This window comes from Equus asinus, chromosome X (assembly GCF_041296235.1).
Source record: "Equus asinus isolate D_3611 breed Donkey chromosome X, EquAss-T2T_v2, whole genome shotgun sequence".
In the NCBI taxonomy this organism is placed as follows: domain Eukaryota; kingdom Metazoa; phylum Chordata; class Mammalia; order Perissodactyla; family Equidae; genus Equus; species Equus asinus.
The window spans coordinates 70,143,844-70,215,932 of record NC_091820.1 but is presented as its reverse complement, the minus strand read 5'-3'; positions in this window follow the sequence as shown (position 1 = coordinate 70,215,932).

Genomic DNA, 72,089 nt, shown 5'->3' with positions numbered 1-72,089 from the left:
GCTTATTCGGGGTCCCTTGAGAGTCCATATGAATTTTAGGATGAACTTTTCTATTTCTACAAAAAAACTTCATTGGGATTTTGATAGAGATTACATTGAATCTATAGATCACTTTGGCTAGTATTGACTGACCTCTTAACAATTTTGTCATCCAACCCATGCACATGGGTTATCCTTCCATTTATTTATGTCTTCTTTCAGCACCATTTTTTAGTTTTCAGTACGCAAGTCTTTCAACTTTCTTGTTACATTTATTTCTGAGTATTTTATTCTTTTTGATATTTTATTATAAATAGGATTTTCTTAATTTCCTTTTTCAATTGTTCATTGTTGCTGTATAGAAATAATATTGATTTTTGGGTGTTGATTTTGGTATCCTGCAACTTTGCTGAGTTTATTAGTTCTAAGAGGTTTTTTTGTGAATTCTGTACAGTTTTCTACACATAAGATCATTTCATCATTGAAGAGATAGAATTTTCTTTCTTCATATCCAATTTGGATGCTTTTTATTACTTTGTCTTGCCTAATTACTCTAGCTAGGACTTCTAGTACTATGTTGAATGGAAGTTGTGAAAACGGATAATCTTTTATTGTTCCTGATCTTAAAGGAAAAATTTTCATTCTTTCACCATTGAGTATACTGTTCTCTGTGGGTTTTTCATGTACGGCCTTTATTATGTTGATATAATTTCTTTCCACTCCTAGTTTGTTGAGTATTTTTATCATGAAAGGCTGTTGAATTTTGTCAAATATCTTTTCTGCAAAAGTAGAGATGACAATGTGCTTTTTTTCCTTCATAATTAGACTTGGGTTATGAGTATTTGGGAGGAAAATCAGAGACATACAATGCCATTTCTCATCACATTATATCAAGAGTATATGCTGTCAACATGACTTATCACTGTCAGTGTTTACCTGGATTACCTGGCAGAGGTAGTGGTTATCAAGTACCTCCACTGTAAGGTTACTCTTTATTCCCATTTCCATACTGTGCTCTTAGGAAGGAATTAGCTACGCACAGCTGAAGCTTAGGGAGTGGGGAGTTATGCTTCCCTCCTTGAGGGTGGTGTATCTGCATAAATTATTTATAATTATTCTGTACAAGATATTTATCTCTTCTACCCCATTTATTTGTTTATTCTATCATTTATTTATATCAGTATGAACTCATGAAATTTATTTTATATTTTGGATTATAATACAATACGTTTAAGATTGATTTTGCTACTCAACTTTTTCCAGCTTTGGATATTGAGAGCACCTTCAGTTTGCTTCTCTGTCCCTTTGACATGATTGTTTTGTTTCTATTTTGTTTTGTTTTTAGTCTTTCTTTACTTTTTGGCTGTACTAGATGCTCAAGGCTCATTTCGCATATTTCCTGCCCCAGTCCTATTGTCCATCATTTCTCTAAGGAGCCTGGTGTTAAAACAAAGATCTGGGTTCTGAGCATGCTTGCTGCTGCTGGAATGTCATTGCATCTAGGCTATAACTGTAGACAGAGCTAGTATATACATGTATGTATACTAATGTGTAGGTATATTATATAGATATACATTTATATCTATATTAAGCTTAACATGAATTCATGTTAAGTATGAGTTCATACTTATGCTTCTAATTTTCATCTATCCAACACTGCTTGGTTCACTCTAGCCTTCTCCCTTTGTTTATCCTTACTGCCCACTCCAAAAGTGAGAAATCTGGCGCTCACAATCTGCCATTCATTTACTTGTTTATTCAGTCCTAGTATACAGGCATAGTTGTCTCAGAATTGTTAACCTGCACCCCTGTGGAAAGCAACTTTACCGACTACAATGCACTGCTTAAGGACAGTTTCTTTTGTCTTTTGTCTTACTGTTTCCATACATTTCCATATATTGTGATGCTGCCACACTTAGTTCAGCATTTCCTCCCCTTCAGTGAGATTATGAGTATTTTTGTTTTTAAATTGATAATTTTGCGTTACAATGTGGGCACATTTTCATGTCAATAAATAGTCTTCAAAAACCAGTTTTTTTAATGTGTTTCGTTTGGATTCTGCTTTGAGTTTTTTGTTTTCATGAATTGATGTTACAGCAGGATCTTTTTTTGGGGGGTGGGGGAGAAGATTGGCCCTGAGCAAACAACTATTGCCAATATTCTTCTTTTTTTTTTTTCTCCCCAAAGCCCCAGTACATAGTTGTATATCATAGTTGTAGGTCATTGTATTTCTTCTAAGTGGAATGCTGCCACAGCATGGCTTGATGAGCAGTGTGTGTGTCCGTGCCCAGGATCTGAACCGGCGAACTCTGGGCTGCTGAAGCAGAGCATGGGAACTTAATCGCTCTGCCATGGGGCTGGCCCCAAAAAGTCAGTTTTTAAGAGTTGCATGATATTTCTTCTTGTGGGTAAACTATAATTAAAGGACCTGTTGCTTATCACTGAATATTTAGATTGTTTAAAATGTTTTCTTACAATAAATAACATTGCGATGCATACTGTTAGTCACACATGTTTGAACATAGCTCTTACTATTTTCTTAGGAAAAATATCTAGAAATAGAATTACTGGAACAGTCAGAAAGATGAGTCCCTCATCTATTTTGCCAAATTATTTTTCAGAAAACTTGTACCAATTTACACTCCTACTAACAAAATAAAATACCTGTTTCAGCACACCCTTCTAAAGTTAAGAATCATATATTTGAATGTCATTTTCATAGTTGAAATGCTATTCTGTTAGTGTAACTTATATTTCTTTATCAGTCATTTTTAAATGCTAATTTTTTCTTCTCTGTGTTTTTATTTGCCTGTTTTTTTTCTGCTTTTTAAATATTTTACCTGTAGTTTTTTTAATGTACCATTTAAAAATTTAAATATATAACTACTGATATGTCATATTTGAGGTAAATATTGTTTCCATGCTGTTTTTTATAGTTGAGTAGTATTCCATTGTATATATAACACATCTTCTTTATTATTCATCCATTGATGGGCACTTAGGTTGTCTCAAAGTCTTGGCTATTGTGAATAACGCTGCAGTGAACCGAGGAGTGAATCTATCTTTACACATTGGTGTTCTTTGGATAAATACCCAGAAGTGGAATTGCTGGATCATATGGTAGTTCTATTCTTAATTTTTCAAGTAATCTCCATACTATTTTCCTTAGTGGTTGCACCAGTTTACATTCCCACCAGCAGTGTATGAGATTTCTCTTTTTTCCACATCTTAACACTTTTATTTCTTGTCTTATTAATTATAGTCATTCTAACATGCGTGAAATGATATCTCATTGTAGTTTTGATATGTATTTCCCTAAGAATTAGTGATGTTGAATATTTTTTCATGTGCCGGCTGTCCATCTGTATATCTTCTTTGGAAACATGTCTGTTCAGATATTCTGCCCATTTTTTAATTGGGTTGTTTGTTACTTTGCTGTTGAGATGTATGAGTTCTTTATATATTTTGGATATTAGCCCCTTATCAGATATATTGATTTGCAAATATCTTCTTCCAATCGTTAGGTTGTCTTTTTGTTTTGTTGATGGTTTCCTTTGCTGTGCAGAATATTTTTAGTTTGATATAGTATCATTTGTTTATTTTTTCTTTTGTTTCCCTTGCTTGGTGAGACATAGTATTTGAAAAGATGCTGCTAAGACAGATGTCGAAGAGTGTACTGCCCATGTTTTCTTCTAGAAGTTTTATTGTTTCAGATCTTACATTCAAATCTTTAATCCAGTTTGAGTTAATTTTTACGTATGGTGTAAGATAATGGTCTACTTTCATTCTTTTGCATGTGACTGCCCAGTTTTTGGTGCTTATTATATAGAGCATTAAGAAAATTTAACCAAAACTTGGCAAAAAGACAAAAGAGAGTATAGCATGTCTTTCAATATCATACTGCAGCATTATTTAACAGGATTACCCAAAGATTTTTGAATTCTATGGGAACATACCTTTGTGTCTGATTTTGCCACTTTCTATTTTATTAGATTTAAGAGAATGTGAAATTGTAGATTTCCGTACTGTAAACCTAAATGTTACAGCTTTATTGTCCTTTTGGACATTACTCAGTTTTGTATCTTACCTAAATTCCTATTCTTAGAATCATTTTTTTAATGCTCATAAATACTCTGCTCCTCAAATGTTCATGGAATCAACTTAACATCTTACTAGTTTCTTCATTAATGAATTTACATATCTTTGGCATGTATCTATTCCATATCTGTATGAGTCGTGGTTTTACCTTTTTTGACCATTATATTTTGACAATAGGAATTTACATTTTATATTCTCAAAGATTGTTTTTTCTTTGTCATTTCTTCAACTGCTCTTGGTGGTTTGATGTCTTTTTTCAAAATTGAAGTAATCTATAGATACTTCATTTTAGTTGTTATAGTTGCTTTTGTTAGGTTTCTTTCCTTCCTTTCTTCCTTCCTTCTTTTATTCCTTCCTCCCTCACTTCTTCCCTTCCCATCTCCCTTCTTCCTTCTCTCTCTCTCTTCCTTGTTTTCTTTCTACACCTAGCTCTTTAAATTTAATCTGAATTTATTTTGATATGTAGTGATTGATGTGGATCACGGCTGACCCAGGTAGAGAAGCCCAAGATGACCTGACCTACATGCCAATCTATATGACCCAATGGATTTTTATGGTGTGGATTAGGGCTGCCCCAGAGAGAGAAGCCCAGGGCATCCTCGCCTACATGCCTATCTATATGACCAGATTCATATTTAAAGTTATACGACCACACAATAACCAGACTCCATCTGCACTGAAACCATTTAATGACTTTTTACATCTTCCTTTCTTTGTCCAGTAAAAATAAGTCACAGTCATGTACCCATGCCTTATAAATTTAGCCCTAACCCTCAACACATTGCAGCAGCAGCAGCAGCTCTGACTGCCTATGGGTCCTGTCCCCATGTAGCGGCAGCAGCAGCTCTGACTGCCCATGGGTCCTGTCCCCATGCTATTCCACACTATTCTCTAAATAAAAGAGCACTACTGCCAGACCTTGAGAGTCCAAGAAATCTTTCTTTCAACTCTTCGGCTCACCAACCCCACATCATTGATCATCTGAGACTTTCTCCAGAGTGTTAGGCAAAGCATTATAGTCGGATTTCATACTTCTAAAGGTTTCATTCAAACTGTTACATTGATACTATTTCTGTGAATTTAGACATTGAAGCTTTAAAAGCAATTAATAAATCTTCTCTGCATGTAATTCCTTACGTGGAATATGTTTTCAGAGAGAAAAATAACTTAATTCTGTACGCCTATGTGTGTTCACTTGTTTACTCTGTCAGCGAAGCCAGAATTATGAGTTTAATTCTTGTATGGTCCAGTTAGTTTGGCTCAGTACCATGGCCACAGACCATACTAGTTTCAAATTCTTCACAAACACGCACTGTTAGTCACAAGGGATACTGTGTGAAGATTGTGACTAAAATAGCACAGATCCATCAGAATTACTGGAAAAAGAACTGCTACTGACTGCTCTACTGAGGGTAGGTTAGAAATAGCTTTCATATGCAAAAAAAATAACAGATTGTTTCAATCTTAAGAATACATAAATTGTCTCAACCAAAATGCCAATTGTACATTAAAACATGGTTAGATAAAATGAGAGCCTCTTAGGCTTGTGAGTGTTAACTTTTGGGTTTCAGAGTCAACCTGGGATTGACACAATTGGGAGGAAGTGAGTCAGAGTTGCATTGATGCTAGCATTGTTGGCTAACTCTCCAGGCTCTTTAACTATGGTTTCCTACTCAAATCTGGGGCTTACTATGTATCAGAGATAAAGGTGGGAAGCTGGTAAAGTCTGAGAAGCCAACATGTTTCTGTAAGGAGAAAAAAATATAAGGAGCTCCTTTTTAACAGACTCCAACAAGAAATTGACAATTCTCCTGTTTCTGCACATGATGCTACCATTAATTTTTTCCCTTGCCTTGCTGTTTATTTATTTGTTCAAACTTTAGATGTTTATCATATCTTAAATTGCAAATATTTCAATATAACATATAGAAATATGTTTACAGTCAAAGTTTTCCCTAAATAAGAAAAAATATATTAGTTGTGCTCAGTGGAGTGTGTGTATATATTTTTAATAAAGATATGAAGTTAGGAACTAAGTAAGGCTTGACTGTGTAAAAGAAATTTTAACAGCATGAGTTTGACCTGAAAGATGTTGTAGCACACTAAGTTGTATCAGATTTTGCATGATTTTAATACCTAAAATTAGGAATATAATTAACACTGTATTTACTACAGCTGAACAGAAGAATGCCAAGATGGGGTGTAAATGGGCCAAGCTAAAATTAAATCTAAAATGAATCAAAGATTCCATACTTCAACAGTTAAAAAATGTGAAACACTCTATTTACCACTCTCCACTGCCACCAACATGTTGGAAAACAAACTAGGAAGAATGGGTTTATATCAATAAGAATTGTCTCTCTGGTAGAAATATATGTGGCATTCAAAGAAAACCATCTAGAACTGTTATAGATGGGTATTTAAAATTATCCCCACTTTTAAATCAAATTGAATTCAGTATTAAATTAATATTTCTAAACAGATAATACTTAATTAGCATAATAATATGAAAACCAAAATTTACCTAAAAAGTTGGTATTAATGAAAATCGTAATTTTGAGCATTTATCACTTTCCAGAGGTTTGTAGCCAACTCTAAACAACTATAAGTTGCACTGACAAGAATAAAACATACCTCACATGTAAGAAAGAATTTAATATGAGAAACTTACTAAACATTTGCTTCTATTTTTTTCAAATTTGAGTTTTCATCCTACTTATGGAGATTTTTATAAATCTTAAAATTGGTTGTCAGTAGATCAAATTCTCACCCTCACCTCTTTTTAAAGACAAGTTTGTGGAGACCAAAAACATTTTGGGAGAATTTCACCTAGTTGAGTAGTTTCTCAGTAAATTGAGACCATTAGGTCCTCAATTTTAAAGTTTCTGTACAAACAGATTTTCTGAAAAGGATGTCTTCAGTTTCAATTATCTCGATTGGCTAGACGTGTGTCAAATGCATTTTATCCAGGAGCTGAAGACCTGAGGCTGTCAGTCACTGATCTCTGTACTCTCCCAGTTGACTACTTAGAGCACAGCTAATTTATGTATCTTTTGGAAACTATGACCCCTATCATAGTCTGCTGAGTAAATGAAATTGCTATTAATAGATGTTTTTAAATGCATTTTATTTTCATTAGGGGTAAATTAACAAGTATTTATTGAGTACAGTACTCCTTATATATTGGGCAGTGGAATGAAATACAAAGGTGTGTGAGACATGGACTTAGCATTCTCCGTATCCTTTTTTCCCTCTCAAAGCAAAATTAATAAGACTCTACCCCTTCAAATATCATTTACTCCTGAATCCACTGAGGTCTGAATTCTGCGCCTGTTGTTCCACTGAATCTATTCTCCTCAAGTGAAGTTGTAATCTCATGTTGCTTTATATTCATATATCTTACTTGGACTATATGTGCAACAACCCGGATTAATTTCTAGGGAACTTTGCTAAGTGAAAAAAGAAAATCCCAAAGGTTTAAATACTAAGCGAGTCAATTTGCATAATATTTTCTTTTTTTTTTTGAGGAAGATTAGCCCTGAGCTAACTGCTGCCAATCCTCCTCTTTTTACTGAGGAAGACTGGCCCTGAGCTAGCATCCATGCCCATCTTCCTCTACTTTATACATGGGACGCCTACCACAGCATGGCTTTTGCCAAGACGTGCCATGTCCGCACCTGGAATCCGAACCGGCGAACCCCAGGCCGCCGAGAAGTGGAACATACGAATTTAACCACTGTGCCACTGGGCCGGCCCCCCTGCATAATATTTTTAACTGACAGAGTTGTACAATAGAAAATATGTTACTATTTGTCAGGGCCAAGGATCAGGGGAGGGAGATGAATATGGCTGTAAAAGAACAATAGAAGACTGTTACTATTTGCAGATGATGTGATATTATATACAGAAAACCCTAAATACTCCACCAAAAAACTGTTAGAACTAATAAATCAATTCAGTAAAGTTGCAGAATAAAAAATCAATACACAGAAATCTGTTGCATTTTTATACACTAATAACTAACTATCAGAAAGAGAAATTAAGAAATCAATTGGATTTACAATTGCACCCAAAAGAAGAAAATACACAGGAATAAATTTAACCAAGGAGGTGAAAGATCTATACACTGAAAACCATAACACGTTGATGAAAGAAATTGAAGAAGACACAAATAAATGGAAAGATAGTTGGTCCTCATGGACTGGGAGAATTAATGTTTTTAAAATAGTCATACTACCAAAAACAATCCACAAATTCAAAGCAATTCCTATCAAAATTCCAATGGCATTTTCACAGAAATAGAACAAACAATCCTAAAATTTGTATGGAACTACAAAATACCCTGAATAACCAAAGCAATCTTGAGAAAGAAGAGCAAAGCTGGAGGCATCATGCTCCTTGATTTCAAACTATATTACAAAGCTATGGTAATCAAAACAGAATAGTACTGGCATAAAGACAGACACATAGATCAATGGAACAAACAGACAGCCCAGAAATAAGCCCACACTTATATGGTCAGTTAATTTATGATAAAGGAGCCAAGAATATACAATGAGGAAAGGACAGTCTCTTCGTTTCTTCAATAAATGATGCTGGGAAAACTGCAAGAGACAGTCACGTGCAAGAGAATAAAACTGGCTCACTATCTTATACCATACACAAAAATTAACTCAAAATTAATTAAAGACTTGAATGCTAAGACCTGAAACCATAAAACTGCTAGAAGAAAACGTAGGGTGTAAGCTCCTTGAAATTGATCTTAGTGATAATTTTTTAGATTTGACACCAAAACAAAGGCAACAAAACCACAAATAAACAAGTAGGACTACATCAAACTAAAAAGCTTCTGCACAGTAAGGAAAACCACCTAAAAAATGACAAGGCAATCTACTGAACGGAAGAAAATATTTGCAAATCATACGCCTGATTAAGGGGGTAATATTCAAAATATATAAAGAACTCATAGAACTCCATTGCAAAAAACAATCCAATTAAAAAATGGAGAGAGGATCTGAGTAGACATTTTTCCAAAAAAGACATACAGATGGCCAACAAGTACAAGAAAAGATACTCAGCAGAAATGCAAATCAAAACCACAATGAAATATCACCTCATACCTGTTTGAATGTCTATTATCAGAAAGATAAGAAATAAGTTTTGCCAAGGATGTGGAAAAAAAGGAAACCTTTGCTCTTTTAATGGGAATGTAAATTGGTGCAGTCACTATGAGAATCAGTATGGAGGTTCCTCAAAAAATCAAAAATAGGTTATGATCCAGCAATTCCACTTCTGGGTATTTATCCAAAGAAAATGACTACACTATCTCGAAAAGATATAGGCACTCCCATGTTCATTGCAACGTTATTTACAATAGCCAAGATATGGAAATAACCTGAGTGGAATACTATTCAGCCATAGAAAAGAATAACATCTTGCCATTTGTGATAACATGGATGGACCTTGAGGGCATTATGCTAAGGGAAATAAGTCAGACAGAGAAGGGCAAATACCACGTGGTCTCACTTATATGTGAAATCAACAGAAATAAAACAAACTCATAGTTACAGAGAGCAGATTGGTGGTTGCCAGAGGTGGGGGATGAGGGGTGGGCAAAATGGGTGAAGGGAGTTAAAAGGTACAAACTTCCAGTTATAAAATAAATGTGATGTTGATATAATGTACAGCATAGTGACTATAGTTAATAATACTGTATTGCATATTTGAAAGATGCTAAGGGAGTACATCTTAAATGTTTCATCACAAGAAAAAATAATTAACTATGTATAGTAATGGATGTTCACAATGTACACAAATATTGAATGATTATATTGTACACTTGAAACTAATATACGTTATATGTCAATTACACCTCAATTAAAAATAAAAATTTTTTAAAAGGGCAATGGAGGGATCTTTGTGATAGAACACTTTGTATCTTGCTTGTACCAGTGTCAGTATCCAGTTGTGATATTGTCCTATAATTTGGCAAAATGTTAATTTGGTGGAAACTGGGAAAAAGTTATGTGGGATATCTTTTCATGTGAATCTGCAATTATCTCAAATAAAAGAAGTTTAATAACAAAGTACATGCAAGGAGAACACTATAATCTTTCATTTGAATGACTATCATATTACTATTCCACACATTTCACCTGAGGACATATGTGATAAACCAACTGAAGAAATGCTAAAATTTCACAAGCTCTTTGACATGTATTAGCCTATTTATAAACAGAAGAAATCATGACATTTTGAAAGAGGCTGATGAAAACCATTACTATGTGGATCTACTCTATAACACAGAAAGTCAAAATTTATGTTTTAATTGGCTAAAGTTTACTCTAAAGCAGGACTACTAATTATACTGCATGCATATTTTCACCTTTGGAAATGAATACATCTTATTAACACAATATCTTCTCTTGTTCTGATCCTATGTTCACAAACTGCCCTTTCTTTATTTTTTTTATTTTTCTTTGTTTCTTTTTTTTAGATTTTTAAAAAATTTTTCCTTTTTCTCCCCAAAGCCCCCCAGCACATAGTTGTATATTTTTAGTTGTGGGTCTCTCCAGTTGTGGCATGTCGGATGCTGCCTCCGCATGGCCTGACGAGCAGCGCCATGTCCGTGCCCAGGATCCGAACCTGCGAAACCCTGGGCTGCCAAAGCCAAGTGTGAGAACCTAACCACCGGCCACGGGGCCGGACCCCCTCCTCTTTCTTTATAATTTGACTTCCTGCATATGTCTTTCCTCCATGAGAAAAATGTGCTCTTCATGAATTCATAAGAATGCATGGCAATTATGCTTTTCATTTAATCTTAATGTATTGGCATCCTGATTTAATTTATCAATCTCACTGAACTTGGTTGATTCCCCTCTTAGAGTTTGGTTGAGCTTGATTAATTGCATTCTTATAGATGAAATCCCTTATCAATGGAATGGCAAAATCAGAATTCTGAGTTAAATGTTTGACTTTTCAACCATGGTGAAACAACTTAGTGGGCAATATCCAGTCACCAGCCTACATCACTGAACACTGTTTGTTCAAATTTCTACTCAGATTATAGAAGAATTTATATAAATTATTCTAAACTATAAACTCTTTGAGAAGAGATGAAATGTCATATCTTTCCATCACTGTATACCCACCTGTAGTGTAATTTCTGATACGTAATAGGCACTCAATACATGTTGTTGAATAAAGGAATGAATGAATGAATATAATTATTCATCCGTTTTCCACATTTGTTTTAGATGTAAAATTATACAAGTCATTTAAGAGCTTGTCATAAAATTTGAATTCCCAATAATTTATTATAGAGGTACATAGCTCCATTTTTAAAAAATCTCTGAACTGAGTTATACCCCCAAACAAAACTCACTGTCATCATTTCAGCATATGCATTTACTATATACATTTACTACATTACTATATATATTTTGAAATTTTAAAGCAGTTATCTACTTTCCTGTTTAATAATTCATCATGTCCAGTGTTGAATATTACTATTTCAGCTGTCACTGATTTGTTTGCTTCAATGAAAGAATGGTGAGAAATTCTATCATTAGATAACATTACACCATACACTGGAAAATCTCATGATACTGTTTTGTTTCCACTGTCAACAATTCTCTGTACTCCCATTGTTCTTTCGTTACCATCTTTGTTATTTCAGGGAACAGGCAATCAAAGGCTAATTCCCAATGTATGTCCTATGGCAGTAAATCTTCATCTAAAACATCATTCATAAGTTTGAAATTTAGTTTTTCCCTTGGCTCTTTAAATATGCTGTCCAATTTTGAATGTTTCCAATGACCTTACACCTTGGAATTGTACTCAGGATGATATCAGAAACTGCTGATTATTTCATTTTTTTAAATTGCCTTATTTCCTTTACTAACCCCAGGTTAAAAGGAAATCATAAATGTAGCGCCAGAAAGTATCTAGGTTTTATGTGAACTCTATAAGACTAAAAGTCTAGTTTTGACTCTTACAGAATTTGTCAGCCAAAAATTAGTTTGAAAAAGCAGTTATGTGAAAATTCCTTGGCCAACCATGCAGAAAATACAATTATATTTGGAACCTTACTCTAATGCTACCCTTCAGATTCATGGTTGGTGGTTGTGTTGTGATAGGGTTTTTCTAATATTTTATATAAAATTTCATGCTGTTAGATTTTAATAATCATATATTTGTACACATTATATTAAAGTCAATAATATTCAGCATAATTCAAATTTTCAAGGAAAATAAAAAGTCTAATAAAGTTAAAACAAGATTCTCCCTGAATTTCTCCCTATGTATGCTAATCTTGGTAGGAATCAATGTAAATAAGATTCTCAGTGCTAAAAATGTTTGGTTTTGAATACATAACACCTCTCCCTTCCCCTCTTTCTCCATTCTGTATTAAAACATTGTGTATGACATTTTGGGGAGCAATAAATTTGAAACATTTTATATTTCAGCTCTAAACACCACCTTCAGAACCTGGGGCAAGAAGGAACGTGGACACTGGAGGTATGAGAATTAAGGTTGTGTATACGTCCCAGTTTCTCACATCTTCTGGCATACACTGTTGTCTTCTGCTATGACTTACTGTTTCTGGTTTTCACATAAATTAGAAGTACATGAAGAAAAGAGGTAACCACAGGAACATAGTACGTTACTAGACTTTATAAAACCCTATGTGTGTTGATAACTGTTAGAGTCAATATTAGATGTTTGGCAAGCGGACTGGCATCGTGTTTCAATGTCAACAGGCGTTACAGTTGGATAACTTTTTCTCATGTTTACCCTAAACTTCTCACAAGTAAGCATTTTTCTTCCTAGTCTGTCATCAGAGGAAAGAGATAATAATTCATCTGTTCTGCTACTTTTAAAATAATTAAAGGCTAAATTATATTACCTTTCAGCCCTTTTTTGGGTCAATTGACTTATCTTTTTATAATCTTTCTTCTTGAAAATTTTTTCTTAATTTTGGACTTGCTGTTGCTGTTTTCTTGATATATTTCAAGTCTTAGAATTTTAATAGCATGGATATATCTGAACATTTTAGTGTCTGTCTTATTAAGAAAAAAATGCATTTCTCTTTTAAAAACTCATTTAAGCATGAAATCTATTTAAAGTTTTCTAAAGATTTAGAAATAGAAATATAAATGTTATTTTTAAGAAGAGACATTGAATTGTCATTTCTATACTTTCCTATATAATCTCTTAATATTTATAACCATTGTAAATTTTACTATCTATTTTTTCTTTCAATGAAAATTATCTGATTGGCTGAATTCACTCGCTTCATTGAAATAACACTTTAAATTCAGAGACTGTTTCAAGCACTTAGCCAGGTGGAATCACTGTAAAGTTTTCAGTTTTAGAAAAATATTAATTTTCGCTCAATGTTTTCAATTTTATGCCTATTACAGTTAAAGCTTATCAAATTTTAATCTGAATATACTGAACATACTCAGAAATATATATTTCTGAGATGGAAAGTAAAACTAACTTTATATCATATATGAACTAGGTCAAAGTATTTCATCAGAATTCCAAATGCTAGTATGTGAGAGCATGGATTTCAAAGGTTCTCACTGTGTATTATTGTTACTTAGAATTTAGAAAGAATGTTTTATTTCCAATGTGCTTGTGTAAACACTTGTTTGGTCATGCAAGTAAATAGCAAAAAACCAATACCAGCTAGTTGCTACAAGTTTGGTCATCTCTAATTACATTTTTTAATGATAAAACACTGGTAAGAAAGTGATTACACACTATGTCATATTGTATACTACTTTAGTAAATTAGTGGCACATCTATACTTACGTTTGCAAAGTATATTTTGAGGATATACTTCTGATCTAAGTTACTGTGGTCACTTTTCTCAGTGTCAGGCAGAAATGTACATGAGTGACATTTCACTTTTAAGAGATGACATTATAGGGAAAATGCTTCTTTTTCACTTTATTTATTGTATTGAGGTCATACAGGCTTATAATATTGTGTAAATTTCAGGCGTACATTATTATATATCAATTTTGTATAGACTGCATCGTGTTCATCACCAATAGTCTAGTTTTTATCTGCCACCATACATATGTACCTCTTTACCCCTTTTGCCCTCCCAGCATCCTCTTCCCCTCTGGTAACCACTAATCTGTTCTCCTTATCTATGTGTTTGTTTATTTTCCACATAAGAGTGAAATCGTATGGTATTTGTCTTTCCCTGTCTGACATTTCATTTAGCATAATACTCTCAAGGCCCACGAATGTTCTCGCAAGTGGCATAATTTCTTCTTTTCTATGACTGAGTAGTATTCCATTGTTGATATATACCACATCTTTTGTATCCATTCATCTGCTGATAGGCACTTGGGTTGCTTCCATGTCTTGCCTATTGTGAATAATGCTGCAAAGAACACAGGGGTGTGTAAATCTTTTTGAATTACTAATTTCATGTTCTTTGGATAAATACCCAGTAATGGAATAGCTGGTATTTCTATTTATATTTTTTTGAGAAATCTCCATACTGCTTTCCACAGTGGATGCACCAGTTTGCATTTCCACCAGCAGTGTGTGATGGCTCCCTTTTCTCCACATCCTCTCCAACACTTGTCATATCTTATATTGTTAATTATAGCCATTCTGATTGGCATGAGGTGGTAGCTCAGTGTAGTATTGATTTGCATTTCCTAATAATTAGTGATATTGAGCATCTTTTCATTTGCCTGTTTGCCACCTGCACATCTTCTTTCGAAAAATGTCTGTTCATATCTTCTGCCTATTTTTCGATAGGGCTGCTCATTTTGTGTTGTTGAGTTGTATGAGTTCTTTATATATTTTTGAAATTAACTCCTTGTCGGATATATGATTTGCAAATATTTTCTCCCAGTTAGTGGGTTGTCTTTTCATTTTGGAAAAAATTTAACCAAGGAAGTAAAATACCTATGCACTGAAAATTATAAGACATTATTGAAAGAAATCAAGGAATTCATAAAGAAATGGAAAGACATTCCATGCTCATGGACTGGAAGAATAAACATAGTTAAAGTATCTGTATTACCTAAAGCAATCTACAGATTCAATGCAATCCCAATCAAAATCCCAATGACATTCTTCATGGAAATAGAACAAAGAATCCCAAAATTCATATGGAACAACAAAAGACCCCAAATAGCCAGAGGAATCCTGAGAAAAAGGACAAAGTTGGAGGTATCACACTCTCTGCCTTCAAAATATACCACAAAGCTATAGTAATCAAAACAGCATGGTATTGGCACAAAAACAGACACACAGATGAATGGGACAGAATCAAGAGCCTAGAAATAAAACCACATATCTATGAACAGCTAATCTTAGACAAAGGAGCCAAGAACATACAATGGAGAAAGGAAAGTCTCTTCAATAAATGCTTCTGGAAAAATGGGACAGCCACATGCAAAAGAATGAAAGTAGTCCATTATGTCATACCATACACAAAAATTACTCAAAATGGATTAAGGACTTGAATGTAGGACCTGAAACCATAAAACTCCTAGAAGAAATATGCAGCATTCTCTTTGACATTGGTCTTAGCAGTATCTTTTCAAATATCTTGTCTACTCAGGCAAGGGAAATAAAAAATAAGCAAATGAGACTATATCAGACTAAAAATCTTCTGCATGGCAAAGGAAACCATCAACAAAACAGAAAACACTTTTTATGAGCTCACCTTTCAGAGGGGTAGATGAAAAATCTAGGTGCATCTTAAAGCCTTAAGATTATCCATGATCACATTCATCATATCCTGGTTTTCACAGCATTATTTCTGTGGTGATTTTAGGCCATAGGGAAAAGAGCGACTCTAGAATAGTGACTGAAATCACAGGAGGAGTGTTACAAGAGACAGTAGTCCTTGGATTTCTTATGCTCTTGCTGGGTTGCCAAGAATGACAAGTACTTTTTACCCAGGCCATTTCTCAGGATTACAATGAACAACCTTGAAGGATAAGGTAATATATCCTCCCCAAACTCCAGATGAAAGTATATTCATAGACAGCTTGACACGAAAGCAGTGGATTTCCCAAGCTCAATGTGATTCTCAACTGTGATGCAAAATTCCGGTGTGTATCCTTTTAGACTACACTGCATTGCCCCTGGGAAACTTGGGGGCAAGAGAAATCCATGCAAAAATGCCAATGCTCATGCTGCTTGCTGTGCCATGAGTAGTAAATTCTGCTCTCTGTCCCAGGAGTTGTATGTGTTCTGTTAGCATCCATGAAACAGTTATAGGCTAACTGAGCAGCTTATAAATAAGGTAAAATCAAATTCCAGGCCTGACAGAGAGTATATCAGACTCATTTGTTAGGTCTTTACAAAACTACATGTTACTTTCTTATACCCTACTGCTACCACCGCCACCGTATTCACTATTTCTGTTGGGTGTGGGTTACATCTCTTAGATGTGCTGAGCTTCAAAAAACGTTGAGCTCTACTGAGCTGTCAAGCAGGCATTTGTCCTCTTAGTATTTCTTTCATTGGTAAACTACTCTCCTCCTTTCCCTTACTTTAATCATAAGGCCCAGATTTTTCATATGTGCATGTATTAGACCTGAATGGCCTTTGGCATTTCAAAAAAGGAAACGAAAATTCCTTAGCTTAAAAGCCACGATCAAAACTAACAATTACACTAACGAAAGAAGTTCAAAAGAAGGAGGAGAAAAGTCTTCTGATGGTGATTAGAAAAGGGATTCATAGAAGAGGTGAAGACTTTATTCAGATCTTGAAAGATGTATAAAATTTTAATGAATACAAAGAAGAATAAGTAAATATTTTGGGTGAAGAAAGTGGCTTGACCAAAGTTATGGTAATGAAAACAAGTGGGACATGTTCGGGATGGCAAGTAGATTCATTTCGTTAGAGCATTCTTTCATGGGAAAATTGAGGGAAAATGTAGGAAATATTGATTGGGGCAAGATGTAGAAGGGCAAATGATATCTTCCATGCTTACTCCTATCAATAGATAGGGACGCTGACTGGAGAGGCTATATTTAGTCCTGAGTCGTAAAGAGTGCTGCAATCAATTAGAAGTTTATGGTGAGTTCTGGATTGTGAGAGAGAGGGCACTAATAACATATATTTGCAAACACTGGAATAGATTATGGAACAATAACTACTTTTGTTCTCCCTTCTTTGAGCACTAAGTGTCTTATTACTTTTCATAATAATTATCCAAGGTAGGCATTAGGATACCCATTTCTTTCTTTCTCTCTTTTTCTTTCTTTCTTTCTTTCTTTCTTTCTTTCTTTCTTTCTTTCTTTCTTTCTTTCTTTCTTATTGAGGTAATATTGATTTATAATGTTATATCTCACTCACAAGTAGAAGATAAAAACAACAACAAACTCATAGAGACAGAGATTGGATTGGTCATTACCAGAGGGAAAAGGGGGAAGCAGGAGGGCAAAAGAGATGATTAGGCACACGTGTGTGGTGATGGATTGTAATTAGTCCTTGGTATGGTGAACATGATTTAATGTATGCGGAAATCGAAATATATAATGATGTACACCTGAAATTTATACAATGTTCAAAAAATTGTGCTTGGCAGAAAAACATAATGTTATATAAATTTCAGGTGTACATCATTATATTTGGATTTTTGTGTAGAATACATCATGTTCACCACCTAAAGACTAATTACCATCCTTTTCCCTACACATATGCCCTATCACCCCTTTCATCCTCCCCCCACCCCCCTTCCCTTCTGGTAACCACCAATCCAATCTCTGTGTCTACGTGTTTGTTTGTTTGTTTGTTGTTGCTGTTTTTATCTTCTACTTATAAGTGACATCATATGGCATTTGACTTTCTCCATATGACTTACTTCACTTAGCATCATACCCTCGTTTCATCCATGTTGCCACAAATGGCAAGATTTCATCTTTTTTTATAGCTGATTAGTATTCCATTGTATATATATATATACCACATCTTCTTTATCCATTCATCCATCAATGGGCACTTAGACTGTTTCCAGGTCTTGGCTATTGTGAATAATGCTGTAATGAACACAGGAGTGCAAATATCTTTACACATTCGTGTTTTCATGTTCTTTGGATAAATACCCAGAAGTGGAATAGCTGGATCATAGGTAGTTCTATTCTTAATTTTTTGAGGAATCTCCATGCTGTTTTCTATAGTGGCTGCAACAGTTTACATTCTCACCAGCAATGTATGAGAGTTCTCTTTTCTCCACATCCTCTCCAAAATTTGCTATTTCTTGTCTTGTTAATTATAGCCATTCTGATGGACATGAAAGGATATCTCATTGTAGTTTTATTTGCATTTCCCTAATAATTAGTGATGTTGAATATCTTTTCATGTGCCTGTTGGCCATCTGTATATCTTCTTTGGAAAAATGTCTGTTCAGATCCTTTACCCATTTTTTAATGGGTTGCTTGTTTCTTTGTTGTTGGGTTGTATAATTTCTTATATTTTGGATATTAGCAACTTTTCAGATTTATGATTTGAAAATATCTTCTCCCAATTGCTAGATTGTCTTTTGTTGATGATTTCCTTTGTTGTACAGAAGTCTCTTAGTTTGATGTAATCTCATTTGTTTATTTTGTTTGTTTATTTCCCTTGCCTGGTTAGACATGGTATTCAAAAAGATGTTGCTAAGTTGTCAAAGAGCATACTGCCTGTGTTTTCTTCTATAAGTTCTCTGGTTTCAGGTCTTAGATTCAAGTCTTTAATCCTTTTTGAGTAATTTTTGTGTATGGTGTAAGATAATAATCTACTTCCATTCTTTTACATGTGGCTATGCAGTTTTCCCAACACCATTTATGGAAGAGACTTTCCTTTCTCCTTTGGATGTTCTTGGCTCCCTTTTCAAAATAAGCTGTCCATAGATGTGTGGGTTTATTTCTGAGCTCTCAGTTCTGTTCCATTGATCTGTGTGTCTGTTTTTGTGCCAGTGCCATGCTGTTTTATTGCTATAGCTCTGTAGCATATTTTGAAATCAGGGAGTGTGATACCTCCAGCTTTGTTCTTTTTTCCCAAGATTGCTTTTGGCTATTCAGGGTCTTTTGTTGTTCCACATAAATTTAGGATTCTTTGTTCTATTTCCATGAAGAATGTCTTTGGGATTCTGATTGGGATTGCTTTGAAACTGTAGATTGCTTTAGGTAATATAGACATTTTAACTATATTAATTCTTCCAATCCAAGAGCATGGAATATCTTTCCATTTCTTTGTATTTTCTTTAATTTCTTTCAACAAAGTTTGATAGTTTTCAGTGTACAGGCCTTTTACCACTTTGGTTAAATTTATTCCTTGGTATTTCATTCTTTTTGTTGCGATTGTAAATGAGATTGTATTCTTAATTTCTCTCTCTGCTGTTTTGTTGTCAGTGTATAGAAACACAAGTGATTTTCGTATGTTGATTTTGTATCATGCAATTTACTGTGATCATTTGTTATTTCTAATAGTGTTTTGCTGGATTCTTTAGGGTTTTCTATATTTAAAATCATGTCATCTGCAAATAGTGACAGTTTTACTTCTTCCTTTTCAATTTGGATCCCTTTTATTTCTTTTTCTTGCCTGATTGCTCTGGCTAGTACTTCCAATACTATGTTGAATATTAGTGGCAAAAGTGGGCATCCTTGTCTGGTTCCTGTTCTTAAAGGGGTAACCTTCAGTTTTTCATCATTGAGTATGACATTAGCTGTGATTTTGTCATATATGGCCTTTATCATGTTGAGGTACTTTCCCTCTATACCCATTTTATTCAGAGTTTTTATCATAAATGGATTCCATACTTTATTGAATGCTCTTTCTGCATCTATTGAGATGATAATGTGACCTTTATTGTTCATTTTGTTGATGTGGTATATCATGTTGATTTACTTGTGGATATTGAACCATAGGATACCCATTTTGTAGCAGAGAAAATTGAGGCTTACTGAGACTGAATTACTTCTGCCAAATCACAGCTTTTAAGTAGAGGATCTTAGATTTGAATATAGATTTGTCTGATTCGTTCATGCCTGAACATTATTCTGAGGGTTATGAAGAGCCACTGAAGACTTTTGAGCAAGGCACTAATGCATATAATATGGTATTTAAGTATTATTAAGCTGGTGACAGTATGTTTGGCCAAGTGGAGAGGCCCAGAGGCTGAGTCTAGGGTTATAATTAGGAGATTACTGCAGTATATTAAATGTGACACAATAACAATGTTTTACCTAGTGTGGTAGCAGAAAGTGAAATTGAATGTGCACTGTGATTAAACTGTGTAAAATGTGTGTACACAGGAATAAGGACTGTAATAGAACACAGAAAACACCTAAAATGTGGATATGAGAGGACTTTGTAGGAGATTTTCTTACCCTTCTCTTTAAAAAGTTATTTAAATTTGATATAATGTTTTATAGTATATTGTTAACAGCCTAGGCCTTGAGGGTTTAGTTGAATGAGTCAAGAGTGGTATGTGGATGCCAAATAAGCTAGTACCATCTTAGTCTCTGCTGACAGATATAAATTATTGACATTAAAGAATGATTGATGAAGCCAGAAACTTTAATCTTAGAGAGATATGGACTTTGAAGGGGTAATGGGAGTCATGAGAATTGAATTCAAATATTTGATGGTTTTTATGTAGATAACCAAATATGTTAAATTTTCTTCCATTTCAGAAGAAAACACTGAGACCAAAGAGAATAGCTACCATAAGCAGATGTAAGTTCATTATAAGGAAGCATTTTATAAAGTATAATTGTTGTATACCAAATACAAAAAGTGCCTAAAAATGGATCATAGACATACATGTAAGTGCTAAAATTATAAAACTCAGAAGAAAACATAGGACTAAATCTTCATGACTTTGGAACAGGCAATATTTTTTTAGATATGACACCAAAAATAGAAGCAACAAAAGGAAAAAATAGATAAATTGGACTTTATCAAAATTAAAAACTTCTGTGCTATAAGCAATACTATCCAGAGTGTTAAAAGACAATATACAGAATAGGAGAAAAATATTTGAAAATATATCTTATAAGAGACTTGTATCAGAATATATGAAGAACTCTTACAACTGAACAATAAAAAGATTAATAACTTCATTTAAAATGAGAAAAAGATTTGTATAGACATTTATCCAAGAATATATATAAATGGCCAATAAGCACGTGAAAACAAGCTCAACGTCATTATCCATCAGAGAAATGCAAGTCAAAACCACAGTGAGATACTACTTCACATTTACTAGGATGTCTAAAATAAAAGACAGACAATAAGAAGTGGTTACAGGGATGTTGAGAAATTGTAACCTTCATACAGTACTGTTTGGGATTATAAGTGGTGTACCTGCTTTGGAAAACAGTCTGGATGTTCCTCAAACAGTTCAACAGAGAGTTATCAGATGACCCAGCAATTCCATTACTGGGTATATACCGAAGGGATTTGAAAACATATGCCCTCACAAAACTTGTACATGAATGTTCATAAGAGTATTATTCATAATAGTCAAAAAGTGGAAACAACCCAAATATCCATCAACTAATAGATAAATAAAATGTGGTACAATCATATAATAGAATATTAGTGGGCAGTAAAAAGAAATGAAGTATTGTTACATGGTACAACATGTATGAACCTTGAAAACATGCTAAATAAAAGAAGACAGACATGGAAAGCTCAAATATTGCGTGATTCCATTAATGTGAAATGTCCTTAACAGGGAAATTCATAGAGACAGAAAGTAGATTAGTGATTGCCTCATACTGGGGAGAAGATGGAAGAGAGGAGTGACTGCTAATGGGTTTCTCTTTTGAGGTGATGAAAATGGTCCAAGATTAGATAATAGTGATGGTTGCACAGCTCTGAAAATATACTAAACATCACTGAATTGTATAATTTTAAAAGAGATAATTCTATGGAGTATGAATTATCTCAATGAAGCTGTTACTAAAAAAAAAATTGTATGACAGGTCACGGGCAGCCTTCCCCAATCAATGCTGAAGGTTTGCAAGTGGATGCTGCATGACTAGGTATACTGTGGAAGGGATTATTTCTACACTTGGATGGAAGTTGTACTATATGTCCTTTAATTAATAATAAACTATTAATAGTTTTAAGAAAAAGGATCTTACAATTCTAAGAAGAAAAAAACAACGGCCCAAAAACAATGGCTGTGGTGAGTGTTAATTTTCAGTGAATGACTATGAAAATATTATATTTAAAATCAATCCAATTTTGGATAACTTTTCTACAACAATACACCAGTCTAAAACAGCAGTCCATAGATGGCATAAAAATTAACAGGAGGAGGGCTTACTAAAATAGATACTTGGAACTCCCAGTTTGAGCCTCTGATTTCAGCAGGCGTGGGTTAAAGTCCAGTAATATGTATTTTCAAAAGTTCCCTAAGTAATTCTGATGCATAACTGGGTCTGAGGAACATTATTTTAAAAGACTGAGTGTTTTTTGAAGTTTTCTTATAATTGTACACCTTCAGAATTGGTGAATTATGCATTACCATTTAGTATTCCTTGGTAATGAGCCTGTAATAAATCCTAAATAACTTTTATGCTTTAAATCCTTAACTCTGGACAAACATGATGCAATACTTTCAACTAATGACAAAGGTCCCAAATCACTGCTAAGTCACAATATTCAAGTAGCCTGAGTGATTCCATTTTGAAAGAAAATTATGTGCTTCAGTTTTCTGAATCCTTTAAAGCATTTTAGTAAGAAAGAACAGACTTGTGGGATTGGGAAAATTCCGGAATTGAGGACCGAACTTTCACATTATATTTCCTCTATGCATGCGTAGATTTTTACTTGTTTTAAATAAATTTGTATTCTTCATCTCAAAATGCGTATTATCCTTAATTTTAAAATAGTAAGTACTCTTAGATAAAGCAAGCTAAGGCCACTTTTCAGAAACTTATAATAGTAACAACTTTGGCAGGCATACAAAATATATCAGACAATCATAAGTTCTGACTGAAAATCTTGATCTTGATTTACATTACATACAAAGTAAGAGTTCAAGTGTATCTTATAGAGGAAGCAAGTGAAGGGGCTGCTGAAGAGTCTACAAAAAATATGCTTTGAGGATCTATAAAATTTTGAACATAATATTTATGAACACGTACATATAGTATTATGCTATGGTTAATTATTTGTCTTTCTTCCCCATATGATCACAGATTTTTTGAGGGCAAGGACTATCTTCTACATGATTTTGGTAGTTATTACCATAAAGTTAAGCTTTATAGCATAGGGAGTTTTCAATTTTTTTATAATAGGAGATGCTTGAATTTTAATGGTCATAAATAATATCTCTTGCATAATATTGAGAGTCAACCTAGCTCTCCAGAAAAAATATTTCTTTTCTCATCATCAAAAGCATAGACAAAATGGAATCCAGAATTTTAAAGTATTGTGATTTTCTTCCAGCACAATGATGACGTTTTATGACATGATTTCCTAAGTTCCTCATCTTCAGTGACTGTCAGCTCTACTTCACTTTGCCCACCCACCACCAGGCCATACTTTCTACTCTCATTACTTAGACACACTCTTCTCCAAGATCCCAGGTTCTGAAATTTCTTCATTGCACCCCAAACACATATCTACATTACCCCACTCCCACTGAGATTTATTTGGCTCACATTTTGTTGAAATATTTAGCCCCCTCATGATTTTCCCAATTGAATTTCTATCATCTGACTTCACATGACCATGGCCAATTATTTCTGTAATTCTCTTGTTAGCATCCTCCTGATCTTTTCTTGTCCATGAAATGCCATTTCTCAACCCTAGGTGAACTCCCACTCTGCTTTCTCGGCTCCCACTTCTGAACAATGAAGCATTGCTACAGAAATACGTGAAAATATGCTAATTGGATGCACTACAATTTCGAGTTATCTAACCTCAGCTGAACCATCCCCGTTGCTTGGCAATCCTTTTATTTAGCAGTGTTGACCCTCTATTACATTTCACAAAGCAGATGTTCAAACATTTTCCAGTCTCTAAGCACCCCAAATCACTGTCACTTTTTACTTTCAGCAGATGGTTCTCTTTACTGATAAGGTCAAGCCACTCTGCAATCTTCATTTTTCCCTATCTTAAGATTTCCATTTTTTACCCATATTTTCAGGTAATAAAGCAAAATGTATAATGCTTCCCTGATAAAACTCCTACTTGCACCCTTTATCCTATTCTTTATCTTCTGTTTCCTCTGAGACTTTTCTCCAACAGCATTTCTTTCCTTTATATCTTAAACCTAACTCTACTCATTTCTTGCTCTCAATCTGTGGACATGCTCCATCTCACCTATCCCAAGAATATCTTGCCTGGATATATTCAAATTTCTTAATTGGTGATTCGATGGTGTCTATTTTCACTGCCAATTCACACCTTAATTCCTTACAGTTTGTTTTATCCCTATTCTACAAATAAAGTCACCAGTAATCACCTAATCATTAAATTCTGTGGCATTTTCTCCATCCATTTTTCCTTCGAGGAAGCCTATGCTGCATATGATTCCATCTAAAGTTTTCTCCTCATTTGGTATAAGCTATCATAGAATCTATGTTTTATCCTTGTATCCTCTTAAAGTAAACATTTTCCAAGATTCCTTCTTAGTCCTCCTAAAAACGTGTATGTTGAAGGACAGCTGTGAGAGTCAGAAATAATATATGATATACTGAGGTGCCTAACAGTATTCTCCTCATAATAGACACTAAATCAACTGTAGTTATTTTTAATAATTTTTACACATTTTGAAGAAAAGGGACATGGTCTAATTATATACAAATATGAGCATTGTTCTTTCGGCAAGAGAAACCTGTGTTAGTTTCAGTATGAACTGGCTATTTGAATATAGTTAGATGTGGAGAGCATAACCACTTAAAAAGAGTAACAACCACTCTCTACTTTCTAATTCAGATGTTCTTTGCTTTTGATTCAGTGAATAACATAGCACTATTCTTTACCACAAAGATAATTTATTAAAGATTAATAGATAGCAATTACAAGCCTGACTTCCTTTCTAATCTAAAGATACAGGAAAATTGTTTCCTTTTTAAGAAGTAGCAGTGAAGCTGACTGTTTTTTACCACAACAATTTGTATTTTCTAGAGTTTACTTTTTTCCAGACCTATCAAATTTCTTTTATTGCTCAATTAAACATAGCCACATTTTACGGTGTATTTTCTACACTTTATACTAATTACCCATAAATACTTGATAAACTTTTGTCTGGGTAGAAACCAGCTCTAAAGATTAGAATAGAGGGGCTTTCTTATAAACACTGTGCATGAATGTTTGATAACTTTTTGTGCTGCATGGCTGTCACATAAATAGTTTTATGATTTGTTTATAGCATTTGTTACTCACCGCATGCTAGGTGAATAATTAATTTAGCATAAATGGGAGAGTGAACCTGTCCCTTGAGAATGTACTGTTGGACTGTTGGAGATGAGAAAAATCCACAATGAATCTGTTTTTAATACTTGAAAGATGTGCTTCAGCTGCTAATTTTAAAGTATGGTGTGCAATATAATAGCTTCATTCATTTTCTTTAAATAATGTTACTGCTCTCGATTTCAACTAACGTACTCTTTTTATTTCACTGGTAGCTGGTTAAATGTATCTTTTAGTTTTCCTAATATAGTTTTTCCCTTTATAGTTTTCCTAATATAGAGTTAAATTGAGTGTGCCCAACAAAGTAAAAAAACAAACAAACCTTGATTTTATTTGATAGTTATATTCTCATTGCAAATGCTAAAAATGTCAGCAACTAGGCAAACGTGATAAAACCTCTTTTCCCATGAAATACACAAGTCGTAATATTAATTCAAACTATATTTACCATTCTGTGCTTTAAAGATATATAAATAAGATTTTATTATGTATCTGATTGAAATTGCATTAAGCTGTTTTTAAAACTAGTTTTTTAATTGAAAGATACCCCAGAATATAGCCACTTCAATAATATTGATTTATTTTGTTTTTAAGCTGCCTCAAGAGTTTTGGAAATTAAAATTACATATGTGATAATAATGAAAGATCAATGAAATAGACATTTTTTTCTTCTTACCTTAAAAATGGTCAGCCTACAACAAGATATTTGACAATTGTGTTCTATTGTATAGACAGATGGTTTGTAGTGAGATATGAAGTTTTGCTTTGATTTTTGTTAGCAGTAAACATATTTTTTTCTTATTTTCTGGTGACAGAATATTTCCTAGAACTCCCTAATTCACTTCCTTTTTTCTGCACCCTAACTGCTGCTGACAAATGTTTGCATTCTAACTTTCAAAAAAAAAAAAAAAAAAAGAAGCACCCTGCTCTCAGCACGGAAACTCCTGAAAAATGTTTTCCGTTTTACTGCCACAGAACCAACATTAAACAATTCTGACGCCAGTCATCATTTCCTGAGCTCTGTGCTTTCTACTTTTTTTCAAACAAGTTGCAGTATCATCAAAGATCTTCTATTGTCTTTACTTTTTAAAAGACATGTTAGCTCCTAGAGCTTTAAAGTATTTTTTAATCAGGAAAACTTATAAAACTTTATATAATTATTTGAGAAATGTAAAATTATTTTAATATTTTCTTGTTTACTTTTGGCAGCTTATAGGACTGTGATCTGGGAAATTTTATTTTTCTTACTAAAAGTGATGTCGTCATTTTCATCTATAAAATTAACAAAACTGTAGGGCATCTTCCAATTCTAAACCCTAAAAGTTTTCCTTTGTTTTGTGAAAAATAAAACTTATAAATATATTAAAAACTTTTTACCCTTTTCTTTATGCTTATCAATTTTACATAAGTGCACAATATGTATAATGTTATTATTTTATTTGATCTTATAGATAATAAACAATTTTTATTTCCATAATCTTCAGAAAGTAATTTCTAACAGTTACATAGTATATCATCATATTGATATAGAATAGAAGATACTACAATTTTTATGTATGGTGTGTGTTTTTATTTATTTTTATTTTCTCAAAATTAAATTCTATGAACTGCATGTGTGCTTTCTGGAATTTGGATAATGTGAATAATTTAAGAGCCATTTTGTATTTCCTCTTTGGTTTCTGAAAATATAACTGAATGAATTCATTTACTTGATAAGTAGGAGAACGATGTTGACAGAAAATGGAATGTGAAAAACATGGCACCCCCTCATAACATTTTATATACAGTGCAGCATACTTTTCATTTGAAAATTTCAAAAATGCTTCCTCAACAATGAGTTGAACTTCCTTTCACTAAATAAAGTGCTTTGTTCTTCCATAACCTGTGAAGGCCCTTTACGTGGCACAAGGCTACCTGAAATAGAGATCTGCCAATGCTCGAGGTTTGTTGGTTAAACTTTGTAAACATGAAGACTGTGATTATATGGCAAATTGCGATGTCATTAATTTAGAGTCCAATGCTTAATTTTTAATCTTCAAGAAGCTGTATCATAATTTGAAGGGAGGAAAATGAACTTTTCCTTGTGTATATCTTTTAAATTTTAAAACAGTTCTCTAGTTTCCTGTTTAATAATTCATCATGTCCAGTGTTGAATATTTAGAAAGAGGGATACAAATACCGTGGTGGTAATAGAGTTCCTATTTGTCCATCTTAACCATCAATTGTATTACTTTCCTTGGTTAATACTGCTTCCAGTGTTTCCCTTTCCATGGTACCCATGTGTTTATTAAGCATTGCTGTCATAGAAATACCAAATATCTTGGGGTAAGTCTAGCATAAAAATTACATTTTGGGTAGCGAATTCCATTCTCACTAAAGCTATTAGAAAGACTGACCTAGAATTACACTCTTAGCCCTAGAGTTTAGCTTATCTGTGTTTAGTAGTCAAGTATTCATTTTGATATATTTATTTCATATGCAGCAATATAATGCATGAATGTTAGTTTTAAGTAAAGATTATATTCAGGTTGTTTCATTGATTATAAATTTAAAATATCTAAGGTACTTAATATTTTTAAGGATATGGATCATATACAAATTAAGTATTTCCTTACTCTTAGAAAAAATAAATATCTAAAAAACATTCCCAATAAAAATTTGGAATATTTCTTACATATGTATAATGATAAAATATGATTATTGAACTCTGTTTCAAATTTGGATGTATGACAATTTAAAAACACATTATTATTAACTAGTTATTCTGTCTACTATCTTCTGATAAACCTTATTAACCACCCCCCGACACACACACACACGACCATGTAATCTGGGATAGAAAATCAAGAGTAAAAGTTCTAGATAAAGCTATACACTTAATGAAAAATTAAGAGGTAATTAGATCATTTAAGTATTAAAGTTGGTGATTAATTTAAAAATCCATCTATATCTGATTGTTTTATTCTGTCACTTTCCCCGTAATTTTAATCTTACAACCTGCTCAAAACCCTACAAAATTGACTTTCATCTTGTTGAATAACAGTTATTCTTCCTTGAAAATCTATTTATTCCTGTTTCTTTGGCCTTTGCAGTTTTGTTAGGCAGGCTGTCACCTCTTAATCTGACCTGGGAATGTTGATATCCAAAATCATTCAGCCAAAACATATGCAGGAATAACTAGGACGTGATAGTTTTCAATGCAAATATTCAGATCCTAGAAACTTTCTCCCTGTAGTTATTAGTAGGCAATATCTCTTTGTTATTATCTAAGTACTAAAGGCTTACAGAGCATGGATTTCCTCTGTTAATGTTCTCAACCATGAGTAGTTACTTACTAACTGTGTAATATTGGCCAAGTTACTTAAGTTCTCTGTTTGTTAGTTTTCCTCATGTATAAAATGGGAAAATATATCATAAAGGAATTTGCGGTGAAAATAAAATGAGTCAATAGATGTAAAACATTTAGAACATTCCCTGACATATACTAAGTGTTCAGCAAATGCTAGATGTTATTATTCTCCTTAGTAGTAGTATTATATTGTTGTTGTTGCCATCATAATTTTTAAAGAGATGTTTACTTAGTGATACAAATAAATAATCAATAGAAATGTCTTGGAGCAAAGACTTTCCGCCAATCATCTTGGAAGTAGATGCATAGTCTTAATAGTGAGGTTTTGGCTGTGAAACCACCATGTATTCAGCTAAGAGACGTTCCAATTATTTTTAGCTGTGGAACTAGACATGTAAACAAGAAAACATAAAAACAGAGATACTTCAGTTGAGGCAGATTGGAAGCATACTCAGCTGGCGTCATTCCCACACCTGTGGCTCTGTGGGGACTGCTTGGAACCCTCAAGACCCCTCTATCTAGAGGAACATATTGATGTAGTGATCCAAATCATAGGGCAACTAAAAATGGGGAAAATAGTGAGGTGATCAAGCAATGAGCATTATTCTCCAATTAAAGCTTCAAAGCACTACTTCCTAATAATTGACTCCACAAAAACTGATGCAAATCCAATTAGGAGATGATTCATTCATTCATTCATTTAATTGACATAACATTGGTTTATAGCATTATATAAATTTCAGGTGTACATTATCATATTTCAACTTCTGTGTAGACTACATCATGTTTACCACCAAAAGTCTACTTGCCATCTGTCACTATACAAATGTGCCCCTTTACCCCTTTCACCCTCCCCCCAGTCCACTTCTCTGGTAACCACCAAACTGTTTTCTGTATCTATGTGCTCGTTTGTTTATCTTCCACATGAGTCATTCTCCATCCTCAAGGTTCATCAATGTTGTCACAAATGGCAAGATTTCATCCTTTTTATGGCTAAGTAGTACTCTATTGTGTATATATATATATATACACCATATCTTCTTTATCCATTCATCCATCACTGGGTACTTTTATGGTCTCCAAGTCTTGGCTATATTGTATTGTGAATAATGTGAATAATGCTGCAATGAACATAGGGGTGCAAACATCTTTTAGAATTAGTGTTTTTGTCTTCTTTGGATAAACACCCAGCAGTGAAGCAGCTGGATAATATGCTAGTTCTACTTTTAATTTTTAGAGGAATCTCCATGCTGTTTTCTATGGTGGTTGTACCAATTCACATTCCTACCAGCAGTGTGAAGGTTTCCCTTTTCTCCATATTCTCTCCAACACTTGTTATTTCTTGTCTTTTAAATCATAGCCATTCTGACGGGAATGAAGTAATCTCTCATTGTGGTTTTGATTTGCATTTCCCCAATAGTGATTTTGAACATCTTTTCATGTGGCTGCTGGCCATCTGTATATCTTCTTTGAAAAATGTCCGTTCAGATCTTCTGCCCATTTTTTAATTGGGTTGTTTATATTTTTGTTGTTGTGAGATTCTTCATATATTTTGGATATTAACCCTTTATCAGATAACGTGATTTGTAAACATCTTTTCCCAATTAGCAGATTTTCTTTTTGTTTTGTTGATGGTTTCCTTTGCTGTGCAGAAGGTTTTTAATTTGATGTAGCCCATTTTTGAAATTTTTTCTTTTGTTTCCCTTGCCTGAGGAGACATATTCAAAAGTATACTGCTAAGACCAAAGTCAAAGAGTATACTGCTTAGGTTTACTTGTAGGAGTTTTGGGGTTTCAGGTCTTAAATTTAAGTCTTTAGTCTATTTTGAGTTAATTTTTCTGTATAGTGTAAGATAATGATCTACTTTCATTCTTTTGCATGTGGCTGTCTAATTTTCCCAACACCATTTATGGAAGAGACTTTCCCTTCTCCCTTGTATACTCTTGGCTCCTTTGTTGAAAGTTAGCTGTCCATAAATGTGTGGGTGTATTTCTGGGCCCTCAATTCTGTTCCATTGATCTGTGTGTCTGTTTCTGTCCCAGTACCATGCTGTTTTGATTACTATAGCTTTGTAGCATATTTTGAAGTCAAGGAGGGTGATGCTTCCAGCTTTGTTCTTTTTTCTCTGGATTGCTTCGGCTGTTTGGTGTCTCTTGTTGCTCCATTTAAATGTTGTGATTCTTTGTTCTACTTTCGTGAAAAATGTCATTGAGGTTCTCATTGTGATTGCATTGAATCTGTAGATTGCTTTGAGTAATATGGACATTTTAATTATGTTAATTATTTTGATCTATGAGCATGAATATCTTTCCAAGTAGCTGTGTCTTCTTTGATTTCCTTCCACAATGTCTATAGTTTTCAGTGTATAGGTATTTCACCTCCCTGGTTAAATTCATTCCTAGGTATTTTATTCTTTTTGCTGTGATTGTAAATGGGATTATATTCTTGATTTCTTTTTCTGCTAGTTCATTGTTAGTGTATAGTAATGCAACTGATTTTTGTATGTTGATCTTTTATGCTGCAACTTTACTGTATTCATTAATTATTTCTAATAGTTTTTTGGAGGATTCTTTTGGTTTTTTCTATATTTAAAATAATGTCATCTGTAAATAGTGACAGTTTTACTTCTTCCTTTCCAATTTAGATCCCTTTTATTTCTGTTTCTTGCCTAATTACTCTGGCTAGAACTTCTAATACTATGTTGAATAAGTTTGGTGAGAGTGGGCATCCTTGTCTTGTTTCTGTTCTCAAAGGAACAGCTTTCAGTTCTTCAGTGTTGAGTATGATGCTGGCTGTGGGTTTGTCATATATGAGGTACTTTCCTTCTATACCAATTTTATTGAGAGTTTTTATCACAAATGCATGTTGGATCTTGTCAAATGTTTTCTCTGCATGTATTGAGATGATCATGTGATTTTTATTCTTCATTTTGTTAACGTGATGTAACAAATTGATTGATTTGTGGATGTTGAACCATCTCTGCATCCCTGGAATAAATCCCACTGGATCATGGTGTATGATCATTTTAATGTATTGTATTCAATTTGCTAACTTTTGTTGAGGATTTTTGCATCTATGTTCATCAGCGATATTGGATTGTAATTTTCCTTTTTTGTGTTGTTCTTGTCTTGTTTTTGTATCATGGTAATGTCAGCCTCGTAAAATGAGTTGGGAAGCATCTCATCCTCTTCAATTTTTGGAAGTGTTTGAAAAGGATAGATATTAAATCTTCTTTGAATCTGTGGTGGAATTCACCAGAGAAGCCATATGGTCCTGAATTTTTGTTCTTCGGGAGGTTTTTGGTGACTGCTCCCTCTCTTTCCTAGTTATTGGTCAATTCTGATTCTCTTTTTCTTCTTGATTTACTTTGGGGCTGTTGTACGGTACTAAGAATTTATCCACTTCTTCTAAGTTATCCAATTAGTTGGCATATAGCTTTTCATAGTATTATCCTATAACCCTTTACATTTCTGTGGTATATGCTATAATTTATTTTCTTTTCTTTCTGATTTTACTTATTTGAGCCTTTTGTCTTTTTTCTTAGTGAGACTAACTAAAAGTTTGTCAATTTTGTTTATCTTTTCAAAGAACCAGATTTTAGTTTCAATAATCTTTTCTACTTTGTTTTTAATCTCTTATTTCCAATTTAATTTTTATTATTTCCTTCCTTCTACTCACCTTGGCCTTCATTTGTCCTTCTTTTCTAGTTCCTTTACATGTAATGTTAGATTATTTGAGATTTTTCTTGTTTCTTCTGGTAGGCCTGTATTGCTATAAACTTCCCTCTTAGTACTACCTTTTCTGCATCCTGTAGATTTTGGTATGTAGTATTTTCATTTTCATTTGTCTCCAGGTATCTTCTTTTATTTCTCCTTTGATTTCTTCATTGATCCAATAGTTGTTAAGTAGCATGTTGTTTAGTCTCCACATATTTGTAACTTTGCAGCTTTCTTTTATAGTTGATTTCTAGTTTTATACTATTGTGGTCAGAAAATATGCTTAATATGAATTCAATCTTTTTAAATTTTTTGAGATTTGTTTTGTTTCCCAACATATAGTCTGTCATTGAGAATATTCCATGTGCACTCGAGAAGAATGTGTATTTTGCTCCTTTTGGATGGAGTGTTCCATATAGATCTATTAAGTCCATCTGGTTTAGTATTTAATTTAAGGCAAATGCTTCTTTGTTGACTCTCTGGGTCATCTATCCATTGATCTTAGTCAAGTATTAAAGTCCTCTACTATTAATGTATTGCTGTCAATTTCTCCATTTAAGTCTGTTGATAGTTGCTTTTTAATACTTTGGTGCTCCTATGTTAGATGCACATATATTAATAAATGCTATGTCTTCTTGGTGGATGGTCTCCTTTATCTTTATATAATGTCCACCTTTGTGTCTTGTTATCTTTTTTGGCTTGAAGTCTGTTTTTCCTGATATAAGTAAGGCTGTACTTGCTTTCTTTTGGTTGCCATTTGCTTGTAGGATCATCTTCTAGCCCTTCATTCTGATCTTATATTTGACTTTAGAGCTGAGATATGTCTCCTGGAGCCAGCATATTCTTGGGTCTTATTTTTTAATCCATCCAGCTAGTCTATGTCTTTTGATTGGTGAATTCAACCCATTTACATTTAAAGTTATTATTAATATATGAGTACTTAATCCTGCCATTCTATCTTTTGTTTTCTGGTTGTTCTATATTTCCATTGTTTCTTTTTCCCTGTGTTTCTGTCTGCCATTTCAGTTTGGTGGTTTTCTGTCATGTGTTTCTCAGTTTCTTCTTTTGTTACATTTTGTCACTCTGAGTTTTCGTCTTGTGGTTACCATGAGGTTTGTATAAAAGATCTCATAGATGAGATAGTCCTTCTTCTGCTGATAGCATCTTATCTTCATTTACCTATGTAGGTTTCATCCTTTTCCTCTTCTCCTTCTATGTTTTTGTTGTCACAAATTATACCTTTTTACATTGTGAGTTTGGTAACAAATTTGGTAACAAATTGAAGTGGTTATAGTTATTTTTAATGCTGTCTTTCCCTTTAACCTTATCTTATAATTAAGTGATTACTAACCTATTTTGATATAGAGATGCAATTTTCTGATTCTGTCTTTTTATCACCTTGCTCAAAGCTTTGTATACTTTTGCCTTTTTGTTTCAGGTAGGAGAGCTCTTTTCAACATTTCTTGCAAGGTTGGTCTAGTGGTAATGCCCTCCCTCAGCTTTTGTTTGTCTAGGAAAACCTTTATTTCTCTGTCATATCTGAAGGTTAACTTTGCTAGATAAAGTATTCTTCGCTGAATGTTTTTATCTTTCAATATTTTAAATGTATCAATCCACTCTCTCCTGGCCTGTCGAATTTCTGCTAAGAAATCCACTGAAAGCCAGATGGAGATTCCTTTGTAAGTTATTATTGTCTTCTCCCTAGCTGCCCTTAATATTCTTTCTTTGTCATTGACTTCTGACATTCTTAATATAATGTGTCTTGGAGAAGGTCTTTTTGCATTGAGATAATTAGGCGTCCTATTAATTTCATGTACTTGTATATCCAGTTCTTTCCCAAGGTTTGGGAAGATCTTGGCTATTATTTCTTTAAATAAACTCTCTGCTCTTTTCTCCCTCTCTTCTCCTTCTGGGATACTCATTATCCTTATGTTGCTTTTCCTAATTGAGTTGAATATTTCTCTTATAATTTCTTCATTTTTAAAAAATCTTAGTTCTCTCTCCTCTTTCACCTGAGTCATTTCTAGATTTATATATTCGAGTTCACTAGTTCTCTCTTCCATACGGTCTGCTCTACTTCCAATGCTTTCTGCTTTATTCTTCATCTTATTTATTATATTCTTTAGCTCTAGAATTTCTGTTTTTTTCTTTTTTACAATTTCAATCTATGGCAAAATACTCCTTCTGTTTATTAATGTTATTCCTGAGCCCATTGAACTGTCTTTCTAAGTGTTCTTGTAGCTCATTGAGTTTCTTCATGACAGTTATTTTGGATTCTCTATCCATTAGATCACAATCTTCCATGTCTTCAAGTTTGGTTTCTGGAAAATTGTCATGTTCTGTTTGTGGCACCGTTTTACCATAGGTTTTCATAGTGCTTGATGAGTTGTTCCATTGCTGGTGCATTTGTATTAGCAAACACCTTTCTTATTTAGGTTAGGCTTTGTTAACTTTGATTCTGAGGTCCTTCTGGTTGTATTTGAGAGCCCACACTCCACTGCCTCTGCCAGAGGTGTCATCAGTGCCCTGATAATGCTGCTTGTGCCTCCAAGGGTGCTGGCGCCTTGCTGCTTATGGTGTCACTGCAGTCATGGGTGTCATCACCCAGGACACTGGGCTTTTGAGCACCTATGCTGATTTGGAGGTCACTTGGGTTATGGGTTCCCCTACTGTGGTTGGGGGAGAGGAGAGTAGGTGGGGTCATGGGCACCTCCACCACGTCTTGGTTTGTTGGGTCTGCAGGTGCCCCTTCCATGGGTCAGGGGACTGGAGTTATGGGCACCACTGCAGCTGAGTTGACTGGGGTCATGGGCTTTGCTGTTGCTGTTAGTGGGCACTTTGTGGCCTCAGGTACTGCTGTCATGTGTGCCATCTGTGCTGCCGCTCCTGGGTTTTCTGTGGGTACTGACACCACTACTGCCAGAAGCCCTGGGTTTGAAGGAGTCACCACCTCTGCCAAGTGGGCCAGAGTCACAGGCACCACTGTCATTGCCACAGAGGGAAGTATACCTGGGTCACTGGAGCCACCATAGTTCCTGGAACCTCAGGTAATGGCCCCCCCACCACTTCTTGGAGCTCCAGGGTCTTAGATACAACCCCACTGCTGGGAAGGCTGGTGCTGGAGGCATTACTGCCAGGGAAGGAGGAGGGGGCTGGGTCATGAGCACTTCCATGGTTCCTGGAGCCTCTGGTCTTGGGCACCACAGCAATTCTTGACCCTCAGGCTGCAAATGTCACTGTCACTGCTTTGGAATGGAAAGAGGCTGAGTCATGAGTGCTGCCATGATTTCTGGAGCCTCAGGTCATGAGCACCACTACCGCTGCTGGGGGTCCTGGGGTCTTGGATGCAGCCCTAACTGCTGGGAGGACCAGGGTTGGAGGCACCGCTGCCAGAGGAATGGGAGGGGGCTGAGTCACAGGCACTGCTCTGTTTCCTGGAGCCTTCAGGTATGGGAGCTATGGCAGTTCCTAGAACCTCTGGGAGCGTGGGCTGCTTTGGTTCCTGGGTCCTCCATTTGTAGGCATTACCACAATTCCTGGAGCCCCTGGTTTCAGGCATGGCTGCAGTTCCTGGAACCTCCATTTTCATGAGTTGCTGTGCTGCTCTCCTGGTTCTACCACCTCCACGAGGTCCAGTCCACCTTTCTTTAGATGTATAGAAGTATGGATCTCTCAGGTGTTCTGGTGTGTGGTGCAGAGAATCCTTTGTTGCTCTATGGATGTTCTACTGCTTGTAACTTAGAGGGGAGAGACAAAGGGAACAACTCACTCTGCCGTGATGCTGACGTCTAGGAGATCATTTTTATTGGTGGTGAGGTCCAAGTACACTTTCATGGAGATAAGGGACAGATGACCTTAGATTATGTGAAATACAATGTTTTTCTTAGCATGAGCAAGTTTTATGAATAAATGAAGAAACGCTTATAGTTCCTTGGTAGTAAACTATGTACCCAATATGTTAAACTTCCCTAAATCGAGAAAGGTTGATGAATCTATGTATTCAATGAAAAAATAGCAAGACCTATAGAAACTGAAAATGTAACACATCTCCTAAGATACAGAAATTGCACTTCTAGGTATCTAACCTAGAGAAACACACGAGTACAAGGAAATATGTATACATACATATGTTACCAAAGTCATCAGGTGTAGGTATGCAAGCTGTGCTTTCTCCAACTCCACAAGGTTTCATTCACATATGCTATGTGAATATTGCTCCTTGGAGTTCAACTGTCATGGCCTTAATTATTGCAGCATTTGGATAAATAAATCATGGCAAATGCACATCAGTCTACTGTATGTCTTTTGGAAAGAATGAATTTGGTGTTTATCCATCAATATAAATAGGTTTTAAAAGTAACATATGGAATAAAGGACATTGTAGTAATATAGGTACAGCATGATATCAATTATATAAATTAGAAAACATAAGAGAGTGTGTTGTATATCATGCATACACATATGTGAACATAAACCTATTTTTTAAAAAAGATTTGAAGAAGACCAAACTACTTTAGTCAGAATTCTTACTCAAAGAATAAAAAAATACTCTAACTAACCTAAAGCTAAAAGGTTATTATTGAAGGGTTATTGCAATGTTCAAAAACTACTTAGGCAAATAGAAAATTAGGCTTGAAAAACAGACAGCAACCATCAAGGGAAGACAGGCAGTAAAAATTGGAGCAAGGACGTGTTACAAGAATAGGTTGAATGTTATGATAGCACTGACAGTACAATCACAAAGTGCTTTATTAGTTACATAATTTAGCAACTGGTTCTGGTTTTTAAATCATTCCTTAAATTTCACAATCCTGGGAAGGATCATCTTACTGACTGAGCCTAGTTCAAGATTCTGTACTCTGACCACTCAGGCTAATAGAAAGTACGGAAAGGGACTATCTGGCACTTCAAATCTGTGATCAGAAATAGCTGCCAGCCTTCCACAAAGGTTTAGAAATGAAGGATATTTCATAAACAAAATGAGTAATCAAGTATGTGGTGACAAAACAAAAACAAACCAAACACCCATTAAATGTTGAAAACACTTGTCAAACATCTTATAGTGCCTGCCTCTATGATAGCAGCTCAGGAATGAGCATAAATATCAAGGGAGACTTAAGCTTTATCTGAAGTGTCATAACTTTAGGAAGAAAATGTATTCTTTTGTTATAGGTGAGAATTTTTTAATGTAAAAACAAAGAAAAGACTGGAAGCATAAACGTCAAATGTTAGAAGCAGTTAATTCTGGGTAGGGGGAATAAGATGATTGTTATATTCCTTTCAAAAAATAACTTGAGATATAATTCACATACCATAAAATTCATCCATCTAAAGTGTATAATTCATTGGTTTTTAATATACTTACAGAGTTGGGCAACCATCACTACTACCAAATACCAGAACATTTTCATCACAAAAAGAAACACCACACCAGTTAACAGTCACTGGTCACTGCCCCTCCCTCCAGCCTCTAGCAACCACTAATTTATGGATTTACCTATTTATGAACATTTCATATAAATGAAACTATGTAAGTATGGCCTTTGTATCTGGCTCCTTCCATTTAGCATACTGTTTTCAAGTTTCATCCATGTTATAGCATGAATAAGTACTCTGTTACTTTTTTATGGCTGAATAGTATTCCACTGTTTGTATTTAACACATTTTGTTTATTGATTCATCCACTGATGGACATTTTAGTTGTTTTCACCTTATAGCTAATATAAATAACACTGCCGTGATCATTAGTGTGCAAATTATTTTATGAGCATATGTTTTCATTTCTCTTGGGTACATACATAAAAGTGTAATTGCTAGATCACATGGTAACTATGTGAAACAGTTTTTCAAAGAAGCTGCACCCTTTTGCAATCTCACCAGCAATGCAGGAGAGCTCCAATTTCTCCACATCCCTCACCAATACTCTTTATTGTTTGTCTTCTTCTATTACAGCCCTCCTAACACGTATGAAGAGGTATCTCATTGTGGATTTGATTTGCATTTCTCTGATGGATAATGTTGAACATTTTTTTCATGTGCTTATTGGCTTTTATATATATTCTTTGCATAAATGTCTAATCAAATCCTTTGTCCATTTTTTTTTGGTGAGGAAGATTGGCCCTGAGCTAACATGTGTGCCAGTCCTCCTCTATTTTGTATGTGGGATGCCACCACAGCATGGTTTGATGAGTGGTGTGTAGGTCTGCATCTGGGATCTGAACCTGCAAACCCTAGGCCCCTGAAGCACAGCACGCAAACTTAACCACTATGCCACCAGCCTGGCCCGTTCCTTGTCCATTTTTTAATTCAATTATTTGTCTGTTTACTGTTGCATTGTGAGATATTTTTTAATTTATGCAGTAGGTCCTTATCAGATATATAATTTAGAAATATTTCCTTGGATTCTTAGGGTTGTAGGGCTGTCTTTTCACTCTTTGATAGTATGCTTTGAATGCACGAATGTTTTCAGTTTTCATGAAGTACCAATTATCTATTTTTTTGTTGCTTGTATTTCTGATGTCATATCTAAGAAACAATTGACAACTCTAACATATGATGGTTTACTCCTATGTTTTCTTCTAAGAGTTATAGTTTTGGGTCTTACATTTAGGTCTTTGATGTATTTTGAGATAATTTTTATATGGTGTGAGTTAAGGGTCCAATATGATTCTTTTGCATGTATATATCCAATTATCTCAGCACCATTTGCTGAAAAGATTGTTGTTTCTCCATTAAATTGTCTTGACACCCTTGTCAAAAGTTAATTGACCATTAATGTATTTATTTCTGAACTCTAAATTCTATTCCATGGATTTATAAGTCTATTCTATGCCATTATTACAATATCTTGATTACTGTAGCTTTGTAGTAAGCTTTGAAATTGGGAGATATGAGCCCTCCAACTTTCTTCTCTTTCAACATTGTTTTTGCTACTTTGGGCCTCTTGTATTTACATATGAACTTTACAATTCACTTGCAAATTACTGCAAAAACCATTCCAGCTCCTGGAAGTCCTAAGTATACACTGATCTCTGGTATCTCTATCTTCTTCCTTTGTCATTCCAGTCATGGGAGTGGTGGCTTCCTGCAATTGTTATCCACTTGTTCACCTCATCTTCTCTTAATTTCAATTCTCCAACATCTTTTTAATAATTTGCTGATACTATATCCCATTTTATGAACTACTGGATTTTAGTTCTGTCTTCCTGAGTATACTCTGACTGATACACCAGTGATCCAAAATCTAACCTTTACTGGTGCAGTGGCTAAAATACTAGTTTTTATTTTCCTCATTAGCAGTCTGAGAGGATGAGATTGAATCTAAACAAAGTGAAAATAAGTGAATAGTACTTTAGGTTCATTTTTATAGCTTATCTAACCAAATTATAATAAGGTAGAATAATAATATATTATTTGTAAACCTTTAGATTCATCCAAAGCACTACAAGTATAGAAATTTTTAAATGTATTTTTTGCTACATTATTCTCATTAATAGTGTTATTAACACTTTACTTTTGCAGATAAAAAGTATAAGATAAAATATACAGTAGCATTTTTCTTCAATTTTTGTTAGGATGAGCCTGTCTTTTATTTTGAATGTACATCTTTTGAACTTTGCTCAGTTTTTGAGTAGGGTGTTGCAGTTCAAAAATTTTAAATCTCTAATAAAATCATGCCATATCTTAGTAGCAAGCACAGATACAACAAGGACCACTTGGATAAAATTACATATATTTTTCAGTGATGCCAGTGACATTGTATCTCATTACAAATGAGTCATTTTTATTCTAAATATTAGTCTTTGATATATTCATTATTTTTTATATAACAGAAAATGAACAGAGGCTTACTGTATATTCTGCTTAGTGAAGGGGCTTTTATAGACTTACACATAAGAGATTCAAATGAAAGATACAGAATCCTTACCAAAAAATATCACTGTTTTCAATATTAGGAAAATAAAATAAGGAAGGTAAGTATAGTTAGAAATGCTACAATGAGTTCATCAATTGTCTGTCATACGAAATAGCATCACCTTCATCACATCGCCACTTTAGCATGTCTGCCTTGAGTACCTAAAGGCAGGTATGTTAGGTGTTCCCATCTTTTCAAATGTTTGTTAATTTTTGTCTGACTGTTAATAGTAGATATAAATTGTATCTGTATTTAATTTTGTGAAAAGTTTCATTATCCACATTTGACATTTTATTTTCTCTAACAACGTTGTGTGGATCATTTGGTATTGCTGCTGAGAGTAGCAATTCTTAGCCAGTTGAGTAGTATCCCTTGGTTCACACATATGAAATTTGTTTGTTAATTGCCAAAGTCTACTTAGGGAATTTTATTGGTTGAGAATTTGTTTTCCTGATAGTTTTTCTTTATTCATAGATATGTTAAGGTAAGTAAACAGTTCTAATCTCATCCTTATATTCCATTCTTGTTTTGTTCAGTGTATATGGTAGCCTACCCCTACTACTATTTCATCTCACATGCTATGTATCTGTTTAAAATGGGAAAAAATGACATTTAAATATTTAGAATAAAGGATAAAACAACTATGTTGAATGGATACTTAACATTTGTAAGACATTAGGGAAGATATACTAATGAATATACCATAGCCCTTACCCTCGAAAAATTTAGAATCTAATAGGGGAGAGGGATGCACGTTAACTATATGATGTAAGGCCAACTATTTATTACAAAAGCCATAAGTCAGGTATAGACAAATAAATCAGTTATTATTTCTACTTGGTAGAATCCGGGAAAGCTTCAAAAAGTTGAGTAAAATTTTTAAAAGTGGAAAGAAAGGTAAAAACCATTCCAGGCTGCAGTAGTAAAACAGACAAAGTCAGGAAGATTAAAGATATTAATGACTTGTTTAATAATAAGTCATCCACTATGTCTGCAAGGTAGTGGGGTATGGCCGTGGTGAATGACAAGTAAAGCTAGAATAATGTCAAAAGAAGATTATAAAACTGCGCTTCTCTTATGAAAGTCCGTTGTTTGGGCCAAGAACTAATAAAAATGCAAATTATGCATTCAATTCTTATGGGTAAATGCCTTTCAGTTTTATATGTGACTAAAGGTTCTTACCAGTAATTGATCAAGTGAATTATTAACAGTTATTAAAATTCAGTAAATTACTAAGGTTAACTGAGGACTCTAATTGAATTTTGTACAAAATTTGTCTCTTACTCAGTGTGTGGCAACAATATATGACTTCTTCCATGCATGCAACCATGGACAGTTGGAATTGTTAATTTTTAGGAAATATGTTTTATTATCAGCACACCGTCCATACTATTTTCATTGTTTTCAGGTGCTGATCTTTTGTAGTACAGTTTGTAAAAAATTATAAAATTCTTCAGTTTATAAAAAAATCTTAGTAAACTTCTTACATTTATAGAAATATTGTTAGGTTTTATTTTTTATGATCATTTTGTTATTGCATAATAGTTTCATTGTTATTATTGTGATAGATGTTTTATCATCTACAGTTCTGTTACCACTGAGTTCTTTTTCCACTGAAAAGTAGGAGCGGGTGAGGTATGTAGTCTTCAGAATTTTGTTATTCTACTGAAGTAGACCCATATTTAAAAAAAATTGATCAACTAATATTTGACAAGGGAGCCAAGAAGACACAATGGGGAAAGGATAGTCTCTTCAACAAATAGTGTTGGAAAAATTGGATAACCACCTGCACAAAAGTGAAATTGAACCCCTATATTACACTACTCACAGAAATTTACTCAAAATGGATTAAAGACAAAGATACAACCTGATACCATAAAACTCTGAGAAGAAAATATAGGGAAGAAATTCCTTGACATTCGACTGAATAATGATTTTTTGGTATGACAACAAAAGCACAGCAAAAAAAGCAAAAATCAACAAGTGGGACTACACCAAACTGAAAAGCTTCTTCACAGCAGTCACAAAGAAACAATAAAAAAAATTAAAGAAATAACAGCAATTAAACAATAAACAAAATGAAAAGGAGAACTGAAATGGGAGAAAATATTTGCAAACCATGTGTCTGATAAGAGGTTAATATCCAAAATATATAAAAGACTAGTAAAACAATAACTAAAATAAAAAAAACAATAATTAAAAATTGGACAGAAGAAATAAATAATTATTCCAAAGAAGATGTCAAAATGGCCAACAGGTACATGAAAAGATGGTCACCATCACTAATCATCAAGGAGATGAAAATCAAAACCACAATGAGATGTGACCTCACACCTGTTAGAGAGGCTTTCATCAAGAATATAGGAGATAAGTGTTAGCAAGGATGTGGAGATAAGGGAAACCTTGTATACTGTTGGTGGGAGTGTAAATTTGGTGCAGCCACTATGGAAACAGTATGGAGGTTCCTCCAAAAATTAAAAATGTAACTACCATATGATCCAGCAAATCCAACTCCTGGGTATATATCTAAAGGAAATAAAAACAGTATCTTGAAGAGATATCTGCACTTCCATGTTCATTGCAACATTATTCACAATAGCCAAGATATAGAAGTAAACTAAGTGTCAATCAACGGATGTATCGATGAAGAAGTTGTGAGATATATATTATTCAGCCATGAGAAAGAAGGAAATCCTGCTGTTTGCAGCAACACGCATGGAACTTGAGGGCATTATGCTGAGTGAGATAAGTCAGACAGAGAAGAAAAATACTGTATGATATCGCTTATATGTGGAATCTAAAAAAGCTGATCTCATAAAAACAGAGAGTAGAATGGTGGTTACCAGAGACGGGGAGTAAGGGCATTGGTGGAATTGGGAATATGTTGTTTACGGGAATAAACTTGGGACTAGTAGATAAATAACTCCTGGAGATCTAATGCACAGCAGAGTGATTATAGTTAACAATACTGTATTATAAACTTTAAAGTTGCTAAGAGACTAGATTCTAATTGTTTCCACCACAAAAAAGAAATGATAATTATGTGACATGATAGAGATGTTAGTTAAAGGTACAGTAGTAATCATCTTGCAATATACAAGTGTATCAAATCAACACGTTGTATACCTTAAACTTACTCAATGTTATATATCAATTATTTTTCAAAAGAATTTTTTTTGCGATTCACTGTGCTACAGAATTTGAATGCCATATCAAATGTTTAGACTATATACCAGAAGCTGTGGGAAATCGTGAAATTCTTTTAAGATAGAAAATGGCTACTATGACAATTTTAAAAGTTTGAAGCCCTTTGAAAGGGGAAAGGATAGATTGAAAGCGGGTAGATCTATTTAGAGATGTGGGAAAGATGATGACTACCTGTACCACAATTGTTACAATAGGGACATTAAATGAGGGTAGATCCCAGAATTAGTGAAAAGAAGTTTGACTTGGCCCAAGTTGAGTTTGAGATACCTGTGGAATAGCTGTGATTCATCTTGTAGATAACTGTCCTGTAGACACCTTAGACACGAAATTCAGGGATATAGAGGCAGATTTGTGAGTCATCAGCATAGAGTCAGCAATTGATGAGATTTCCCAGGGTGAGTTACAAAGTGGGAAGGAACTATGATCAAAGATGAAAATTTAACTATTTATATTTGTGGGAGAGACAGAGTAAGTTTATAAATGACACAAAAAAAGGGCCGACCTGGTGGTGCAGTGGTTAAGTGTGTATGTTCCGCTTTGGCGGCCCAGGGTTCACTGGTTTGGATCCCGGGTGTGGACATGGCACTGCTTGGCACTCCATGCTGTGGTAGGTGTCCCAGATATAAAGTAGAGGAAGATGGGCACGGATGTTAACTCAGGGCCAGTCTTTCTCAGCAACAAAAAAAAAAAAAAAAAAAAAGAGGAGGATTGGCAGCAGATGTTAGCTTAGGGCTAATCTTCCTCAAAAAGTAAATAAATAAATGACACAAAAAAGATTTAGAGAAATAGGATGAGAATCAGAGTAGTATGTTGTCACATTAACCAAGTGAAGTGAAAAAGATTACCTAAAGAAACATTAATGAGAACAATACATAGTTGTAAGTGTTGATACTGCATAGTGTTTCTCTCTAGTTTTTGAGCCATAACTTCTATTCAACTTGACCCATAATCCAAGATTTTCTCATCCTCTGTCTAACTCAAGATCGTATCTTTAATTGCACCCTAGTGATAGTAGAACAATGTGGCACACTGCATTATTCACGAATAGTCTACACCCATCATATTTGAACTTAAGTGTGACCATGTGAATTGCTTTGGGCAATAAAGTTTGAGTTGACATAATGTTTTTTTATTTCTAAGAGTTTTCAGAGCAATGCAGTAGTTTGCTAGGCTCTCTTTTATCTCTGCTATAATGACCAAAAATGTTCTGTAGAGCCTGCTCCATAAGTCTGCGTCTTGGAATGAAGATGACATGAAGCAGAGCAGCAGCTGACCTGCGGTGGACATGACATAAAAGAAAAAGAAATCTTTTCTTTTGTAAGCCATTGATGTTAGAGGGTTGTTTGTTACTAAAGCAAAACCTATCTGATCATGAATGATTTAAGTAACTTGTTTTTCAGTCTGTCTCATGAGTGTTGAGAGTTTCAGCTCTACACTCATTTTTTCTTTGGGTCAAATAGGAATTGGATAAGAAGAAAAACTATTTTCTTTCACATTCACAGTATCCTGAAGATTTGATCAAGTCATTGCAAAACTGGAAATGATTTCTACTTTTGTAGATGCTTCCATTATAAGGATAATGAGCAAGGAAAGAGCTCAGTGGATTTCATGGTTATGGACTTTGAAACTCGAAGATATCGATGAAGGTTCTCCTTCACCTCCTGACTACCACTTACCAGGTTACTCTAAAGACCTGATCCCATCAGTTCTGTAGCCCTGCTAATACTATTGCCCATCTTTTCTCTTCTCTGACCAAGGACATTTCAGTGCTGAACTTAGAAACCTCTGATGCCTAGTGTTCTCGTTTCAATAGGAATGAAGAAACAGCCCTATGCTTGGAAAAAAGGATTGAATGTGTAGTCAGATAATCCTATATTTAATTCTACTTCTATCACTTAGTAGTTTTGTTATTTTAAATAAGATAATTAAATTATTTGAGATAAAGTGTCACTAATATGTACTTTTCAGAGTTGTTATGGGGATTTTAATGCTTATGAATATACTTAGCATCTATGGATGCTCAATAACTATTAGTCATCTTTGTTTATTTAACAAACACATATCATTCTTACTATGTGCCAAGAATTGTTTTAAGCACTGTACAAACTCCATTAAATGTCATAATAACCTTATGAAATAAGGAAGATTATTATTCTCATTTTACATGTGGCAAAAGTAAGATATAGAGAGAAAGATTAAGTATCTTGACCAAGGTCACAGAGCTGGTAAGTGACAGAGCCAGGATTAAAGCATGGACAGAGTCTGGCTCAGTTCTAGCTCATAATCACAATCTAATGTTTTTTTCCCTAAAATTTGTGAAGGGAACATAACTATACTATTTAACAACTATTCACAAAATGTTTATAGCTGAGGGATCACAAAATTTGAAAATGGATTACCACCTCTGGTCCACAGTGAGGAAGAGTCATGGTTTTTAAATTTTTTAGCTCATTTTTGTTTGTATTAAGGTTATGGGGGGTAGAAGATGAAGAGGAAGAGATGACAGCATACCTTAGGTCCGAATACCACGTATTATGTCACTGATTTGTTTCATAATTTTGAATGAAAGCTATCATGCTGGGAGTCAAACATATGTTTGGCAAAGATGTGAATCAGAAAAAACTTCTTATATCTCCTACAATTACTTTCATGGTCCTGGTCTACCTTGAGACGTCATATAATATAGATGAAAAACGGATTTCTATTAAGACCTGGGTTTAAATCTCAACCTTACCCTTTACTATCTGAATAAACTTAGGGAAGTTGTTGTGACTCAGTTTCCTCATCTATAACATAGAGATAGTAATAGTACCTACTTCAAAGTGTCCTTGTGAAAATTAAAATAGATAATACATATAAATGAGTTTAGAATGTGCCTAGCAATCATTTTCTTTTCATTAATATTGGGTGTCTAATAACTTAAATTTCCCTCGTCCTCAAGTCTGTGACTCTCTTTCTCTCTTCATATGCTCTATCTGCCACTTCACAGAAAAAGATTAAAACCCTCCTTCTATCTCCTGTTGCTGTTCCTAGTATCTGCAACTACATTCTTCTTTTCCATATGGTTATGTTATGGGAGGCATCACTCCTCCCCTGAAAGGCCCTTGTGCTTTGAATCTTATTCCGTATCACTTTTTCAGGATGAATTATTCATTAGTTTACCTATATACCCAACCACTCCCTTTCAAGTGGATCTCTCTTACTGACATTCAAAACATGCTCAAGTCTCATTTAAAAATAAATTTCTCCTTTGATCCACATCTGTGTCCAGTTCTCACCCTAATTCTCTCCTTCTCTTCACTTTATAGCCAAACTTCTTGGAAGTGTTATCTGTACTGTCTAATTCCATTTCTTCACCTCCAATTCCTAGCTCAGTACAGTTTGGATTCTGTCCTGATTAATCCACCTAAATGGCTCTCATTAACTATTCTTACCCTACCAGCATACATTTGAGAACAAGGAGCCATGTTTTAGGGAAAAAAAGCAAACAATCTAAATGACCACAAATAGGGGAAAGGATATATATATCCTAATATATTTCCTAATATATATTAACGTAGATAGATCTCAGAAAGATCATATTGAATGAAAATAAACTTCAGGATAATACATAAAGTAAGTATACCATTTATATAAATTGACAAGTTAAAACAATATTAAATATTGTTTATGGAAACATATACATACAAATGTGAAAACTGGGATGGAAAGATACACAATGAACTCATGATAGCGTTTGGCTCAAGAGAGGTAGAGATGAGAATGGACTTGTGGGTTATAAAGGTGCTTTAATTTTTTTCTTAATTTTATTGAGAAGACAATGTGTACACACATCATGGATACATATCGGGAAGCAGTACAGATTAACAGTTGCGAGCCTAGACTCTGGAAACAAACTTCCTAATTTCCATCTCAAGCACCTACTTCTTCCTTCACATGTGACCTTGAACAAGTTATTAAATTCTCTGTGCTTCACTTTCCTCAGTTGTTAAGTGGTCATAATTAGAGTGTCAACCTCATGGATTTGCTGTAAAGATTACATTAGTTTCTGTATGGAAAGCACTCAGAATTGTGCCTACACAAAAATAAGTAGTTTACAAATATTTGCTATCATTATTATCTAATGTTATATCACTTGTGAACTTTTTGATAAAGTATACTTATAGGGAAAAAGATTGGAAGGAAATAAGACAAATGTTAACAGTTTCAAGTTCTGGGTAGTGGCATATGAGTGCTTGTTATATCGTGCTTTGTGGTTTACATGTATTTCTTAAATCTCCTACGGCCCCTTGCAAAAGAAAAAAAAAAAAAAGGTGGAGGAAGCAAGGAACCACTGAACCAGACTTTAAGCTCCTTAAAGGCTGTGACATTATCTCATTTCATTCTTGAATCTTCACATCTAATACAATGCTGACAGCACATTGCAAACAATATTTGTTGAGTTAATGCATTTAAACTAAATGACATATGTGGCTATTTCCAATCCCAAGAGTCTATCGATAGTATTCAGTGGATATGTGTCCATCTCTTCATTAGACATTGTGAGAAACAAGCACCCTTAGTTTTCCTCCTTTTCTGGAGGAGATGCAGCTTATATGGACAGACCCTCTTTAGCCTATAATCTTTAGAGAATATCATAGATTTTGAATATCATCGGAAAGCATTAATAATAATTTTTATAAAAATCCAAGCTCATAGGAATTTACTAGGCAACTGTATGTCTACATGCCTAATGGACTCAATTGTTTTTTAGAGAAGGATTTAATTTTTTAATTAAACACTTTTATATTTATTTTTATTTTATTGAGGTCATAATAGTTTATAACATTGTGAAATTTCAGTTGTACATTATTAGTTGTCAGTCACTATATATATGTGCCCCTTTACCCTTTATGCCCACCCTCCAACCCCCTTCCCCTCTGTAACCACTAATCTGTTGTCTTTGTCCATGTGTTTCGTTACCTTTCACATATGAGTGAAATCAAATGGTGTTTGTCTTTGTCTGGCTTATTTCAGTTAACATGATACTCTCAAGGTCCATCCATGTTGTCACAAGTGGGACGATTTTGTCTTTTTTCATGACTGAGTAGTATTCCATATATATATATATATATATATATATATATATATATATACACACACACACACACACACACATACACACATACTACATCAGTAAGCACTTGGGTTGCTTCCACATCTTGGCTATTGTGAATAATGCTGCAATGAACATAGGGATGCATAAGTCTCTTTGAATCGTTGATTTCAAGTTCTTTGGATAAATACCAAGTAGTGGATAGCTGGGTCCTATGGTATTTCTACTTTTTATTTTTTGAGAAATCTCCATACTGTTTTCTATAGTGGCTGCCCCAGTTTGCATTCCAACCAGCAGTGTATTAAGATTCCCTTTTCTCCACATCCTCTCCAACATTGTTTTTTTTTTTTTTTTGTCTTGGCAATTATAGCCATTCTAACAGGTGTAAGGTGATATCTCATTGTAGTTTTCATTTGCATTTCCCTAATAATTAGTGATGTTGAACATCTTTTTATGTGCCTGTAGGACATCTGTATATCTTTTTTGAAAAAAATGTCTGTTCATATCATCTGCCCATTTTTTGATCGGGTAGTTTTTCTGTTGTTGAGTTGTATGAATTCTTTATATATTTTGGAGACTAACCCCTTTTTAGATATATGATTTGCATAAATTTTCTCCCAGTTGATGGGTTGTCTTTTTGTTTTGTTCCTGATTTCCTTTGCCTTGCAAAAGCTTTAAGTCCTATTTGTTTATTTTTTCTTTTGTTTCCCTTGCCCGAGTAGACATGGTATTCTAAAAGATCCTTCTAAGATTGATGTCAAAGGGTGTACTGCCTATATTTTCTTCTAGGAGTTTTATGGTGTCACCGTTGATGGACCCAACTTTTAGAAATTTATTTTATTTTACCAAAGTTGTGCATATATAATGTTCATAGATCATGGAGCCAAAAGAGTTTTACAGAGCTTTTTTTATGTATCTACATAAATATATATTCTGTCGTGAAACTGCCCGTCTCCCCACTTTCTAAGCTCCACAGAAGCAAATGTTATCAACTATTTTAACTGATCATTTAAAAAATCCCATAACTCTAAACAACATGACTATATAGCTAGTTGATTTTCTTGATTTTTTCAGTAGTAGACATCACCTGTTGATGTCCTCACATCAAAAATTCCACAAATCCCATCACCTGCACTCAAGCACTTCCTGTCTTCCTCCGCTGCAATTGACTCATAAATTTTGGTTAATTTGCTATTCGATGTTTACAGTCTTATGATTAATTCTGTTTATCAATGAGCCATTTAATAAACAATGATTACTTTTACTTTCTTGCGCTTTTCCACCTGAAGTTCTTGAAAGGATAATTATCTGGTGGGCTATTCTTGTTTGTCACTTAACTTTGTTTTCTATCATAATTTTATCCTCAAACTGAAAACTACTTACATCTCCTCTCAACATGTGTGACCACATTCAGATTTAATCTATTTCTTCTTGAAGAGGCATCATCTGTAGCCATCTGAACTGCTCCAGTCTGGATGGTTTGATAGCTATTTCTACTGCACAACTCTTTCTTGGAATCTTCTTTCACCACCATCCTGAGACCTCCTTTTGCCTTTCTTTTCTGTTAGATCTCTTGTTTTCTGTATCCATGCTTGTTTTATTTTTTCTTTCTGGATATATTGCCCTGTTTTGGTATAGCATATCCTCAAAGAGAAAATGGGTACATGAGAGGAAACATTATTTAGGAGCTTGGATGTTTCAAAATGTCTTTATTCCACTCTTTTGCTTAGTTGATAATTTAGCTATACACAGAATTCTAGGTGGGAAATAATTTTTCCTGATAATTTTGAAGGCTTTACTCCATTATCATCTATTTTAAAGTGTTACTTTTGAGAATCAAATATTCTGTCTCTTAACATTTTGTAAGCAATTGAGTTTTTCTTTCTTTGTTTTCTAAAAGTGCTGAAGATCTCCTTGCTCCCAGTGTTCTGAAATTTTATGGTTATGGTTCTTTGTGTGAAACCATCACATTACTTGTGTTGGTTACTCAGTAAGATTTTCAAACTTGAAATTTAATTTTTCTTTAAGTTTTGGGAAGTTTTCCTTCAATTGTTTCTTTGATAATTTTCAATCCTTCATTTTCCTCATTCTCCCTTCCTGGAATTCCTTTTTCTCAGATGTTGACCCTTATAGAGTAACTTCTAGCTTTCCCATGTTTCCTTGTGTATGTGGTACCTCATTGGCGTTTTGCTCAAGTTTCTAGGAAATTTACTCAACTTTATCTCAACTGTATTTCATCAAGTGTGAGCTTCCTTATAAGGCCATTTGCCTGGGGAATTGCCTGCCATCAGTATCTTTAAGTCTTTTCTTCTGGGCTGATTAGATTCCTAAGAAAACTTCTTCCAGTCTTCTGCTTAAAGAACATAGGCACAGCTGTCAGTATTCTGAAGGTGAGTATATAAGCTTTCACTTTTCTGTTTTCAGTACACTACACCCGCCTGCAGCTCTGCCTTGTGTATCATCCTAGTCCAAAGACACTTTGTTTTACCCTCTCCAAAATATAAACCTCCAGTTTCCTGCTGGAGTGAATGAGGGCATTTTCTTGTACGGAGAAAGAGAAGGGATCTGATCTGATTCTTAAGTAAAGCAAACAAATTCTTCCTAATTTTGCCCCCCTTTATCCTCACTTTCAGAAGAATTTGGTAGTGACAATTGTGAATACTTTTGAGGACCACAATAGTAAAGCAAACTTCATGAAAGCAGGGAGTTTTCTCTATATTTTTTAACAGCTGTATCTCCAGAACCTAGAACATAGATGCCTTAAGCATAATAACCACTCAATATATATTTCCTGAGTTAAAAGAATATTGCTCCAAGACTGGGTGAATTGTTGTGGCTAAGATCAAAGCTAAAAATATTAATTAATTATCATATATGTTGTCTAAACCAAAGGTATGAGAAGAGTTATAATTTGGTCTTATGATTTTTCCCCCCGTAATTTGGTTATCATATAAAACATTTTACTGTTGAAAATACAACTCTGTAACAGGTTAATTGCTGAATTTTATTCATTCATATATATATATAACCTCTATTGAAAGAATCACTAAGAAGCTATTCTTTAAAAATTAAACAACTAATAAAATAATGTGACCCGTGGCCCAAAATGTGGAAAGCTTATTTTAAAACTTCTATTTTTATGTGAAAAGATTTTTTCAACTAAGAAAAAGAAGCTATTAAAGTTTGAATGAGGATATTGAGAAGAACAAAGGTTTAAATATGTCACTTATTATAAAATGCTCCCATTTGTTTAATTTGGGATTGCTTATAAGAAGAAAAAAGGCATAAATTGTATAAAATGAAAGGTAAAAATAAGAAGAAGTGGTCAACATTGGACATAACACATGTTATAACTAAACAGAAAAGTTAAGAGATTCAAAATTTTATATCCAAGTACCAGTAATCTTACTGATGAGCAGCTGGTAATCCCAAGGGTTAATTCCATTTGTATTTTGAAAAATTAGGCATCAATAGCCATATACTATATTAAGTACATTAAGATTTTTAATAAAAATGTAATTTTTGTCATTAATATAATACTGTCAGTTGAATGAGAGGACATAGATTCCTTCTTTTTCTTTCAATGTTGCTGCAGTGTTAATTTTTAACTCAAGATTTCCCTCTGCTGGAGTACTGGATTATTGAAATGTAAGCTAATTCTTTGCACAAGCATTTTCAAATTTCTAAAATGAATTATCTAAAATGCTTCTACTGGTTTCTAATAAACTATCCATGCCATGTTACTGTTGAATTGTGCTAAGGAAAAACAACAAAAATATACATATCTAATATACAGAATTTCTTCTAAGATGTATAAGCTACAGCAATCCTTTTCTTAAGTGAAAACCCAAGCTGCATCCCTGCTCCCCTCACATGTAACAGATAACTTCTCTTTTATATATAACATGATTGACGTGAGCTCCCTCACCTACTAATTTTCTTTACACAAATTCCTGCTTCTTTGTTCATTTTTGCCTACCCTGTTCTATTCTTATTCATATATCTTTCATCTCAAAGCAATTTCACTTATCAAATTATTTTTTCTCCTCTCCTTCTGGACCTTTCCACATTAAATGATGCTTTGTTTCTATTGCATGAATTTTTTATGGTGCTAAAGTACACATAACATAAACTTTACCAATTTAACCATTTTTAAGTGTAAAATTCAGTGGTATTAGGGATACTTACATTGTTGTGCAACTACCACTAATATCCTTCTCCAGATCTTTTTCGTCTTTCAAAATTGAAACTCTGTACTCACTAAACAATGGCTTCCCATTCGCCCTCCCTCCGGCTCCTTGTAACCACTATTCTAGTTTCTGTCTCTACAGTTTTGACTGCTTTAGGTACCTCATATAAGTGGAATCATGCAATATTTGTCCTTTTGTGTCTGGCTTATTTCACTTAGGATGAAGACTTCAAGATTCATTCATGTTGTTGCATGGATTAGAACTTCATTCCATTTTAAGATTGAATAATATTTCATCATATGCATACGTCACATTTTGATTATCAGTTCATGCATTGATGGGCATTTGTGTTATTCCCACTTTTTGGCTGTTGTGAATAGCCCTGTTATGACTATTGGTGTACAGATATCTGTTCAAGTTCCTGCTTTCAATTACTTTGAGTATATACCTGAAGTGGAATCTGTAGATAATATGGTACTTCTATGTTTAATTTTTTGAGAAGCCACCATACTGTTTTCCATAGTGGCTGCACCATTTTATATTCCTACCAGCAGTGTCCCAGGTTTTCAATTTCTACACATCCATGCCAACACTTGTGTTTCTTTTTTTTTCAATAATAGCCATACTAAAGGTATGAAGTGATATCTTGTCATAGTGATTTCATTTCCTAATTATTACTCACATTGAACAAATTTTCATGCGCTTATTGAGCATTTGCATATCTTTGGAGAAATGTCTAGCCAAGTCCTTTGCTCATTTTTCAATTGAGTTGTATGGGAATTTTCTTCTTGCCGTTGAGTTGTAGATCTTTATATATTCTGTAAATGAATCCCTTATCAGATATATGATTTGAAAATATTTTCTCCGAGTCTGTGAGTTGCTTTTTCACTGTTGTGATAATGTACTTTGGTGCAAAATGGTTTTAAATTTTGGTGAAATCCAATTTGTCTATTTTGACTTTGACGCCTGTGCTTTTAGCCTCATATCTAAGAAATCCTTGCCAAATCCAGTGCCATGAAGACTTTCTTCTTCTTTTCTTATATGTTTTGTAGTTTTATACATTTTATAGTTTTAGCTCATATGCTTAGGTCTTTAATTCATTTTGAGTTAATTTTTGTACAAGGAGTTAGGTAAGGATACAACTTCATTGTTTTGGGTGTGAATATCCAGTTTTCCCAGCAACATTTTCTGAAAAGACAGCTCTTTCCCCATTAAATGATCTTGGAACTCTTGTCAAAAATCATTTGAGGGGTAGGGGCCGGCCCCGTGGCCGAGTGGTTAAGTTCGCACGCTCCGCTGCAGGCGGCCCAGGGTTTCGTCAGTTCGAATCCTGGGCATGGACATGGCACCACTCATCCAGCCACACTGACGGCATCCCACATGCCACAACTAGAAGGACCCACAACTAAGAATATACAACTATGTACTGGGGGGCTTTGGGGAGAAAAAGGAAAAAAATAAAGTCTTAAAAAAAAATCATTTGAGGGGCAAGCTCCATGGCTTAGTGTTTAAGTCAGGCATGGTCTGCTTTGGCAGCCTGGGTTCAGTTCCTGGGTGTGGACCTACACCACTTGTTGGCAGCCATGCTGTGGCAATGACCCACATACAAAATAAAGGAAGATTGGCACAGAGGTTAGCTCAGGGTGAATCTTCCTCAGGAAAAAATATCATTTGATTTTGCGTGTATGCAAGGGTTTATTTTGGGCTGTCTATTCTATTCCATTGGTCTATATATCTGTCTTTATGACAGTACCACTATATTTTGATTACTGTAACTATGTAGTAAGCTTTAATGTAAGAAGCGTGATCCTCCAACTTTGCTCTTTTTCAAGATTGTCTTGACTACTTGGTGTCTTGAGATTACAAGTGAATTTTAGGATAAGTTCTTCTATATCTACAAAATCAATGAGATTTGATAGGGATTGTGTCGAATCTCTAGATCACTTTGGGTAGTATTGTCATCTTATCAATATTAGATCTTCCAATCCACGAACATGGATGTCTTTCTGTATACTTATTTCTTGTTTAATTTCTTTCAGCAATGTTTGTGGTTTTCAGTGTACAAGTCTTTCACCTACTTGGTTCTGTTTATTTCTAAGTATTTTATTCTTTTTGATGCTATTGTAAATGGGATTGTTTTCTTAATTTCCTTTTCAGATTGTTCATTGTTAGTGTATAGAAACATAGTTGATTTTTGTATGTTGATTTTGTGTCCTGCCACTTTGCTGAATTTATTAGTTCTAACAGTGACATTGTGGAGTCTTTAGAGTTTTCTACATTTAAAATTATGTCATCTGACTAGATATAATTTTCCATCTTCCTTTCAAATTAGGGTGTCGTTTATTTCTTTTTCCTGCCTAATTTCTCTGGCTAGGATTCCAGTACTATGTTGAGTAGAAGTGGAGTGAATGGGCATCTCATATTGTGCCTGATCTTAAAGGAAAAGCTTTCAGTTTTTGACCTTTGACTATGATATTAGCTGTGGGCTTTTCATATATGGCTTTTATTATGTTGAGATAATTTCCTTTTATTCCTATTTTGTTGAGTGTCTTTATCATGAAAGGGTGTTGAATTTTGTAAAATGCTTTTCCTACATCAATTGAGATGATCTCGTGGCTTTTGCCCTTTGTTCTATTAACATGGTGTATTACGTTCATTGATTTTTATATATTGTACAATCCACACATTTCAGGAATAAATCCCATGTGGTCATGGTGTGTAACCCTTTTAATTTGGTTTGCTAGTATTCTATTGAGGATTTTTGCATCAATATTCATCAAGGATGTTGGTCTGTAGTTTTCTTCTACTATTTTTATCTGGATTTGGTATCAAGGTAATGCTGACCTCATTAAATGATTTTGGAATTGTTCTTTCCACTTCAGATTTTTGAGAGAATTTGAGAAGGCTTGGTATAAATTCTTCTTTAAATGTTTGTTGGAATTCTCCAGTGAAGCCATTTGGTCCTGAGCTTTTCTTTGTTGTCAGGTTTTTGACCACTGATTCAATCTCCTCACAAATTATAGGTCTGTTCAGACATTTTATTTCTTCAAGATTTAATCTTAGCAGATGTCCGAATTGGTTCAGCCTGCTATAACAGAATACCATAGACTGGATGGCTTATAAACAACAGAAGTTTATTTCTCACACTTTTGAAGGCTGAAAGTCCAAGATCAGGGTGCTAGTATGGTCAAGTTCTGCTAAAGACCCTTTTCTGGGTTTCAGACTGTCTTCTCATTATGCCCTCACATAGCAGAAAGAGAGTTCTCTGAGCTCTCTTTCATAAAGGCACTAATTCCATTCATGAGGGTGGAGCCTCAAGGTATTATTCATCCTGAGGTAAATTCCTCTCCAGCTGTGTACCTGTGAAAACAAATAAGTTATGTGCCTCCAAAATGCAGTGATGGGACAGGCATGGGACAAAAACTTCCATTCCAAAAGGGAAATACAGAAAAGAAGAAAGGAGTGACAGATACCAAGTAAATCTAAAATTTAACAGGGCAAATTTCATTAGAACTTTAGACACAAGAATAATCTTCTTTGGCTTGATGCTCTACCTTCCTGACCCTCTGGGGTGCAAAGTTACCCTCACCTCTCAGTGAGACAGCCCTACAATGGCTCTCTGCCTGGGCCTTGCCCCTACCACAGTTTTCTGCTGGGGCCCTGCAGCTTTCCTGGGTTGGGGTCATGGGCCTGCAGCTCTGCCAGGTGGCCTCACCCTCACAGGTTCCCTGAGCATAGCCCTCACCGCAGCTCTCTGTGAAGGCACTAGGGGGCATCCTGGCCTGTCTGAACAAGAGAGACAGCCCATACCATTTGAAACTCCTTTGTTCCCAGGGCCCTTGTACCCTGGGCCTGTGGTGGGAGTGACAGCCCTGATGATCTTTGAATTACCTTATGGGGTCAGTCCTCCACTCTCCTGAAGAATAGTGCCTGGCTTCTGTTGAGATGGCTGATCCATACTAATCTCCCTATCAAATTGTTGCTTGGCTACAACATTTTTGTGATATGGATAGGCTAAGAATAGTGCAAATCTTTTTTGAGTTCTACTTCCTTTTTGCTTAACATTTCCTTCTTTAAGTCATTTCTCTCTTCTAACATTTTATTATAAGCAATCAAGAGGAACCAAGCTGCCCTTCAATATGTTGCTGAGCAATCTTTTCAGTTAAATATTCAATTTCATCACTCTCAAGTTCTACCTTTCATGAAACACTACAACACAAACACAACTCAGCCAAGTTCTTTGTCACTTTATAACAAGGATAGCCTTTTCTCCACTGACCAAGGGAGAAGGCACAAGTTGAGCATTTTCTCTTGGTTTCTCATGAGATGTACTCATTTGGGGGAAGGGCTATCATGAGTAAAATGCAACAGCTTTCTTACCCATTTCCATGTGACTGTTCTTGGCTTTGCATTTGCCTGGAGTACTGTGACTTCTTAAGTGGTTTCTGCATTGTATATTGCTGTTAAGTTGGTGTCTCTGTCAGGGAACAAGTTCTGTGGTTTCTTATTCTGCCATCTTGCTGACCATAAATTTTAAGGTATATTTATCAAAACATTATCAAAACAAGATAAAATTACAAAAATAAAATGTGGTTTCTCTTTCTAGAAAATTTCTGTTGCTACATGGACCATCAACCACTGATTCAGTGGCATTTATTGCCTCAAAAAAATGGAGAATGTAGCTAAAACTAAGTTTGTTGATCTTATAGGGGAGGAAGACATTTCCTCTACCCTCTTTGGGTTCGTCTGGCTGAAGAACGAATTAAACTCACGCGAGACAGAATAGCAGGAGAAAATTAAACAAAGCTTTATAACATATACATGGGAGAGGTCAGGCAAGTTGAGCAACTGGCCAAAATGGCTGAAGCCCCCACCTTAAATATCATATCCAGCTAAAGACAAAGGAGGATGTTGGGGGTGGGGGGATTCAGTTACAGGAGGTTACCAGACAAGTACAATAAACAAATGCAGATTTAAGTCCTTGCCTTCCCCATCGATTAAGAGTTTCTAGAGATAAGGTCATCTCCCCTTCTTCCTGGTAAAGAGGGAGATATCTTTACAGATGGAGATTTCCTTTACAATGTAAATGTCTCTTACAAAGGGTGAGTAAATTCTACTTTTCAGTTGCTTTCCTGTCTGCAAAGTAATCAGCACCAAATAATCATGCCAAAGAGACATATGTTGGGGTGGCCAATTCCAGGCCCCCACAATCTTCTGAATGAATTCTTTTAAAACCTGAAGCAAAACCACTTATTTTAATAGCAGAAGTCTAAATTTTAAATGATAATTGGTATTTTTTTAGCCATAACGTTGACTATGAACATCAACAGCCAAAAAGTCTGGAGGAAGAGAGCCATAGTCCTACAAAGGAAAAAGATATGTAATTATGTAAGAGCAGTTTCCTGCCCCAGACAGATAAAAATGACCCAGGTTGAGAGAGTAGGGATAATTGTAAGAGAGAAGTTTGAGGGTGCCTAAGAGGGTATAGGGCTTTGTATTCCACCACGTCCCAGCTCAAATCCTTGAGGACTGTGTGATAGAAATGACAGAGAACTTAGGGGACCCATGACCAAAAGAGACTTGGAGATTTATTCCTTGCTTCCACAGTGTAGTAAATGGAGATGGTAAACATTTTAGACACACTCAGTGTCTATTGCTAGAGCAATAGAGTAGCAATGGCTGAGTAACCGAGGCAGTTGGCCCAGAGCTGTTGGTCCAGATATCTCAGCATAATATAGTGAAAACATAGAAGTCATTTTGCTACCAAGAGTGTTGTAAAAGTGGATAAAGGTGAGCTGATAAAATTTTAAAATCAAGACTCAAGGGAGTTTCAGAGTGACATTCATGAATCTGATAACAGCAGGCCATGGACTGATCAAGTCATTTTGGCAGATAAAGCAAAGATCAAGTCAAACAAGTAACATGTCAGTGAAAAATAAAAGGTTATGAAGGATCAGATCACTCCACCTTAGAAATAGACATTTCCCCCTGGTCCAGTCTTAAGTTATACTACCCTTGGGGAGATGAAGGAGCAGCAGAATGGTATAGAATTGAGAATTTAACTAAAGAGATCAACAAAAAAACTGAGAAACAATTGCATAACCTTTAGTGGGGAGATTAAGTTTACACTGCTAAGAAGTAACAACGACTTGAAGATGGTGATTATTTTAATCATATACACATTTTTATACATTTTTGGACATCTGTGTTTATGACAATCAAATTTAATTATACATTAATTAGCATCAAAAGATTGTTTCCAAATAAGTATATAATAGTAAATGAATGGCTAAATTAATTATTGCACATCCGGAAAATGGGATAATATATAGCCATTAAAATCATATTTTAAAAACAGATATTTTCAACAAATGATGCTGGAACAATTGGAAAAACACGAACAAAAGTATCTCAAAATGGGCCATTTGCCTAAATGTACTGAGGAGGAGTGAGCCTCACAGAAAAGGGGCTCAGAAGTATGTGTGAGAGTTCCCCACAATTCTTTGACAGAGAACTGGACTGCACATTGACAGGGTAGATTTCATAAGTCCTTAGCAGATGATGGCTGCTATAAGTTGAAAGTGAAATAAATAAACTAGAGGTCACATAGTTCTGAGAGACATTAGAGTTTCAGGCCAGACTGTGTTTAGCAGCCTCATTAAGACATTTGTACTTAGCTGACATATCGAGAATGCTAAGCATTAAACAAAAAGATCCACCTCTGGATCAGGAGTCATCTAACTTTTTCTGTAAAAGGGCAAGTTATTAATTTGGTAGGGGTGCTATACAAAAAACCCCACAGAATAGGTGGTTTAAACCACAGAAATTTATTTTCTCACAGTTCTGGAGGCTGGAAATCCAAGATCAAGGTTTCAGCAGGTTTAGTTTTTCCTGAGACCTCTCTCCTTGGTTTTCAGATAACCACCTTCTCATTGTGTCCTCAAATGGTCTTTCCTTCATTGGCATGCATCACTGATGTCTCTCTGTGTGTCCATATTTTCTCTCCTTATAAGGATACCAGTCAAATTGGCCTAGGGCGCACTCTAATAGCCTTATTTTAACTTAATCACCTCTTTAAAGGACTTGTCTCCAAATACTGTCACATACCGAGGCATTGGGGGTTAGGACTTCAACATATGAAATTTGGAGGGACACAATTCAGCCCATAACAGCCAGAAATTAAATATTTTAGGTTTGTAGGCCATAAAGTCTCTGTTGCAACTCATAAACTCTGTCACTGAAGCATGAAAGCAGCTTTAGACAATACATAAGTGAATGGATATGACTGTGTTCCAATCCCTAGAGAAAGTGGTAAAAAAAAAAAAATTATGAAAAAAGAAATATCTCAAAAGTCATCAGAGGAGATAAATTGCAGTTCTAAAAATATTCAGTTAATCTAAAAGAAGACAGGAAAAGGTAAACCCAGATACAAGAGATGAATTGGAAAATAAGAAAATATAGCAACGTTATAGAATTAAACCCAACCATATCAATAATTTTATTAAATATAACCAGATAAAACACTCCAAATAAAATGCATGGGTTATCAAACTGGATAAAAATGCAAGACCCATTTTATGCTAACCTCAAAAGACACACTTCAAATATAAAGATAGAGACAGATCATGAAAAAAAAGTAAAGCAACTACACAAATGTTAAGCATAAGAAAACTGGTGTGACTATATTAATATCTGACAAAGTGAGTACCACAGAGCTAAAGAAGGATGTTTTACAATGATAAAAGGGTAAATTCAACGAGAAGACATAACAATATTAAATGCATATGAATCTAATATCAGACTTTCAAAAGACATGGAACAAAAACTGAAAACTCAAGGGAAAATACAAAAATCAATAATTATATTTGGGGATATTAATGCTTCACCTGGGGAGTAGCAAATAGATAAAAAGTCACTAATGATCCAGAAGATCGAAACAACACAGTCAACCAATTTGACCTAAATGACATTTTCAAAATTCTATACCCCAAAATGGCAGAATACATATTCTTTTCAAGTAGACATGAAACATTCATCAAAATAAGCCGTGAGCTTGGCTGGCCTGATTGCATAGTGGTTAAGTTCGTGTGCTCTGCTTTGGAAGCCCAAGGTTCACAGGTTCAGATCCAAGGCACAAACCTAGCACCGCTTGTCAAGCCACAGTGTGGCAGCATCCCACATAAAGTAGAGGAAGATTGGCAAAGATGTTATCTCAGTGACAATCTTCCTTCAGCAAAAAAAAAAAGGGAGATTGGGAACAAATGGTAGCTCAGGGCCAATCTTCCTCACACAAAAAAATAGAAATAAAAAATTAAGCTGTGTGCTGATCATAAAAAATATCTCAATACATTTTAAAAGGCTGAAATCTTGCAGATTATGTTTTTGCTTGTTTTTTGCTGAGGAATAGTGATCCTGAGCTAACATCTGTGCCAATCTTCCTCTATTTTTTAGTATGTGGGCCACCAGCACAGCATGGCCACTAACAGAGTGGTGTAGATTGGCGCTTGGGAACCAAATCCAGGCCGCTAAAGTGGAGAACGCTGAACTTAACCACTAGGCCACTGAGGCTGTCTCCAGATTATGATTTTTGACCACGAGAAAATTAAATTAGACATCAGTAAAATAAAATATCTAAAATTTGCCCCAAATATTTAGAATAATCCATGGGTCAAAGGAAACATCACAAGGGAAATTAGAAAATACTTGATGTTTGTAATAATGAAAATGTGATGCATCAAAATGTATAGAATAGGGACCGGCCCAGTGGTGCAGTTAAGTTCACACATTTCGCTTCTCGGCAGACCAGGGTTCGCGGGTTTAGATCCCGGGTGCGGACATGGCACCGCTTGGCACGCCATGCTGTGGTAGGCGTCCCACATATAAAGTACAGCAAGATGGGCATGGATGTTAGCTCAGGGTCAGGCTTCCTCAGCAAAAAAGAGGAGGATTGGCAGTAGTTAGCTCAGGGCTAATCTTCCTCAAAAAAAAAAAAAAAGTATAGAATACAGCTAAAAGCATTGCTAGCAGGAAATTTCTTTTTTTGTTTTTTGTTTTGTTTATTTTGTGGGTTTTTTAGGAAGATTATCCTGAGCTAATATCTGCTGCCAATCTTCTTCTCTTTTGTTTTTGCTGAGGAAGACTGGCCCTCCGCTAACATCTGTGCCCATCTTCCTCTACTTTTTTACATGTGGGATGCCTGCCACAGCATGGCTTGACAAGCGGTGTGTAGGTCTGCACCTGGACATGTGAACTTAAGTGCTTTGCCACCAGGCAGCCCCAGGAAATTTCTTATATTAGATGTTCGTATTATAAAAGAAGATTTAAAATCAACAACCTTGATTTCCACCAAAAGAAGCTAGAAAAAGAAGAATAAATTAAACCCAAAGTAAATATAAAAGAAAAAAATAAGGATAGGGATAAAAAAATAAACATAAATAAAAAAGGAAAATTAAAAAACACACACGCTGGTTTCTTGGAAAAATGGACAAAATTAATAAACCCCTAGCAATAATTAAGGACAAAAGAGGGAGAAAACACAAATTACTATTGTTGAGAATGAAAGAGAGGATACAATTACAGATCTAAAGATACTAAAAAGAAAATAACGAAACACAAAAATCTTAATGCCAATAAGATCAAAAACTTAGAACATAGACAAATTCCTTGAAAAAAAGCAACAAAGATGGAATAAGAAGAAATAGAAAATCTGAATCCATTATCAGAAACTTTCCCACAAAGACAACGCTAGTTATATAGAAAGTGAATAAAACAAAAGTCATAAGCTAGTGATAGTAATAAAATTTAAGACAGTGAAGTTTTTACGTCCTTGTCAGTGGGAAAATAGAGATTTTAAAGGAAGAAAACATATTGTTTTTGTTTGAATCTGAGATCGACGTGGTCAGAGTAAAAACTGAAAAATTTCTTAGGATTAAATTTAATTTAAATATCTTAGACTAGACCATTAGTCTTTATTTTTATTTTTTATTTAAATTTCCTTAGCACTTACTGTATTTCCAACTGTATACACATCACACATTTTTTTAATGCAGGATTTTCAGTAAAATAAGTCTGAACTAGGCAGCTTACTTTCTACTTTATCTTCCAAATTTGAGTGCTTGGGTTAAAAGCAGTACCAAAAGACCATTTACAATAGTGACAAGAGACCTCAGATGATGTCTAACAGCTGTTTGCAGCATTTCTCAATTTCAATGTCTTGACTTACATGTATATCTTAATCTAGTGTGAAGTATGTCATAAAATCTTTGACACTGTTAGTAAAATAACTGAATAACCACTTGCATTAAAATATAAAATGATGAAAGAAAGTTTGCAAATAATTTGCTTTTCAAATAAATAAGGCAGATTAAAGATTACCTCTGTAATAATGTTACTGTAACTAACTTGAATTTTGATACTCTTCCTTTAATGAGAAAGAAAGAAATGTCTAGAATGCTGGGAATTGTCCATCACCCTCAGCGCGCCCATTGCAGGCTGTTTTTTATATATATATGAATAACATATGTCATGTCTCTCATGCTACAGTAGAGTTTGAGAATCAATAAAATACACAGCTGACTCTGGTCCTTACTATCTAGACCCTTGATCTCTGCTATTTGAATAGGGTAAATAGTATTAGGCCTAACTTGTCAGAGGAATCAAAGAAAGCAAAAGCAGCTCTCCTTATGAAGATGTTTAGGCAGACATGCACAGGGACTCATATAATGAAGGGAACAAATCCTTTTCTCTTCTTCCAAAGAGGTTAGAAACAAAACACATGGAACACCTTTACTTAAGACATAGAATATTTATCAAATTCGCAGAATTTTTTTTTAATCTAGTAAACTCATTGTTTTTGTCTAAAAACCCTTACGAATACCTTAGTCAATCTAAAGAATTCCTTCCTGTACACATACAGCAATGTACACATGCCTCTTTCTGTTTTGAAATCCTGAACCAATGGATTAATTACAAATATGATTCACCTTACTTACAAGATTGAATTCAGAAAAAGTATTATTACTATTCTGAGATTTTATGTTATTATAGATCTGTTGATATTTCTATACTCTTCCATTTTAGTGAATAAGAATATAAATTAGACCACAAAAGTTGGAGAAAATACTTTTAAAATCTCTAGAGAATAAAAATCTCTACATGGGAAAGGAGCTATTTTGAGTTCCATGGAAAAGTTCTACTTTACAAAAAAAACAGAGGAAATGCTATGAATAATTAGTAATATAATTATGGATGGAAAGGAAATCTATTATAAAAATAGAGAAGTAGAAATTATTTATAGAAATGTGTGTGTGTGTGTGTATTTGCAGTAACTCAAATCTTTGGGGTTATTTTTAGATTATAAAATACAGAAATGAACTATTTACAAATAAATAAAATATGCTATCTTTTGAGAAGAATATTCTTCTGGCACACCAGCTGTAGGATACACGTTTTGAACTCCTTCTCTTGTATGGGGATTAATTTCAATGAACCATTCACATACTCTCAAGTCACTATTTAAACAGGACTATTTAAAAGCAGAAGGATGGAAGAGGAGGATGTGGACGTGAAATGACAGATGACAGGTAAAACATTGAAAAACCCGTCCTCCCTCTCTCCTCTCCTCCTTTAACAGCAACTTTGGAATGACAGTCTCATTATTAGCTCATGTAGTTATATTAGTCCCGGTCAACCAAGATAAGCAATTAGAAAAATGTATCAGAAGTGGTTTTTGTGTTTTTTTCAGGAATGAATATAATATTTCACTTGAATGAAGGTAATATAAATATGAAACAAACAGAAAAACATGAATAAAAATTTCAAATCACCTACAACGCCACCATACAGAAACAACCATTATTAAGATCATGTTGCATGTATTCTGGACTTTATTCTTTACATATATACATAATAACTACATCGTCAAATGGATTACATTATATATCCTGCTTTTATCACTGGAAAATATATTTTGGGCATTTATTGATATGAAAACCTGTTGGTTGGTATCATTTTTGATGATATCACTTTAATGAATATAGAGAATTTCATTACATGATTGTTTTATCATTTATTTAATCAACTCTCTTTTGATGGTCATTTTGGTTGTTTCCAAATTTTCAATACTTGTAGTAGTTTTTACAAAAATTTTAGATATACAACCCTTTCTTAAAATGAAAACTTGCACAGAATCCTAATAGTCAACACATAATTGTTTCCTGTTGAAACAGGGAATGGGATTCTGAACTCCACTTTTTCAGCCTATTCTTGCATTCCTCTCCACTGGAAGTAACCCCTGAAGGGGCTCCATTGAACTATGTGTGCAATGTTTGTGTAGCTCTGGGCATCCAGAATCTTGCAAAACAATGTTATAAAACACGCTGCACTCAATTTCCTTGTGCATACATTTGTATGCACTTGCTTAATTACTTTTGTGAGGTAAAATAGCTAGAAGTAGAACTGCTGAATCAATGAATATGCAATTTTAATTTTGATACAACTTACCAATTGCTCTATAGAAAAGTGTATCAATTTATACATCTCCAAATAGCTTTCTTACTTTTTTGCATATATTTGCTCACTGGCGAGGTTGAACATCTTTTTTATGTATATTGACCATTTGTACCTAGTATATGGTACATGCCCAATAAATACTCTCAGGATGAATAAATTCATAAGTTTTCCTTCGTTAATTGCTCTATTCATTTTAATATTGTAATTTTCTTTCTCTTTTCATTGATACATGTAAGAAGTTTTTTTGTAGCAAGGATATTAACCTCCTCTCTAGCTTTTGTTTTCTCTACTTTCCTGATTGACCTTTAATATTATGGTGGATTTTTTGTTTATACATATTTTGAAATTTTGTGTAGTCATATTTACCAATCTATTATGATTTTCCATTTGGTATCTTGTGTTAAACACCCTTACCCTCACGCAATAAATAAAATTTTCACCTACACTTTTTTATATTTGTGAATATTTGAAAGGTGATCTATATTCATGAGACAAATTCTGAGGCCTTTTATAAACTTAGTACAAAGGCCCCCACAACGGATTAAAAAAAACAGAAAACCATTTTGTTGGTAAATAAACTTAGTGACAGTTGTCTTAAATATACATTTCATTTTGACATGACAGCATTTTGCCTTTGCTAGTCTGCTAGCAAAGTGCTTATCTGTCTTTATTCATTTTCCTTTTCAAGCACTGGTCTCCTGCTGTTTGGAGTCTGAGTGTGTGTGATATAATAATCTAATCAGATGGTTTCAGTAGCTGAATTTGCCAGAAAGGCAAGATTAGGTTGGGAGAGGTTATCAATTAATTTCAGAGCAAAAACAGAATGACCACTTCACTAAAACTTCTTTGGGGCATATATCAAATCACAACTGTGATCCTAAATTGCAGTAATCATAAGTTTAGGAAGTACCAGCTTTAGGGGAGTGTTGAAGTTCTTCAAAGCTTCCTTTTAGACAAGATAGAGGTGTAACATAGGTAAGCCTATCAGCAGGCAAGATAATACAAAGTTTTCTAGTTTTAAATTCCCATTAAATAATGTGTGCACAAGGGTATTTTGTACTGAAAGGAGAACAGATGTACAGATGTGATATAATCACTCAAGCATGTAAAGGGCACCTAAAGAATGTTAAAAAAATTTTCTCAGCAGCAGTTGAGAAATAAACTATTTAAATTTTAGGCTCCAGAGAGAAAAAAATATAAGTTCAGCTCAATCCCTGATGAATATGATTTCTCTACTTCCTTCCCCTCAAACATATGTCTATGTTATTGTTCAAAAACTTTATGCTACATTACCTCTTTTATGAGGCACAAATTCTATCAGTGTGATATTTAAAGTTCGCCAGCCATCCTAATGCTACTAGAGTTCAGCATCTCAAAGGAAAAGCTGAGATTACATCTGGATATTAAAAGATGAACAGAATGTCAGAGAAGGTATAGCTAAGTAAGCCATTGATGAAATTGACTTCACTTCGAGGCAGGTTTTACATGAGAATTGTAAGGGAGGAAGTTTTCTCTAACCAGCTTTTTAGGCTAACTGAGGATGGTGGCAGAGATGACAGCAATAGAAAAGTGTGCCAGTTGAGGAGAAAGGAGAAAGGCAAATTCATTTATTAGACATGTTGAGTTGAAGTAACAAAACATCCAAGTGGAGATGTCTTTTAGAAGAGGGAACTATTTCACTGGAGATTGATGAGAGAGTTAGCAGTCATCTATGTAAAAGATGAGCATTGAAACTGTAAGAATGGATACATTTTCTAATGTTGAGGAGAGAGAAAGAGGAACTGATGAGTTTAATGAGAATGAAAAATTATCCCCTTTGAATTCATTATGATTTTATTTTTCTATTACATGTATGCAATTAGATATCACCAATGGCCTGCTACTTGCCATGCCATTACAGTGCTTCAGGAATATGTGTGAAGGTAGAGTGCTTTCTTATTTTTCTATATTGTGCTTCATATCAGTTTTGGAAAGCCAGAATAAAAGAAAACAAAGTAGATAAGTGTTTTAAAATTGGAAATAGGCCTACTTGTTTAATATGACATTACTCCAGGTTGCTAGTAGATGCTTGAATTGAATATCTAATCTTTGACACTAACTAGTATGAGAAAGGTGGATTAATAAAAAGACTTTTTGAATCTATCATCATGGTTTGCCTGAAACTTTCAAATATTCCTGAATCAGCATTCATTTCAGCTTTGCTGACCTTACAGAGCAATAAAGTTTATGTGGATGAGAAGTACCTGGGGGCATACTTCTTTGTTCAGAAGTCGGTAGGAAACTCTATATATCAAAGGCTTATTTGGTACTAGATAACAATCTTGAAGCATGCTAGGGATATAAGATGGTGTACAGTGGAGCTTTTCTTTTTATTTCTCTCACTTTTCAGCATATTTGTAAGACCTCAGATTGTCTAAGCAGTTTTCTAAACGATAGTCACTTTCCTACTTTATAATTTTATGTTTCCTGTATTCAAAAGTGACACCCTGGGCACCATACATTATTACCTTGCCTTCCGTTTAAAGGACCCTATGAACACGGTACCAGGAAATATATTAATGAGGTTATAGTTCTAAATCACAGTAGTTTACTAGTGATGTTTAGATTTAGCCAGTAATTTATAGTAAACAAAAACCTGAGTTTAAAATAATCTTTGATCAGTAGAAAGTTTATCCTGAGGTGAAGATGAACATTTTAAACTTCAGAAAGCATTTATGTCTCTGCTGAAAGAAACAGAAAGCAGATGTCATTTTTACTAGGACAAATGGATTAAGGAGAGAAATCATAGTGGAAAGATTATTGCCATATACCTATGACTCTAGGTATCTTAAATTGTGCGAAGCCTAAAATCACATTTTTTTAAAATAGGTTACATAGCCTTTCACTGTGAAACTACATGATATTGGGGAAAATAACTCTTGAAAGGGAGCCTTGAGACTGCAAAAGCCTTGGTTCAAGTAGCCGCTTAATAGATGTGGAACATCAGAAAAATAATATGCCCATTTTTAAAGAAGTTCTGAAGAAATATTGAAACATAAACAAAAACCTTTAACACACAGTTATTGTCCAGGGATAATACTACATGAAAAGAGACATCTATGTGGTGCCTATTCCCCTGAAATAAGTACATGGTTTTTCATAGTAAATTCTTTCTTTCGTTATTCCAGGTACAGAACAAATAAGACTTGCTAGGTCAGGGCTGGCCCTGTTGCCAAGTGGTTAAGTTCACTCATTCCACTTCAGTGGCCTAGGGTTTCGTCAGCTCGAATCCTGGGTGCAGCCATGGCACTGCTCATGAAGCCATGCTGAGGTGGCGTCCCACATAGCATGACCACAGGCACTCACAACTAGAATATACAACTATGAACTGGGGGGCTTTGGGGAGAAAAAGAAGAAAAACAAAGAAGACTAGCAACAGATGTTAGCTCAGGTGTCAATCTTTAAGAAAAAAAGACTTGCTAGAGCAATTGACTATTTTTAGGATATTAGAGTAAGTTTTAAGATATGCACAAAAAAACTTACAAATAACACAAACAACTGCCACTGGAAAATAATTACAAAGAGATAGTTGGCAAAAAAGTAAATGGGATGTAATGAAAATCTCATTTTCTAGTATAGGAATCATATCTCTCTATGAAGACATGGATTTTGGGGATGGGGATGTGACTACTTGGTAGAGTGAATTAGGTGCCCAAGAAGGATTTTCGAGGAGCTGTGGATGGTGTAGATAAGCTTTTTTACTAACAGGAGGTAAATTCTGCTAATTAAGAACTTTTGTTTTTGAGTGTTTTATGCAATTTAAGGGCCATGGTTGAATTGCCAAAGAAAGCACAGTGGATTTAGAGGCATGTGGAGGAATAAAAAGTGAAATGAAGAAGCTGACCCATTGTAAGGCTCTTTAGGGAAAAAAAATAGAGTCATCTAATGAGGATTTTAAGACAGTTATTTTGCATGATAACCCTTGTCTCGGTCTAATGTGATATCTATAGTAAAAAACACTTTCTAATAAGTTACAGAATTGAATCGTTTTCTTTAAAGAGACAGTAAAATATCGAATCTTGCTTGAGGATGAGAATGGAGTGAGAATAGAGGTTCTACCCACAGGGATCTCGTTGTAACTGAGTTATACCCACAGGCCTTTGCTTTTAGTGGCTGGAGAGATATGATGTTGTTGATAGTGCTGCACAGAGAGTGTCCTATCATTTATGTTTCTGCTTAACGGAGGATCTATTTATTTTGTTTTATGTTCAGTTTTTTAATATAACTTTGTTGAGGTATAATTAATATGCATGTATTTGGCATATATAGGCACAGAGTCTGTTGACATATGTGAACACATACGCTGTTGTTTCTCTTGGGTAAATGCCTAGGAGTAGGATGGCTGGGCCATATGGTAGATGGATGCTTAAATTTATAAGAAATTGCCAAAGCACTTTCCTAAATGATTTTACCATTTTATGTTCTCATCACCAGTGTATGAGGGTTCCAATTGCTCTACAAAAGGATCCATTTTAAACTCAGGCTTCTACTGGGAAATGACTTTTGCAACCAAAGAGAGCAGAATAAAACAATCACACACGCACACAGTAGTTAAAAATATACCAAAAATTAAGAAGGCTGACCAAGAAGAGAAAATAAACACAAAACACACGTAGAACATATCATTTAGAAAGGGAGAACCATTCCAAAGTTAGTCAAATAGGCAGTCTAAAGTAACAGGGGCTATACTTTGAAACAGATGTAGAGTGAGGACTGTTATATATATGAGAAGCAGTTAATAGTACATGCTAGGGAGCTTGACTGCCTGAGTATATTTTGGTTCTGCCACTTTCTGTGGGAAATTGCTTAACATCTGTATGTGTCCATTTCTTATCTATAAAATGGAGATAAGAGTATCTATCTCGGGCCGGCCCGGTGGCGCAGCAGTTAAGTTTGCACGTTCCAATTCTCAGCGGCCCGGGGTTCCCTGGTTCAGATCCCAGGTGCGGACATGGCACCATCTGGCACGCCATGCTGTGCCACATGTCCCACATATAAAGTAGAGGAAGATGGGCACGGATGTTAGTTCAGGGCCAGGCTTCCTCAGCAAAAAGAGGAGGACTGGCAGTAGTTAGCGCAGGGCTATTCTTCCTCAAAAAAAAAAAAAAAAAAGAGTATCTATCTCAGAGTATAATAACAATAATAGGAAGAAAAGTAAAAACAATAAGGAGATAGGGTGTGAGGTTTAAATAAGTTAATTCATGTAAAGTATTTAGAAGAGTGCTTGGCATATGAATGGGCTCAAAAATTTTAGCTCCTAGGTTTCACTAAAGTGGGTAAGTTAAGAGAGGAAAAGTATTTTTATTCAGCTTTTGATAGTCAAAATTAGATTTCAAAGGAAAACAATGGACTCAAAAGCCAAGTTTGTTGAAAGAACACTTCATTATCAAAATGTATTTAATGTTTCAAGAGCCAAGTATAGAGAACTCAGACAATATAATTTCTTCATTAACTATAGAGAAGATATACCTCACTCCCTTTAACAGCTAGGCAAGGAGACTTTCTACCTTAGTGTATGAGGATACTAGTTAGAGACTTGGAAGTCTGCTGGGTGACCACATTAATACAAACCCAGAGCAGCAGAATGATGAAGAAAGAAAGTATTGGATATTTTTCATTGCTGAGCAGAATTCATTCTATCCTCTTTTATGTTCTTTTCTATGTCATAGTAGCTGGAATCCTTGGAATTACATTTTGAAGACTATTTCACCTCTAGCGATCTGGATATGATTTACATTCTGCCGTTGCAATTCATGGACATGAGCGTTGGAAAGGAGAAAGGTAGCAGAAGAAATTCTTCCCATGGCAGCAGTCAGATTCTGAAGTGTGAGAATTTTACAGGATCCAGAAAATACATTTTACTGCTGGGCTCCAGTTTGGGGGCTGGGAGGTAGCTCAAACCTTAGCAGTGATTTCCTCCACTTTCCTGATCACTAGATAGGAATAGCAACTCCCTGACTTTCCAGAATATCTGAGATGGCATAACCTAAATGTTATGGAAGCCCACTGATATTTGTTTCTCTAACTCTTCCGACAATTTTATAAGCACAAATTTCCCTGTAATAGATTCCCTTTTGCTTGAAATACCTATAGTGGTTTCTGGTTTCCCGAACTAAATCCTAACTCATACTGGGAACTGCAGGAGTTTAGTTTCTCTAAACTTTACTTGGTTCCCCAGTGGAGCAGACAGAGACAGAATTCCAGTGTAACTTCTGAAAGGGATGAAGATAGTGGATGACTAGAAAGCCAGAGGATGGGCCATGGGGATCAATACGGTGAGAGGTGCAGTAATCACACAGCAGACATTTGGGGTAAATCTCTAAGTCTAGCCAAGGATGTGTCAGAGATTCAGAAGAGTTTACAGTACAGATAAAAGTCAAGATGTGGTCAAAAATTATCAATGGACCATGACCAACCTAGGAGATCAGATCACAAACTTCACACGTAAATGCCAGCAAGGGGAGTAGACATCAAGCCGAGAGTGTCAGTGACGTAACACAAGAGCAATCAGAGGACATCATGAAGATCTGAGGATTCCTTCACTTAAGTGCCATAAAGACACAATCTCCTTCTCATACCC